Source organism: Carassius carassius, chromosome 38 (assembly GCF_963082965.1).
Source record: "Carassius carassius chromosome 38, fCarCar2.1, whole genome shotgun sequence".
NCBI lineage: Eukaryota > Metazoa > Chordata > Actinopteri > Cypriniformes > Cyprinidae > Carassius > Carassius carassius.
This window is the reverse complement of record NC_081792.1, coordinates 6,197,677-6,258,624: the sequence shown is the minus strand read 5'-3', so window position 1 is coordinate 6,258,624 and position 60,948 is coordinate 6,197,677. Positions and strand designations below refer to the sequence as shown.

Below are 60,948 nucleotides of genomic sequence, written 5' to 3'. Positions count from 1 at the left end.
TTAACTTGCTTAACCAACTACTATTACAAAAATTTAATACTGAAAGTTTAGTCTGAACAGCAGAATTCAGGAGGAAACGTAAAAGAAAAAACGGCTAAAGAAACAAATATTTATTTAACTGGACTTTTGACTCAAAACCTTTAGGTAGTTATCATAACACTGATATTGCATTTGTCATGTCATGTCATTTATTTATTTATTTTAACTTTTTAGAATTGTATATTTTAAAAACAGGATTATTGGGGTAATTCACTGAAAGTATACCCACTTTACATTTAATAGATGTACCTGAGACAGTTTGGATATCTAGATACTCCACTGAACCCAGAAGCTCAAAGAGATTCCAGTGAGCGGGCAATGAAAGTGGCTCTCAGGTAAAACAGTCACAGTAAATGTAGCTAGTTTATGTATAGACATTTCTGTTTATTTCCTTTAATAACACATTGGCTTCTGCACATACTAAACATGTATCTTAATATGTTAAAATTTTATATTTGTAATAATTTTAAATAAATGTATAATTTCCCCCCATATTAATACATGATAATGCTACAGTTTCTTAAATTAATTTATTCGGAACTTTCTTTAATCATAATTCTTGAGGAAGATACATTGTAATCTCTGTTGTATCTACTATTGTGAGCTTCTGAACTGTCATATTTGTAAAAGTCTCTTTCAGGGGGTGTCAGGGCTGCCAGTCACTGGAAATCTTGACCGAGCTACTCTTCTTAAAATGAGGCAGCCGCGATGTGGTGTTGAGGACCCCTTCAACCAAAAGTCTTTAAAATACAGGCGATTTGGTGGTGAGCATATACTTCCTGATTGTTTAATAATACAGTCAACCTTCTCAACCAAGTTTGGTAACATTTTCTCTGAAGTCTATTATAATGAAGATTGTTCTTAATGTATTGCAATTCATGTGCAATTACTTATAAAAAAGAAAAAAAAAAAGAATAATATGTAGTATTGTCATGGCAAGCCAAGGAAAGAGTTGAGGATCTATTTGCAACAACAACAACATTTTTTTGAATCGTTGCCAAAAATACACTGAACGACAAACACAAACTGACACAGCTATAATCCACAATGTATAGACAAGGTCCAACACAACTGAACTGAAAACACAGGTTTAAATACACAGGGAAGGTGAAGAAATAAACAAGGGACAGGTGAGTGGAAACAGTGAGTAACTATGGAAGAAACAGAGGAAACTGTAATTGAACACAGGAACGAAAACCAAAACAGAATAAGTGATGCTTTATAATCAAGTTTTGGTAGGAGCACGCGCAGATAATTAACACACAGCCAATTCATCATCAGTTATCACATCCATCTAGAGAGAACCCCTAAAAATAATCAAAGCAGTCCTACCTTCGTGATTCTAGTCTTTCAGCATACCCCCACTCCTCACTTTCAGCTGGTTCCTAACCCAGCACAGGGAAGAACACTTGGGGGGATCGCTTGGGTCCAGGCTAAACGCAGAGGTCGCACCCCTCTCCCCGGTCAGGGGGAGTACCCTGGGCTCAGGAGTAAGTACAGAGCTCGGAGCCCTCTCCCCGGACAGCACGCCAAATATGCATAATCCTTTACTCAGTTTATTATATGTAAGTGTGAACTCGTGAAAGTAACATAAATGAAGTCTACTTTTAAACAACACTGTGGTATCATGAATGGGCTATGTGACACATTTACTGTATTGGAATATCAACAAAACTGCCATTGATAGTTTAACACAACAGTATTTTGAAAATGATATTGGATTTTCTCCTCACTGTGAGAAATACTGCCTGTCTGGAAGCAGAGTAATACAAACTGTGAATAGTCCAACTACTGATAATAAAAAAAATATCAGCACTCCTGGAAGGCCTCTCAGCTAGTCAGATTTGAAGACCTGAACTAACTTTTGTATATAATATATTTTATACTGTAGGGCAGTCATGGGTTGAATTTGTAACCCAAAGGTTGCGGATTCAATTCTCAATACCGGCAGGGATTGTAGGTGTGTAATGCATTCTCTTCCACCCTCAATACCACAACTAAGGGAAGGCACTGAACCCCCAACTGCTCCCGGGGTGCTGCAGCAAATATGGATGCCCACTGTGTGTTCACGGTGTGTGTGTGTGTGTGTGTGTGTGTGTGTTCACTACTCACTGCTGAGTGTGTGCAATTGGATGGGTTAAATGTAGAGCACAAATTCCGAGTATGGGACACCACACTTGGCTACAATTCACACCACTTTTACATAAAAACAACAGTTAGTTCATTAATACATTATAAAATGTAGCTGTTATTACAATTATTTGATGAAAGGAATTATGTGTGCATTATAGTGCCTTAAGAATGCCCTTATGATTTATTATAAATACAAGTTTCATAGAAAGTCTCACTAAAATGTATTTAAAATACTGTGAAAAGCAGTTTAATTCAAATGCATTTAAAAAAAAATGTTATGGGCTATGACCTTCTCTGTATTATCTCACAAAATATTTACAAGCACTTGACTGTACATCCAGAATAATTATTTTCATTTTCTTTCAATTAGCTATGAAAAACTGGTGAGATAATAACCTTAATTGTCAGTATGTGTGAGGTACACACATTGGACATAAACAATAACTAAGTAAACCAAGTAAATACATTTGCTCTTTATTTAGAGAAAACATCTGTTTGGATTTTTAATTTGTCTTTCTTATTTCATAGGATTTTGGCGAAAGAAAAACTTAACATATCGCATTTACAACTACACACCAGACATGGGGAAAACTGCAACACAGACAGCCATACGTTCAGCATTTAAATACTGGAGTGATGTCACCCCACTCATCTTTAAAGAGATTAACTATGGACCTGCTGATATTCAAATCTCATTTCACAAGAGAGTTGGGTGTCCTTCACCTTTTGATGGTCCTGGTAAGTACATCTCACCAAATTAATTATATTATTTATTATAATATTAAAAGTTATACTATAAAAATTACATTTATTATATGCACTCATTTTACTCCTGTCATTAATAAGATCTAATGTTATATGTTATGTTATCATTCTCGTAAACACAGTCCTGGCAAACTGTAAACTCAGGGACACACCAGCTTTATGTACTGTTGCTTTTCAATGCAGAACAATAATCTTTTCATAGGCCATGTTCTTGCACACGCTGAAGCCCCTCCATCAGGAATAGTTCACTTTGATGAAGATGAATTTTGGACTGAAGGGAAGTATTATGGTTCCAATCTGCGTATTGTTGCGGCTCATGAGATTGGGCATGCTCTAGGCTTGGGGCATTCTCAGTACAGCAGTGCTCTTATGGCAGCACACTACACTGGTTACCAAACCGAGTTTAGTCTGCACATTGATGATATCAGAGGAATCCAAGCCATATATGGTAAAATACTCCAAACAAATAATTGAACATTTGCCATATATATTTGAATATTTGCAAATAACTGCCTATGTTAATTACTCTTATGAATTCAGGTAAAAGGATCTTTACTACAACCACTGCTGATGATATCTATGCCGTGACGTATCCCACTGCCATAGCCCCATTCCCCAGGGGTGATATGCTAGATCCATGCACTGCTAAACTTGATGCTATAATGCTTGGTGAGAAAACCATGTAATATAACAGTGCACATGACATCAGTTCATTCAAATTAAACAAATACAGTAGATTTGCTTGTTCAGTGACTAATAATATTATATAACGTGTTCTAGAAAATATTATAAAATGTTTTTTTTTTTTTTTTTTTTTAGGTCCCTCACGTAAGACGTATGCTTTTAGTGGGGATTATGTGTGGACAATTACAGATATGGGCCATAACTCTCCAGTAAAAATAAGTTTGCTATGGAAGGGGCTACCAGGAAATCTGAATGCAGCTGTATATTCCCCAAGAACCAACAAGACATACTTCTTTAAAGGTAGATTATTATTCTCTGCACATGTTTTTTATGCTTTTTAAAATGTTTTATTGAAAACTGATGTAACTGCATTATAGCCTATAATGAATGTAATACAAGATAAGCTGTTTACTCATAAATGTTTACAACTTGAGAGAGAGCGTCGACTGGGGATGTCGACTAGGATGTAGCAGGGGGTGTGTCAAAATACTGATAGTTGATTCCAAGCTACTATGCAATCAGTACATTGATCCTGAGGTGAATCAAATGGCAGGCCATATTAATCTGGTCCACTGCCACCAGAATGCAGATGTTGTGGTTTAGATGGAGGAGAGTGGAATCATGAGGCCAATATCCCATTGGATGGGACTGTTGAAAATGGAGGATGGGAGAATGAATATGAGGTAAACATTGGGAAGATTGGCAGCATGCAGTTGGAAGAGGGCATCAGTTTGCTGTTTTTGGAACTATGTCTACATGTCACAGTGTAGTGAAATCAAGTGAAGAAGAATGCCCTCCATTCCTGGTGGGAATGTAGGCACTTGGTAGAGTGGAGTTACTCCAGATTGCATTGGTCATGATGACTTGGAAGTGTAGCTGGGATCCCTCTAGTCAAGTCAGCTTTATTTGTATAGTGCTTATTTCAATACAGATTGTGCCAAAGCAGCTTCACAGTGATAAACAGGAAAAATAGCAGAATCATTTATGGAAACTCATGTATTGAGACAACAGTGTCATTGTTCAGATTAAGTTTGTTTAGTGTATGTTCAGTTAAAATCAATAACAGTGTTAATTTCATCACAATCATAGCTCAGTTTGGTTCTACAAAAGGCAGCAATGTCATTATTCAGCTGTAGTTACAGTAGCTTAGTGTTGATTCAGTGTTGCAAGATGTGATTCAGCTGCATAGCAGTTCCACAGACTACAATAGTTAAGTTTGATTCTATTTGAGTTATTGTTCCTATCCAGTGGTGTCAATGTGGTCACATTGATAGATATCCTAAAAGTTATGTGACTTTCAGACCCCAGCTAAGGAAACCAGAAGGCAACAGTGGCAAGGAACCCAAACTCCATTGTATAACAGAATGGAGAAAGAAACCTTGGGAGAAGCCAGGCTTCAGTTGGGGGATTAGTTCTCCTCTGGCATAGGCAAACAAACATGATAATATGAGTTGTAGTATGTTAAGCACATTAAAATATGTAGGTAGAGCTGTCACTTTAGCCAGTAGTCAATGACTGGCTTATGTGAGCGTGATTTCACCAAGTACAACATGTTCCTGGATCAACATCCTTGTTAATCCTGGAACAACATTCCAATCTACCAGTCAGAATAGAGATATAACTTTTCAAGAAATATCTGTTTTAGGCTTAAAATCAGGGTTAGGTCCTTCTACTCTCTTGTTAATCAGCTATCTTTTCCCACTGATTTTTAGGAATAAATTATTGGTAGGCTTAGGTTTATCAGTGGCCTTAAGCAAAATTAACATCCTTCTGGATAAAACAGTCCCAGCTGGACTTGGCATGGTTGGCCATATGGAGTTTGGCTTGGGTTGACCAAGGGCTTGTTTTTGAGGTCTTCACTGAACGTGAAGGGCTGTGTTAAGGTTGTTTCTGGGTGCAGGTCCACCATATGGTCTGGATACTGATATGAACCCGATCTAAAGTGAAAAAAGTGAAAGTGACATACAGCCAAGTATGGTGACCCATACTCAGAATTCGTGCTCTGCATTTAACCCATCCAAAGTGCACACACACACACACACACACACTGTGAACACACACCCGGAGCAGTGGGCATCCCTTTATGCTGCGGCACACCTCAGTTAAGGGATTTGCCGGCCCAAGACTCGAACCCACAACCTTAGGGTTAGGTGTCAAACTCTCTAACCATTAGGACATGACTTCCCCAGTATCTGGCTGTCTATGGTATCCTCGGTATAAGGATGAAGCAGAGAGTAATATAAGTGAAGGTGCCATTCTTCTTACAATGTAACAAGTACATCGGATGTTATGGGAAGTTAGGTTTTATGCATTGGATATTGAGCATATGTCGTAATTTAGAGATACTTTTAAGAAGGAAAACGCAGATGTACAAATTTACTTACCTGCTCCTTTTTCTTAGGTGAAAAAGTCTGGAGGTTCACAAATTATCGCCTTGACTATAGATACCCCAAACCACTAAAAAGAATCCCTGCCAACATTGACGCTGCATTGTATTATGAGAAGAACAAGAACATTTTCTTCTTTAAGGTATAGTGAGATTTTAACGTTATTGTACACAACCTATGCTTAAGAGAAATAAAATAAAGAAAATAAATCATGATAAATTCATAAGCCCTCATGTCTGTACAAAGTTCTCTCTATATAAACAAAAATTCCTGTTGATACATATTTATCATTTTCTAGTTAAGTAAGTGGTTCTTAGCTCCAGTTGTGGGGACCCACAGCACCACACAACTTTTGCCTCTCTTATTTACTCATCTGATTAAAATAATCAGATTCTTACCAAAGAGCTGCATGAATCAAACGTATACTGTGTCACATTACTGTGTACATTAAATAAAGTTAATTAAGTGAGCAAATGTGTTAAAGAGCTGGAGCTGTATTTGCATTCAGATGTATATGCATTCAGATATAAAAATGTGCCCACAGCATCCCCTTAGATGACGGTTAATAGAATGACTAAATTACCTACAGATGATTGGTAAATATTTTTAAATCATATACCAAATTAAAACTTGTTCTGGCATACAAGTCTTGCGAAATTTTGACTAACAGTGAATTTTGACTGATTTAATGCCTAAAAAGAAACTTCCTAATAGATTTTCATCTATTTTGTAAAATTTTTTAGGATGCTTTTAATCAAGTAATGATTTGTAAAAAAAAAAAAAAAAAAAAAAAAAACCTAAACAATGCACCTCTCATTCGAACTCACTCCATCTCACAATCTCTCTTTCTAGCTCATAAATCTGATCCACATTACAGGTGCATCTCAAAAGTCCTACCACTTTACCCTACCACTTTGCACATTTTGAATGTCTCTTATCTGACACAATAAACCCCATTCACACTGCAACAAAGCAACATGATCCCATTCATTTTCACTAGAGAGCTGTTGACTTCCAGTGACACAAGCAACAGTGACTGTTGGCAACAGAATGTAGTCATGTGATTAGTAATATCCTATACGTTCTGTCAGATTGATGATTTATGAACTGATTTATGAACTGATTTATGTACTGATTTATGACCCCTGTCATCGTTGATTGACAGGTTGTCATATGTCAAATGTGTACCAGGTCAGATTTATGAGCTGATTTATGGCTATCTGACTCTGACTGACATGATGGTGGTGTGTGTAAATCAAAAGATCAAACAGATGTTAGATTTGACTTTTGATGTATTTATGGCTGGATTTATGATGGTTTTATCTCTAACCTGTTCCTTGGGGGGTTTTAATGGCATTGTTCCTTCCTGACCAGTTGCTCACTTCCAGTCTGGAGGGGTTTGAGTTCTTCCTGATTGTGAAAAAAATGGCTGAGCAAAGGGTGTGTATTTTCACCTTTACAGGATCAATGTTTGTTTGATCTATATGGTATATGTTAATACCTAGACACCAACAGTGTGGCTACTGGCCTGTCTACATCCACCTTCCAGCTACTTCCAGCTTCCATGTTTGTGTTTTAGGTCGACACCTTTGGTGAATTGGTGTCTAGACACCAGAGCCAAAAGCTTCTCCCCTATCTGTTCCCTACAGTGATGTAGTCGGTGTCCAATATAAAGTTTTAATATGTTTGTTAATGGGAATGTGGTTTGTCTGGCATTGGAATATATCCAAACACGTGTCCATCTCAAACACTAAATGATTGATTGATTGATTGATAGACTTTATTAATCCCACATTGGGGAAATTTCTGTGTTACAGCAGCTCAAAAATAAAAAATATAATATAATAAAATAGAATAAGAGTGGTTACAATAACAGTAATAATGATAATTAGAGAACAACTGTATTCACACAATAACCAACCTTATGTAAACAGACAGTATATAAATACAAATATACAATTATACAAATAAGTATAATGTAAATAAACGAAGGTTACATATTGCACAATTGTAGGTGACACACGTAATAAAAAGATAAAGAAATACACATAATGCAGAATAATTGTCCGGTGCTACTTAAAGTTCAGAAGCAGCTTGCAGTGCTGCATTATGATGTTGCATTAAAAAGTCTGACTGCTGCTGGAATGAAGGACCTGCGGAAGCGCTCCTTCTTACACTGAGGGTGCAGCAGTCTGCTACTGAAGGAGCTGCTCAAGGAGCTCACAGTCTCATGCAGGGGGTGAGAAGTAAATGGTTAAATTCTGCTTGATCTATATAGGCTAAATGTTGATAGCTAAGCAATCACTGTTTTGATTGTTTGCAACAATACTGGAATGCTCTGGCAATACAAATGTACAAAATATTTTCCATGCCAATAAAGCAACTGAAAACTGAAACATAGAATTAAAGAATTCACCAAGACTATTACCCATCACACTTTCTAAATGCTTCTAAAAAAGGTGTATTGATTGGGCATGTTCGTTCTACCTCATCTGTATGTGTGTATGCTTACACCTCTGTAGGATCAGTTCAACCACCAACTATCCACCAAGTCCACCTCACCTATCCATTTACTTCTGACAGTCAAGGTGGTTGTGGGGTCTAACTGACAGTGGATAAGAGTATCTTCTATGTGCTTGTGTTAATGGCTTTACAACATTCATCATAGATGTGCACAGTATCATTCTTTAGACAATTAATCAACACGGTGGCTGATTCTTTTGGATCACACACAAAAATGGATATGCTACATTTTAAGTATAGGCAGAATCATATATGTTGTGTTTACTTTTTGTTGTTATTTAAGAAATATTTTCATTTTAATCCAAGCCATAAATAGTATGTGGAGGATGTTTCTATTATCATAATTTCCTTTAGACCCTGATAAACTGGTAATTCATTTTCTAAGCAATTGACTCAATATACTGTACAGTTCTCATACTATGTGTATAAATAGCTGTGCTAAAACATTTATGAGTATTTTTGCATGACAACAGATTTTCGCCAGGGATATGGCACGTCTAAGAATCACAATGTTTTGTTCATTGCTCAATTTTTTTTTCTCTTACACCACTAGATTTAGTCATATGATCAAGATTTCAGATAGCTGTTTACAATTTGTGTGTTGGACTTGTATGTTTTTAAGTGAAGACATCTCTTTGTGAGCTGTCATCATAATAGGAATAAATAAAAAATTAAGAAATGAAGTTACAGTTTTTCTCTTTGATATATTTCTTTTAGTCTGTTCACAAAGTGCGAACACTGGTATTATCAAATTGCCTGAGTTATGAGAATGCAGTGGACATGGAGGACTGTAATGTAATAAGAGCTCAACATTGAGAGCATAGACCGTAGTTTAGATATATTTTTGAGGTTTGAAAAATGCAGTTTTACAAATGCTAGAAATTTGGCTTTTTTTAAGGAAAGATTGCTCTCAAATAGCACGCACAGATTTTAGGTCCTATAATTAACATCTCTGTTTTTTTTAAATTTAGCAGTAAGAAATAACTCGTCATCCAGGTTTTTATATCGACTATGCATTCCGTTAGTTTTACAAATTGGAATGTTTTGCCGGGCCGCAAAGAAATATAGAGCTGAGTATCATCAGCATAACAGTGAAAGCTAACACCGTGTTTCCTGATGATATCTCCCAATGGTAACATGTAAAGCGTGAAGATTAATGGCCCTAGTACTGAGCCTTGAGGTACTCCATACTGTACTTGTGATCAATTTGATACCTCTTCATTCACAGCTACGAATTGATGGCGGTCATATAAGTATGATTTAAACCATGCTAATGCACTTCCATTAATGCCAACAAAGTTTTCTAGTCTATGCAAAAGAATGTTGAGATCAATAGTGTTGAATGCAGACAACTATTATATATAGAGACATACAACCTCGATCAGATAATAAGAGCAGGTCATTTGTAACTCTAAGGAGAGCAGTCTCAGTACTAGGATAGATACTATGATAGTGTCACGATCATTAGCTGGAGTGCCCATGAGCTTCAGTAGACGGCACTCCACTCAGGACTCAGGACTCATTCTGAACTCCATTTCCCATCCTGCCTCATTCCTGGTACTGACTGCACAGACACACCTGAATCTGATTTCACACCTGAATCTGATTACACATCTGCAGCTAATACACATACACCCATATAAGCAGCACATGCACTCCACCACTTGGCGAAGTCTTGTTTAGCCTGTCTGACATTTCCCAAGCGTTTTCTCCTAGTGTTTGTTCTTCCCGTGTATGATCTTGGATTGTTTAAACCGACTCTGATTCTCTGCTGCCTGCCCTGATCTCTTCTATTTACCCTTAATGATTCTGGATATCCCTAACATACCTGACGCCATTCCTGATTTCTGCCTGTATCACCATTCTCTTAATAAAAATTCTGCACATGGATCCGAACGCCTCCGACTCCTCGTTACAGATAGCATGTTAAAGTTTCTACGCTACACAGATTATAGATACATTTCACCCATAACCTTTCGTGAATTCAAGAGACCAAATCACTAAGAAAGAGATGCAAGCAGGAAAATAAATGTTTATAATGCATATAGAATTCAGAAAATCTGTTTCATTAACAGTTTTGTAAAATATATTTTTATCACTCCACTAGATTTAGTCATTTTGTTCAGATCAAGTTCATGCTAATCCTCGCATGGGTTAGAGAGCATGACGAGAACATACCTATTAATTCAAGAAAAAGTATTAAACATTTGACTGAACTTTTTATTATTTTGACAAACCTCCATTTCAAATAATTTTCCCTGAGCTTTTTATCCACCAAATCTTTTTCAACACAACATCATTAAACATTAAAGAATGTTATCAGTTACTATCGCCAGCTAGACTTAATTTTTGTGTTGATGCTTCATGTGATCGCACTTTGTGGACAGACACAAAGTTGCACTAAAATAAAAATCTCAAAGAGAAAAACTGTAACTTAATTTCCTTATTTCATATATTCCTATTATGATGACAGCTCACAAATAGATGTCTTCACTGAAAAACATACACAGTCCAACACACATATTGCAAACGGCTATCTGAAATCTTGATAATATGACTAAATGAAGAGAAGAAGAAACAAAATAGAATAATGAACAAAACATTTTGATTCTTAGATGTGCCATATCCCTGGCGAAAATCTGTTGGCATGCAAAAATACTCCCAAATGTTTTAGCACTGCTATTTATACACATACAGTAGTATGAGAACTGTATATTGTGTCACTTTCATAGAAAATTAATTACCAGTTTATCAGGGTCAAAAGGATATTATGATAATAGAAACATCCTTAGCTTTTACTTTAGTGTGTTTAATCTTTTAGCAAGTCATTAAAAATGACATAATATCTACAAAATAGTCAACAATTAAAGTGCACAAGTTTTGTGTTCTAGGTAAGAAATTTTACACCAAGTCTTAAAGGCCAGGTAAATAATTAAAAAAATAGGTCTGTCAAATGAGAAAGGTTCAGTCATATATATATATATATATATATATATATATATATATATATATATATATATATATATATATAGATTAAAATATTTATGAAGTAAAAAACAAATAAATATGTGTTTGTCACAAACCCATCCAAAGAGTTTTCTGCTCATGTGAGAAAAGCACTTGGTTGCATTGATTTTCTAAAGAAAAAATACTGGTCATCAGACTATTTAAAGAAAATTAAAGACAACAGACAGCATGCCTTGCTTTAGTAACACAATGTGTTTAACCTTTTTAAACATGTTTTAAAATTGTGGTTTTAATTATTTTACTGAGAGGTTTTTAGTAAAAATGTATATTTGTTATTTTACAGTACACATAGGCTACTATCTATGGTTTGTGTAATAATAAAAACTCCATAATCATCGGGAAGAAGGAGGCGGGAACCGGCGGACAATCAAATGAAACTTTAATAATCAAAAATAAACACAAAACAGCGCATCAGCCCCTCACGGACGACTGATGCACACAAATAAAAAGCAAACATAAACTAAAGCCCAGGCCTGGTTCTCTCTCGTCCTTCACTGTCGTCGCTCCAGTTTTATATCCTTCCATCTCTTCCGTGGGACTCGAGACCGGTGGTTCGAACAGGTGTAGTTCATCTCCAATCACTCCACCGGCCTCGCTCCTCGTTCCCACGTCCCTCGGCCCCGCCCCACTTGTCACAGTTTGAATTAAAATGAAAACATTTCTTAAATAACAACAAAAAGTAAACAACATATATGATTATACTTAAAATTTAGTATACTAATTTATGTGTGTGATCCAAAAGAATCAGTATTGTATTGATTGTCTAAAGCACGATACTTTGCACATCTATATGAGATTAATGTTGTAAAGCCATTAACACAAGCACATAGAGGATAATCTTATCCACTGTCAGTTAGACCCCACAACCACATTCACTGTCAGAAGTAAATGGATAGGTGAAGTGGACTTGCTTGATAGTTGGTGGTTTGAATAATTTTTCACCTTAAGACTCCTTCTCATAAGATTACCTAATCAAGCCGAATTGAATCATTTAATGTTGAGATAGACACGTGTTTGGATGTCTTCCAAACCCAAACAAACCACATTCCCATTAACAAACATATAAAACATTATATTGGACACCAACTACATCACTTTAGGGAACAGATAGCGGAGAAGCTTTGGGCTTTGGTGTTACAACCCATTGTTGTTGCATTTTGTAGTTTGTCACCTTTTTGTATTTTAAAGTGTTTGTGTCCAGGTAGGATGCTGATTGGCTCCTACAGGCTAATGATTGGCCCATCTGGATTGGTGCATTCAAATTTAGGCACACCTTAAAAGCCCTGATGTCACTTCCTTTCTCCAGTGCAGTGCAGTGCAGTGCAGTGCAGAGAGAGAGAGAGAGAGAGAGAGAGAGAGAGAGAGAGAGAGAGAGAGAGAGAGAGCGCGAGAGCGAGAGAGAGAGAGACTTTTGACTTTTAACCCCCCTTTATTACAAAATATTCAAGGTTTAACTAAACCTTACATAGAATAAAAAGTAATTTAAAACACAAACATACAATAATAAATAGCACAGAAAATGAGGCAAGACAATAGCACAATTAAATATAAATTTGCAAAGCACCATCAAAATCAAGTTCACATATGCACTGGTTAACTCCCCAAATGTGATTGAAAGTCTCCAGGTCTTTAACCAAGTTATAGTATGCATGTTCCACCTTTAATCTAGTTTTAATTAACCCTTTTAAAATTAACATTACATCAGTTGACCCAACATTATTTATTTTGCTTTTACGTGAAATCCATATTCCCATTTTTGCTTGCCCAAACAAAAAATTAAGCAAAACATGGATCTGCTTTCTGTTTCTGCTATACTTTGGTCCATATATAAATAACATGGGTGAAAACACTTCTCCCAAAACTGTACACCATTCTTCTAATTGAGAAAATAAAGGCACAAGCCTCCCACACTGAAGAAATAAATGAAAAACAGTTTCAGTCATCCCACAAAAAGGACATCCCTCCTGAACCTGGGGATCGAGGTGTGCTCTGTATCTGTTTGTAGCTATTAACCCATGCACAACTCTCCACTGAAGGTCTCCGGACCTTTTTTCAATGGGAGGCTTGTACAAGGCCCTCCAGCAACCCTTCGGGGAAGAGCCTGATCCGAATAGCTCTTGCCATTTTGACTCTTTAACTCCTCCTAAAGAATGAGAGTGTGAAACTTTTACACATGTAACATACAATGCTTCCTTATCAGCTTTACTGAAACAGTCCAGTTTAGGTATCTTGAAGGTCAACATAGACCCCTCCTTTTCTTCAAATATACCCACATCCGGAATTATTCTTAGTTCAGGAAAGGTTAAATCCATATCTTCATTTGTTGTTTCCACACTTCGTTTAAAATCTGTTGATAGGCTCTCGAGAATTTCATTTATCAGTTTTTGTGTCCGACAAATTGATCTTATTCCAATCTTGGAAGCTAACATTTCAGGAGGCATCCATCCATCTGAAGTTATTAAATGTCCAATCTTTACAACTCCTGCAGCCTTTAGAAGATTCCTCATCGATGGTGATTTTAAGATCACTGAGTCCACCATAGAATTGTGCATTAGGGGTTCCTCCCTTGACCAGTGACCACCCTCATCCGTGATGTCTCTTGAGATATTAAAAGTCCTCCAGGCTTTGAACACTGAGTGATAAAAGGAAGTTAATCCAGTCAAATCAACACTTTGAATGTCCAGAAGAAACAAATGTTTATCCAGCCCCATCCCTCCTGTTCTTCTAAGGAGGGCACAAGCGACTCCAGACCAGCTTACATCCAATCCGGAGAGAAATATTTTTTACTGTCTGTAGTCTGAAAGTCTTAATTCTGCTTTTTATATCCACTAGTCCTTGTCCACCTTCTTGTCTGGGCAGAAACAAAGTTGATGCTTTTGTCCAGTGGTTACCGGATCACAAAAAGTCTGTTAAGCGTTTTTGGATTTTTGCAACCAAATCTTCAGGAGGTTCCAGAATGTTCATTTTGTGCCATAGCGTTGAGGCTACAAGGTTGTTACAGACCAGGGGTCTTCCCCTATAAGATAACTGGGGTAGCAGCCAATGCCAGCAAGACAACCGAGCACACACCTTCTCCACCAGGCCCTCCCTATTCTGTCTCTTATAATCCTCCCTTCCTAAAAACACCCCCAAATATTTTAACCCAGATTTTCCCCATTTTAAATTACCTGGGAGAGCTGGAGTGTTATGGTCTAAACCACACCACATTGCATCACTTTTTGCCCAGTTTACTTTTGCAGATGAGGCTTTACCATAACTTAATAAAATCTCTTTTAAAACCTGAACATCGTTAACATTCCTTAAAACAACAGTAATGTCATCAGCATAAGCTGAAACTTTTACAAAATCATTAAAAATATCACCTTCTACCTTCAAACCCATTAAACTCTCTCTTAGTTTACATAGAAAAGGTTCAATAGCTAAGCTGTAAAGCTGACCAGAAAGTGGGCATTCTTGTCTGATACCCCTCTGTACCTTAACAGGGACACTTAGGCCTCCTGCTATGTTTACCATACATGTAGCATTATTGTACAACAACTTTATCATTTTTCTAAAATTCTCACCAAACCCAAAAGCTTCTAATACTTTAAAAAGATATTGATGATCAACACGACCAAAAGCTTTCTCCTGATCGAGTGACAGTATTCCTACATCTATATTATTACACATTGCATAATCAATAACATCACGTACTAAATGCAAATTGTCAGCAATACATCTGTCTTTTGTACAGTAAGATTGATCTTTGTGTATAATTTTGAACAATATTTTGTTCAATCTGTTGGCAAGGCACTTTGATAAAAGTTTATATTCAGTGCAGAGAATTGCCAAAGGTCTCCAGTTCTTTAACAGGGTAAGATCACCTTTATTTGGAAGCAATGTTAATACAGCCCGTTGGCAGCTCTTTGGTAGAAAACCAGTACAATTACATTCCTTGAGCACCTCAAATAAATCAGATCCAAATGTTGTCCAGAAATGCTTGTAAAATTCACCAGGAAGTCCATCTATGCCTGGGGTACGACCCAACGAAAGACCCGTTACGGCATCACTTAATTCCGCAAAAGTTAATCCAGATTCCAATGCTTGCTTATCTTCTTCATTTAAACAAGGAAGATCTTGTAGGAATCCATTTTGTGTCGGAATGTCTATGTCCTCAGGTGAATATAAATGTGAATAAAAATTCACTGCTAGTCTACGCATTTCCACAGGTTCAGATGTACATTGTCCATTGTCATTCTTCAGGTTATACATTTGGTTAACTTGCACACTCTTGCGTTCTAGATTGAAAAAAAAGAGGTGGGACTGTCCATATCCTTTATTGATAAGAATCTGTTTCGCACAAGAGCTCCTTTAACCTTTTCATTTAATATAGAGCTCAATTTTAATTTCTTTTCAGATGTACATTGGAAGAAAGATCTCCTATCATATTTTTTCAATGGCAAGGATTTCTCTTTCAAGCCATTCCAGAGACCGTTTCAAACTAAAATTAGAATGAGATGTATACTGCTGACAAAATTCCCTTATGTGAGCTTTACCAACTTCCCACCAAATAATAACATTATCAAATCTTATTTTTTCTTTTTTCCAGGTCTCCCAAAAGAGTTTAAAAGATTCACAAAAACTCCTGTCTTGTAACAATTTGACATTAGAATGCCAGTAAACACTTCTGTTTTTCTTAGAATTCAAGTTACAGTCAATAGTGATTAATTTGTGATCAGTGAAGGATGTGGGGACAATAGCTGTATTAATAATTCTACTTTTCATCCTATCTGATAAGTACAGTCTATCCAGTCGTGCTGCTGAAATCCTCCCATCACTAACCTTTACCCATGTATATTGTTTAACCGAGGGATTATTTTCTCTCCATATATCAGTAAGATTATAGGTTTTAATAACATTTTCAAGTACTGTTGGTGACTGAAAATGGGGTTCTTCTCCATTTCTATCAAGCAAGGCATTAAGTGTGCAGTTCCAGTCCCCAGCTAAGATAATAAAACCATTACCTTGCTGTTGTCCTAAAAACACTTTCAATTTGTTAAAAAAAATAATTCTCTCAGCTCCTATATTAGGTGCATATACACTCACAAACGTAAAGACAATACCATTTAAATCAACCTTAACTGCTAAACATCTTCCTGGTTCAATTTCCTTTTTTTTCCAAAACTTTGGCTTTTATAGAGGGAGAAAAGAGAATAGCAGTTCCTGTGCTTAGGTTAGTACAATGTGTGAGCACACATTCATTCCTCCACCACAATCGCCAGTCAACCTCAATGTTTACATCACTATGAGTTTCTTGTAAGAAAATAACATCTAATTTCTTAACATGATGAATTCTATCACTATATCAGCTTTACTCTTATCCCTCATCCCATTAACATTTAGGGATCCCACGCGTAAGGTTTCCAAAAGAGGGAAATAGATTAGAAAAAGAACAATCAGAAAGAGATAGATGTGTATTAGCCATAGTAATTAGTTATATTTTCCTCTTTTTGGTTTCCCTTTCCCTGTCTTAGACTTTTTTAGAATATCAGTTATATGTTTTTTTTAACCTAAAACGTTTCTGTTGTGATAGCTCATCATTATTGCAACTTTTCCTTGCCCACATTACAGAAGAGATAAACTTATCCAGATCTGGGAAAAATTCACTCACTTCCGTGCTTCTACCTTTTGTGTCATCCAGGAGTGTATTAATTTGTGCCACAGTGTACAAACCTTCTTGTCCCTGTCTCTACTTTTGACATTTCTGACCCTTCAGACCAATGCCCATCATCTTTCATACTATCATCTGTGTACTGAGATAACCCATCGATATCATCCACCGAGCATTGCTCAGCAATTTGTATACCAGTCTGAGATACAAACTCATTTTCTTTTGCATCCTCACCATCATCATTTTCATTTATAACAAGCGCAGAACTGCATCCGGCCTGCTCACTACTCTCCACATCCACACCAGCATCGCTTTCACTCACCTCATTGTGCCCGTAGACCTCCCCTAACGGCCTTTTGTTTGGTTTCTTAGGTGATTGTTTATCCTGTGCTGCTGCCGTATTATCCTCGGTATCACTGGTATCATTGTGATGAGCTGATCCATTTTCAGTAGCATTAACAGGCAGCTGCTGCTCAACATCCGCTTTTTTATTAGGACAGGAGAAACGTTTGTGGCCTATATTTCCATAATCAGAGCACTTTAGATTGTCAGTACTTGCATACAGCATATATGATCCATCTCCATGACTTACAAGGAATGAGATCTCTAATGTGCGCTCGGATGAAGTCAGAAACATTAACACTTGTCTCCTAAACGACAAAACATGTTTGAGATCAGAGTTTTTACATCCCAATGGTATGTTTCTGACAGGACTTGCAATTTTACCGTATCGGGTTAATTCTTTAACAATCGCCTCATTCGAGACAAAAGGCGGTACATTGGAAATAGTGACTTTAGTTGCCGGAGCCGTTAAAGGAGTAACGGGCACAAACATTTCCTTAATCCATAATCCATTCTCAGTTTCCTGGTTAACTAACTGCTCTGTTTTTAAAAACATGATGACTGCTCTGTTCATTCGCGATGCTGAGAGAATATTGTCGAAGCCTATAATTTCTCCCACCACCACGAGAACATCCTCCACGCTGACGCCAAGTGAAGGTACACACCTGCAAACATTACGCAACGACAAGTGTGAGACTCCCTGTCTAACTTCAGAGGCCATACCGACACGCGACAAAAGCCGCGAGCGGCTTTAAATACTCAATAATCTTAAAACAATTATTATTAAGACCAAAGAGCAGGAAAAAATAAGAAAACACTTTCAAAATGCTCAATTTACACGCTCGCTCTAACCAGCACACTCAGACGCCCCACTACACTCATACATACGCACAGAGAGAGAGAGAGAGAGATTTGGTCTCTGTTGGACTTAGATACTATTTTTGTAAGTAGGAACTGTTTGGTATTTTGACTCTATTGCTGGTTATGACGTGGATTTGGATTCTCCTTGTAACTCTGTTTGCCTGATCTTGTAAATAGTTGTATATTATTGTAAATATAGAGGGTTGGGAGGAAGTAAGGAGTTTGACGCCATTTTGTTTATTGTAACCTTTTGATCTCTGTTTTTTGGTGAGGGAGTTAGTTGTCTAGACACCAATTCACCAAAGGTGTCGACCTAAAACACATACATGGAAGCTAGTCACCCAGACAACCTCGTTATTTAGAGGTGGATGTATACAGGCCAGTAGCCACACTGTTAATGTCTAGGTATTAACATATACCATATTACATTTACATTTACATTTAAAAATTTAGTAGACGCTTTTATCCAAAGCGACTTACAAATGAGAACAATAGAAGCAATCAGATCAACAAGAGAACAACAACAGTATGCAAGTGCCATGACAAGTCTCAGTTAGTCTAGTATAGAACGCATAGCCAGTGTTTTTTTTTTATTTTTATTTTTTTTATATAAGAATATGAAAGACAAGAATAGTGCTAGTATTAGTTGGTTAAGTCCATATAGAAAAAAAAAAAAACACTGATCCTGTCAAGGTGACAATACACAACCTTTGTTCAGCCACTTTTTTCCACAATAAGGAAGAGCCCAAAACCTCCAGACTGGAAGTGAGCAACTGGTCAGGAAGGAACAATGCCATTAAAAACCCCCATGGAACAGGTTCGAGATAAAACCATCATAAATCCCGCCATAAATACATCAAAAGTCAAATCTAATCTGTTTCACGAATTCATGCTTACATATAATTAGCTGAGGTATGGTATGCGTATTTGGCGTGCTGTCCAGGGAAGGGCTCCGAGCTCGGGAATGGCCCGAACCTAGAGTACCCCCCTTCCCCATCTATTTCTAAAGTGAACTCGAAGTGAGGAGATGGGGTGGAGGAGGGATGCTGATAAACTGTCAATGGATTGAGGTAAGTCAGCGATATTAATGCTATGATATTGATTACTTGATTGTGGTCCACCTGTGTTGATTAGGCTAAGTATCTGACACGCTCCTCACGAATCTTGTTACTAGAACATAATTTGATCTTTTGATTTACACACCTACCGTCATGTCAGTCAGGGTGACAAAAAGGTCATATACCCATAAATCAGCTACTGCAGTTCATATTACAGTTTCACATTCATAGTTTTGATTATTAAGAACAAGAAAATTTATTATTTGTCAAATTTAAATGATATTTAGTAGTTTTTGGCAGCAAAAGTGAGTTTAATTTGTTGATTGATTTGATTATCTGGTTAATGCTTTAATGCACTGAGCACTGCTTCAGTTTATATAACAAAACTATTCAACAGTAGAATGTTACCTTTAATTTTATGTCAGATTAAAGGGATCATAAAAGAACACAGCTGTGGGTGGTCTACTGTTGCAAACTATCTGGGTATTCGAATCCAACAAGGGAAGTCGAAGTTTGACGGTAACCAGATGCATGCTTGCACTGCGACAGGCAGTTCACATAAGGGAGAATGATAGCCAAATTATCACCACATTGCTACTGTCCCCATCTCTGCATCAGGACAGAAGGAGGAAGGTTAGTAGTCTTCCCATCAGAATCTGCACCAGCAGCAAGTCAGCCCACTGCAAGAGCATCCCAACAAAACATTAAGTAGGGAACCTTTAAGATAACCACTAGCCAAGCACACACACAAGCCTGTGGAACCAGATAATCACACATCTCAAAAACCTGAGACAAGCAGAAAGAATCATACAGCAGAGGAAGAATGCAAGTGCTAGCCTCATCCAGTATCCCTTTAAGTGTGCTCTGGGATTGCTGGAGGAAAAATATCAGGGACACTGCAGGCAACTGAGCTGGAGTTGGAGAATTACTGCAAAGAACTATATAGCTGCATCAGTACCTGGGCAAAATGGCATACCCTACAGGGTTTTCAAGAACTTCCCAGGCTCCTGAAGCTGTTATGGAAGCTAATGCACATTTCCTGGAAAACCCAATCCATCCCACCTACATGAAACATTGCTTCATTGCCAAAGGAAAAAGACTCCTGCAGCATCGGCCAATTCAGATGCATCATAAATGTTGATCTTCTTCTCTGTGGTGGCAAAACGCATCACCGCCTATGTCTTCGTTAACAACTACACTGATAGCAGTTGTCAAAAGGCAGGCAAGCCTGGGTTTTCTTGCTGTGTGGAACTCTCTGCCATCTGGAAACAAATACAAACAGTCAAACACAACAAATCAGACCTCTACATAATTTGCTTGATATTGCGAATGCTTACAATTTTGTTCCCCACCGTCTAATTAACTTCTTCCACATACCATCAAGTATCCAGAACTCAGTAGCAAACTACTTCAACAACTTCTATGTTTGCTACACAAGGGATACCTTGTTGGCATCAGCTACAAAAAGGCATAGCGATGAATTTTATCAGCCTGGGCTAAAAGCAGGAGTGGGTAAGGTACTTGTATAAGCTAAGAGACTCACCTGACCCCACTGTTCAAAACTCCAAGGTTCAAGTCTGCTATGGACAATAGTGGAATAGGTAGTAGATCAGGCCATCAACCAGCGAAAACCTCAGGAGGACGTTGGTTAGCTGCAGACAGGCAGGGCCGGCCTTGGATGGGGATCGGCTCGCAACCTGTGCTCCAAAGCCACAAACAAGGTGAAACTTGTTGATTTCAAAATTCTTTAAGATGAAGGAGGAGACCTAGAAGATCAAAGCAGCAAGTCAGGAGTTCCAGGGCAGTCGGACAACCTGGGCGGCAGTCGTAGACAGGACCATCACATGGGCAAACATGTGGAGAATTCCTTAAGCAAGTTTGAGCTTCACTATCCGGGCCCTGTACAACACCCTTCCCAGTCCTCGGAACCGACATTTGTGGTATGTTTTGGACGAGTACTGCCAAATTTGTAACTCCAATAACCCAAGCTTGCAGCACATATGGTAAATATAAATCTAGTGGTTCTTTTAAAAGTGAACTGTACCAAGCAGTGGAAAAGTGCCAATATTATCTGCCTGCAAAGCAGCATTGTCTGAAGGCCGCTGCAGATTGCACTAAGACCAGTTCCTGTGCAAGCTGGCCAAAATCTTGGAGGTACGCAGGCTGGAGGAAAAAAAGGGCTAGCCTGGCAACACAACAACAGCTAATCCCGTTTGCTAGGCAAGGAGGTATGGTCCATAGTAGCAAAACAAGATCATGGTTACTCCTCTCACGCAGAGTTAAGTGGAACATGAGCATTGACCTTGAATTACCATCAGGAAATCACCATAACCTCACTTCGGCCAGACATTTGTGCTCTGGTCCATTTCTACTATGTTCGTCATCTTGGCAGAACTGACCAACTGCTTGGGAATAAGGAATGGAGGCTGCCTTTGAAAGGCATATGAAAGGTATACAGACCTATCACCTGCATGCTCACAAGCTGGGTAGATTGTATTAACATTTCCGGTAGACGTTGGGTGCAGGGGCTTAACTGGAGCATCCATCCTGCTTCATGAAATCCCTTGTCCAAATGGAAGAAGACCCTCAAACATCTGACAGAGGAGGCAAAATGGAAGCTTTTGGCTCTAGCTCCTGATGAAAGACAAGATGTGGGCAAAAATTTATCTTATGGCCTTTCTGCAGGGGACAGTAGAGAGACATCCCTGCCACTGCTCCACCACCTCAAGACGTTTAAGTATTAAGAGTAAATAAAGACTACACACCTGCGCATTTATGGCTATAGACTGATGCATATTATGTATGAGCATGACATAACCGTTTTCACAAATTAGCATTTCTGTAGATTACATTGAAATGATAATGGTAAGGTTTTCAAAATCTTGAACTTTGAAACCAGTTTTCGAATGTTTTAAGGCCCCCAAAACACCATTGTCGTGTAAATGAACAGCCAAAATTCATAACATCTTTTTCATGGTGTGTAGTTGAAAATTATGTTGTTAACCTCTGCTAGTTCATAGAATTCTATCATAATGAACTGATGATCTGAATCAGGTGTGCTAGGTAATAGAGACATACAAAATATGCAGAGCAGTGGGATACCAGAACCAGAATTGAGAACCACTGGATTATTGTAAATAGTTCTTTGGCGAGTGTACATAAGATGTTCGCTCTAAATCCTTAATCAGATTTTGATCACCTACAAAATGTATAACATTTGATGCACAGTAATGTAAAAACTTTGTGGTGTGTGGTTTGTGAAGCGTTAGATTATAGGTAGGTTATATATATATAGCATTAGATTTAGAACTACTCCCATTGCTCAAAGGGTTGCAGCACTGCACTGTAGCCGAATGTACTCATGTCTACACATGATGCAATAATTTCCTTATTGCAATGTGATTTTTGCAGTCTCACAAAAACTTTCATCGTAACTAACACCGTGAAAACACAATGTAAATGAGAGACTCTTTGTCAGTTTTATAGTTTTATTATATATAATAGATTTAATGAAAATGCAGAAATCAAATCACTGATAGTCTCACTGATCTTGAATTGACTTGTATGATTATAAAGAGAACACTCTTAATGTATGAGCTTGGTTTCTTTATGTAAAATCATCACAATATAGATAACAGATGCTACTAACAGCGTGAAGTTGATGGTTCAATCACTGGTTTGATTCACTAATGCATAAATAGCAAACCAAATTTGCGACAAACATCTGTACAATCCCTTACATATTACACAGATCATAGGTCATGATGATCAGTTTCTTATATTATGATCACATTCTCAAGGTTAGTTTATAAAGTATAGCACCAAAAAGGTTTTTATTTGCCTAACAGCAGTTTTGTGATTGATGGAAAGACATGAGTTGTTGAGAACATATCTCCTTAATTGCATGACAGATTAAGGGCATGTCTATGAGAATTGTGATGTCAATATTTTTTTTTTCCTTTTTTTCTATTTTTAAAACTTGCTGTATGTTTTTATTTTAGAGAAACCTCTTATATGCATAGATATAAAGAACAATTTGAGTCTCCATTTCATGACCCCTTTAAACTGAAGTGAATTTATTGACCGATACAGTCATTATATAATTTAAATTTAATAAAAAATACATTGTTTTTCTTGCTGCTACTAAACAGAAAAATTACACAAAACAGAGTCCTTTTATTATTAATTTATCACAGATCAGGCTTTAGAATGAACATTAACAAGTTGGTCAAGCACATATTTCAGTAAAAGTGTGTCCATTTGGAGCTAGCATCCATTTGTGACTAGTTTACATAAGAACCCACAATGAAATGTTCTGAACAAAAATAATAATAATAACTATTATTAATAATAATAACTTGATCAGGCACTTAACACTTTTCACTCTCCATGAATCCTTCATAATAATAAGAACTGTATAACATACTTAGCAGGTATCTAAATTCATTTTTTCCCCAAGCGATCCTGTCTTAGTATTATTTCTTTTCTTGTCTTTTCTTCTTATCTCCTCACTAACATGTGCTAGTGGGCGGGCCAAAGGGATGAAGAAGTGGGTTTTGTGCTGGAAGTCTTGTTCTCATCATAAAGACAAGAAAGTCCAAAATGAGTCTCGATGGTTTCATTAAAAGCTGTTTTGGATTAACAAGGAAGTGTTGATTTCTCAAACCTACAGTGTATTTTTATAGTGCAATAACCCAGATATGTCAAAAGATCAAGGAAAGTTACATTTTCTATTTCATGACAACTTTGAATAACTCTTTCTTTTTTCAGGGCTCAGGCTATTGGCAGTGGGATGAAATGGTTTATAATGACCTCAGCATTTATCCCAAACCCATTTCCCGTCTGTTTATTGGCATCCCATCATATCCTGATGCAGCTTTGACATGGACCAATGGGAAGATGTATTTCTTCAAAGGTGACAAGTACTGGCGCTTAAATGAGCAATTAATTGTTGATTCTGGATACCCACTCAGCAAACGTGTCCGTTGGATGAGGTGCAACTAATTTGCAACAATGTTTCCCTTTAAACTCAGTGAACATTTTACGCTATATTATGTAATCTCAGTAACACGCCAGGGTAAATGACATGTGTAGGCCTATACAATTTACAGTAAATTCAATCCCGGTACTTCTAAAATACAAATCATTGTTTTAGGTATATATATATATATATATATATATATATATATACACACACACAGTGCCCTCCATAAGTATTTGAACAGTAAAGACAAAATTGCTGTGGAGTCAAGACATTTGCATATATGATTAAAAGATGAATATGTGACAAAACTGCAGAATGTCACGTTTTATTATTAGGTCTTTCGACACATTTATGATTTAGTTGCAGATTCCTTGCATGCAATTAGAGCAGTGAGTTTGCAACCCATAGATATTACCAGACTCTTGGTCTTATGCTTTGAAATGCTTTTCCCCAGCCTTTAATGCAGCCAATTCCAACTGTTGTTTGTTTTGGGGAGTTTCTGTCTTTAGTCTCATCTTCAGCTGGTGAAATTAATGTTCAATCAGATTTAAATCTGGAAATTGATTTGGGCAATCCAAGACTTTTTCCTTGCCCTGATAAAGTCCTTGACTGAACTGGCAGGGTGTTTTTTGATCATTGTCCTGATCCAATATGAAGTGCTTTTCTAATGAATTTGGTGGCATTTTCTTGAATATTGTTAGCAGAAAATTATTTTGTACCCTTCCAAATTCATTAAAATGAAGAGGTCCTGTTCTAGAGACAGCCATGCATGCCCATGCCATGACACCACCTCCACCAAGCTTAACAGATGAGGTTGTATGCTTAGGATCATTTGCGGTTCCCTTTTTTTCTCCATACTTTTGCTTTTCCGATGATGTTATTTGTTATTCGGAGCACCATTACTTCAAAAGAATTATACCTGAAGACCGCCCTCTGAGAAATACTGAAAATATCGAAAGTTGTCAGAACACTTAGTGGATTGCAGTTTGTTTATGCAGGTGTGTAGCCGCAGATTGCAGTTGCAGTGATACATCACTTCCTTGAGTCCTATGATATCCCTGTGTTTGTGAAATTTTTATAATAAAATGCTGATTGACTCTGGTTTATTTGTGTTTTATGAAAATTCCATTAAAAAAGTATGATTTATTATCTGACATACACATGAAACATTCCTTTCTCTAATTACTTTACATGAATATTTGATGCACACACAGCTGTGTCGGCTGTTTCTTCACACCCAGTTGTCAACGTCTAAAGCAGACGAAAAAAAAAGCCATGGATACTTCAAGAGCCTAGACGTTCTGTCTGAACTGTTCACACATCAGCTACTAGACCCCCAATTTACTTTGGTACTACTTTCACAAAACAGGTTCCAATTTTTAAATATATGAACACACTTGTAACATTATTACACTTGTCACAGTAATTTTATCAAAATCTCATTCTTTCTGATCTCATGTTTTCATTTCAGTTGAACATATTTTGTTTCCACATAATCATTGTTTTCTGGTGGGCCGGTCTGTTTTTGGGCCACGAGGGCTGGTGTTGTCATGCCACTGGGTTGAACTATATTGTCCCTAGACTGCCTGCACTCACAGAAGCACCACTCTTTTTATTATTTTCTTGCAGCCAATATTATTTTCACTAGACCATAATCAGTAACAAATTATCTATAACTAATCATTCTTTTTGCACAAATCATTGTTTTATATGTGAATGTAGACATTGGAGGAAGGCTTTAAAACCAAGCGGAATTCTCTGCCGGCTGCTCCCGCTTCACAGCGAGCGGGACTCGTGCTAACTGCACCCTTCACCATCCATTTTTTTTAGTTACAAAATCAGTTTGGGCGACTGCAAACGCCTTGATTGATCATGAGCCCAACATTCAGCATGGCAGGAAAGAATTTTATCTACTTGAGAGAAGATGTATTTTATTGTAAGTTTATGCTGTTAAAGAGAGGGGGGAAATGCATTACAAAATAAAATAAATAAATAGATTAAAAAAACTTGTAGCGTTGGCTATTCTTCAGCTTGGACCTCATTACTCAAGTAAAAATCAAAGCATCAGAACCGGCCCACACTCTCTAAGCTTTCTTTGATTGAAAAATATGAATTTTCATTAATTCAGAGGCTGTAGTTCAAAATTTTAAGTGCCATTGGTTAAAAAAATTCAGTTTTTATGCTTTCAAATTTCATGCCAGTTGTAATTTCACAGTATTTTTTTTACCTCCTACCACTACACGTGTGAAGTCACAGTTTGTATGATGGTACAATTTACTTAGGCCGATGAAATTTTTAGTATGACATTAAAAGTCTTTAAAGAATAACTGTATATAATGGGGGGGGGGACTATATAATAGTCACAGAACTATGACCCCAACCCCCCCAGATCCCACATCTCCAGGTCCTTCCACATACAACTAATATACGTTGGAATACACCAGTCAATTTGTGCAGCATTGGTCTGCTCACTACCTCATTCAGCATGGAACTGATGTCATTCTACCATCTCATCAGTCAGTTTAAATAAAATAACTGCTCTTGAGCCCTTTGTCACTTTAATCAGTCTGAATAAGCTTTTTTTGCACTGAAATATTTTTATCTGCACTGTTTGTTCACTTCACTGGTTTGCACTCTATCTGCCATGTGCCTTGCACTGCTTTAATTAACTTTACTTTTATTTTCATTATACGTCTTTTTTACATGCCCTTATTGTATAGTTGTATCTTATATTTTATATTTGATCTAGATTTTTTGGCTCTACTGTTAGTGTTATTTGTATGAACCGAGGGTCTGAGAGTAACGCAATTTCGATTCTCTGTATGTATGTACTGTACATGTGGAAGAATTGACAATAAAGCAGACTTGACATGAGGAGACTTGATGAATAGGTTAAACAAAACAATTGTTTTTAATTCTGGGAACTTTTTAACTGCAGGCAGACTTACTGTTACAGTACAAATATTTGGTATTCTTTATTCTTTCCCTTATTTTCTTAAAGAATAAACACTTAATTTCTACAGTACAACAATAAACACTATTTTCATAAAGAATAAGATAATCAAAGTTGTTGACGTAATTATCTTTTGACTCCCTTAACTCCCATGCTCAAAACCCTGAAAAAAAAAAAAACTTGTAAAAGTTCACTTGTTGGCAAACAATGCAAAATTCATGTTTTAAATACACTTGCATTACACAACAGACATAAAATCCATAATGTTTGAAATCATGTCTCGCTGGAGCATTTTCAAAAGGTGTGCTGAAAATATGACACAGCCGTGAGGTTTTGTGCTGGAGCCTAAAACAGAGTTTGCTGCCAATGCAGTGAATGTTCTCACTGTACCATATGAATGTACTGTTGGACCTTTTCATTTGAAAGGTGAATTACAGTAACGTGGCAATCTCTACCATGGTAAGGACTCTGATTACAGTATAACATGGCATAGGTGATGTAAAATATCTGTATTTGATAACATTGTTACTTGGTATCTGTCATCCTACTTTGGATGTGTTTCTGATCAACTTGATGAACACAGTCATTGACTGATTCTCCTCCCTTGTACTCTTTATGTTCAGAAATTGCAAATGTTCTCTTTTTAAGACACACACACACACACACACACACAACATTAAACTGCAGTTATGTGAGATTACCTGCTTATATTAGAACAATAATTAATATTTAGCTATTCCTTTTAGAAAGTATATACAGCTGTACAAAATTACTTGATCAAGATCAGTTATACCAAATGACATACAAACTTATTAAATTGAACGAGAAAAAAAAAAGGTGGACATCTTAAAATGCATAAAACAACATGACAAAAGCCACAAAATTGGCCTAAAAACAAGCAAAACCATTAGAACCAATAAAAGACCTAAAAAGACCTAAAGAAAAAAAAATTGGAGGATTGTCACTTGTGAATGAAATGCACTGTACCAATGCTGGATCGCTCACACATCTGCCAGTAACATACTTGAGAAAAAAAGTCAAGTGAGTTAGCTTTAATATCTAGCCTCCATTACTGCCTCTACTTCAGTTACTGTCAATGACTTATGTAAGTTTATTTTGTATGAGATAAGGGTATAATGTGTCAAATGTAGTGTAGTCTGCATTACTGTAATATTTTTAATTCAGCATCATGGCTTTGACATATATCTTGCTTATTATCTTGAACAAACTGTTAAAATTACTTGTGTAAAGAAGATCATATTGTTGTGCTTTGTTTCAAAAACAGAAGATCATTATGACATGCAATGAAAACATTTAGTGTAATTAACAATGATTTGGCTAAAGGAAAATATGTACAACCCAAATAAAAGCATGAGACCACGATCTGACAAGTGGTGTGATAACTTTGTGCTAAGAGTTTTGAAAATGTAAACCTTTCTTGAATATTACCAATTGTGGAAAGTTTTTGTGTGCAATATCTTATTGATAATGTAGAATTGTGACCGGGACAAATGAGTTTCAATGACTTCAACTGACTAGACAAGCATCATTCAAATGTGAAGATTCATGAGAAGGTTCATTTTTAGACAGCATTTTTCAATATTCTGTGTCAAATCTTTGGTGTGCATGTAAAACCGGTCTTGTTTAACCAGTGCTAAAAATGCAACATTACTGACAACAGCTTACATTAAACAAGAGTTTGTTTGATTTCGTTCAACCATAGTTTCAAGATGCAGTCACAAAATTGTAAATAACCAAATATATTTAGCCAAGTACCATATATGACCATATCTAAAAAAAAAATAATAATATATTAATAACAGTGTCTTTATTATCATAATCATTATATTTGATCATAATCATTATCATGTCTCTAAATCAGTGGTTCACAATCAACTTAAAATAATAATAATAAAATAAAAATAAATTCTTTCATTTTCAGTGTTATCACTCCAGTTGTAGTTTTGCTATTTTAGATTGTTCTTTGTTAGTTTTAGCATTGTTTTTTAGATATATTGTTAGTTTTAGTATTGTTTGTTAGTGGTTAGTTGCAAGCTTTAGTTTATTTATTTTTTCCTGTACATTATGGTTTTTATTACAGTTTTTATATTAAACAAAAAGGAGCATGGGGAAAACAGGCATATGTGCAATGTGGCTCATAATATCTCATTATGAATATCATTCTTCTTTTAAATAACATAATTTTTCCTCACTGTCACAAAAGTAAAGATTGCTTTTTTATTGAAATAAATAAAATTCCCTCTGGTATGCAAAGAAGTAGAAAAGAAGATAAAGATAAATAATGAGAAGACTACACTAGCTAGACAACTTGATTGTTCATGCTGGTAGACTAGAATAGATTTCTCAGACAGACCTGGCCTAGACTATAGGGTTGATCGGACTGTCTGAATGAATTCTGACTAGAGAAGCTTTATAATTAGTCAATTAAGGCATTGTCTTTAATTTGGGCTGTAACTATGCTCTCTTCTCCACATTAACCAACCAACAACTGAGGAAACTGAGGCGTGAACTGAGGTACAGTAAATATTGTTAATCATATTCTAGAAAGGTCACATGTGAAGTTCTGGGAAATTATTATATGGAAACTGAAAAAACAAAAAACCGTGTAAGACGTTGATGCAAGAGAAATGGGCAGGAATAAAGATCAGAGTGACTTTGATGGGGGCCAAGCTGTTGTGGCCAGATTAAACTATGTTACCCTTGGGAGATATCATCAGGAAACATGGTGTTAGCTTTCACCGTTATGCTGATGATACTCAGCTCTATATTTCTTCGCAGCCCGGTGAAACACACCAATTTGAAAAACTAATGGATTGCATAGTCGATATAAAAAACTGGATGACGAGTAATTTCTTACTGCTAAATTCTGAAAAAATCAGAGGTGTTAATTATAGGACCTAAAAACTCTGCTTGTAATAACCTAGAACACTGTCTAAGACTTGATGGTTGCTCTGTCAATTCTTCGTCATCAGTTAGGAAGGTGTGCTATTTGATCGCAATCTTTCCTTAGAAAGCCACGTTTCTAGCATTTGTAAAACTGCATTTTTACATCTCAAAAATATATCTAAATTATGCCCTATGCTCACAATGTCAAATGCAGAAATGTTAATCCATGCATTTATGACCTCAAGGTTAGATTATTGTAATGCTTTATTGGGTGGTTGTTCTGCACGCTTAGTAAAAAAACTACAGCTAGTCCAAAATATAGCAGCAAGAGTTCTTACTAGAACCAGGAAGTATGACCATATTAGCCCGGTCCTGTCAACACTGCACTGGCTCCCTATCAAACATCGTATAGATTTTAAAATATTGTTTATTACTTATAAAGCCCTGAATGGTTTAGCACCTCAGTATTTGAATGAGCTCCTTTTACATTATAATCCTCTACGTCCGCTACGTTCTCAAAACTCAGGCAATTTGATAATACCTAGAATATCAAAATCAACTGCGGGCAACAGATCCTTTTCCTATTTGGCGCCTAAACTCTGGAATAACCTACCTAACATTGTTCGGGAGGCACACACACTCTTGCAGTTTAAATCTAGATTAAAGACCCATCTCTTTAACCTGGCTTACACATAACATACTAATATGCTTTTATTATCCAAATCGGTTAAAGGATTTTTAGGCTGCATTAATAAGGTAAACCGGAACCGGGAACACTTCCCATAACACCCTATGTACTTGCTACATCATTAGAAGAATGGCATCTACGCTAATATTTGTCTGTTTCTCTCTTATTCCGAGGTCACCGTGGCCACCAGAACCAGTCTGTGTCCAGGTTTAGAGGGTCACTGCAGTCACCCGGATCCAGTACGTATCCAGACCAGATGGTGGATCAGCACCTAGAAAGGACCTCTACATCTCTGAAAGACAGCGGAGACCAGGACAACTAGAGCCCCAGATTCAGATCCCCTGTAAAGACCTTGTCTCAAAGGAGCACCAGGACAAGACCACAGGAAACAGATGATTCTTCTGCACAATCTGACTTTGCTGCAGCCTGGAATTGAACTACTGGTTTCGTCTGGTCAGAGGAGAACTGGCCCCCCAACTGAGCCTGGTTTCTCCCAAGGTTTTTTTCTCCATTCTGTCACCGATGGAGTTTCGATTCCTTGCCGCTGTCGCCTCTGGCTTGCTTAGTTGGGGACACTTCATCTACAGCGATATCGTTGACTTGATTGCAAATAAATGCACATACACTATTTAACTGAACAGAGATGACATCACTGAATTCAATGATGAACTGCCTTTAACTATCATTTTTGCATTATTGACACTGTTTTCCTAATGAATGTTGTTCAGTTGCTTTGACGCAATGTATTTTGTTTAAAACACTATATAAATAAAGGTGACTTGACTTGACTAAACAGCGAGGCTTGTGGAGTGCTCCAGTTTAGTATTTGTGGGAACCGTGTGTAGGGCGTCCAAGGCTCATCGATGGTAGAGTATTGCCGCGTTTCCACCGAAATTACCCGGAACAATTGTACCAGGAACTTTTTCCCCCCAGACCTGTTGCTTTCTGCGTTTCCACCGCGGTGTAAAGTACCGGTAAGATTAGGCAAATAGACTGGTGACGTAGCTCTGCGCGCGTTTCTCACTACAAAGTACGCTGATTTTGGATGTGCATCCTCCTCGGTAGTTCAGACTTTGTGCATTCGTCTCGGGAGTGTGATGTCCGCGACGAGCAAGTCCGGTAATTCTGTAAACAGCAGTGTACTTGATAACTTCAGTCAGCTGACCATGGCTACTGCAATTTTCCTCTCTGTATATTTACAATAAAAAGAAATAGGATATCAAATACCACTGCCTCCTTTCGTTTTCATTTTAACATAAGAACAGCTGCAGAAATGTACTTAGTTCAGGGATATATATATATATATATATATATACAGCCATTACAATGAAACGAAATATTATATAAATTTGCCTTTTTTATTTTCATTTTAACAAATAGATCAATTGAATACAGACCAAAGAAAACCTGTTAGATTTACCCCACAGCTGAATTATATTTTATGTTTAACCACTAAAGAGAAATCAGAGCCAGTGGCACACATCAGAAGGTCTAGTCGAGGTGAGGCTGCTTCTCGGCGGATAGATGATCACTGAGCTCTCGCTGATTGCGTGGAGCTCACCGTCTCTGAGATCGGCGAAAATAGGCGCTGTCTTTATAAATAAACCACAGATTTGAGTTTTAAACAACTGCATTCTCGCCTGAAATACTTTTAAAATTACATTTCTTGACACAATAACACTAATATTTTGAAAATGATCCGAATAAATGTTGCTTGAACCACTAAAGAGACATCAGAGCCAGCGGCACATATCAGAAGGTCTGGCCGAGGTGAGGCTGCTTCTCGGCGAATACATGATCACCGTCTCTGAGATCGGCGGAACACATTTTTAAATAGGCGCTGTCTTTATAAATAAACCACAGATTTGAGTTTTAAACAACTACATTCTCGCCTGAAATACTTTTAAAATTACATTTCATGACACAATAACAGTAATATTTTGAAAATGTTGATCCGAATAAATGGTGGTTGAACTCAACCAATGCTGCGTGAACTCAACCAATCAGGATGTTTAGCGCCCAAGTCCCGCCCCCGAAAGTTCCGGAACTTTGAAAAAGTACCACCTCGCCAGCAGGGACTTTCTGAGGGGCATTTTTTTTACCCGGAACTTTATTTAGTTCCTGGTTCCTGCGGTGGAAACACCCCGAGTACCAGGCCAAAGTTCCTAGTTCCTGGGTAAAGTTCCTGCGGTGGAAACGGGGCATATGTGGTGACAATGTTGCACAAGAGTTATGGAACGACCTTGGAGCAGTGCAAGAAGGTTGTCTGGACTGAAGAGTCCTGTTTTCTTTTATTTTACATTTACTTGGGGATTTAATGGCACCAGGACACAGATGACAGGCTTTTCAAAGGACGGTGATGCTCTGAGGAGAAAAGTTTCAAAATTCTCATCCAATTTCTCAATTTGACTCATGCCACCTACCTAAACCTCATTGCAGACCAGCTACACTCTTCGTGTCACCAATATTCAACAAATGTTATTCTTTAGGATAGGCCCCTTGAGATGCACACCCCACTAACCCCACACTAATACCCCCAATCCTGTTATTCAATCCACATTAATGGTCTGTGTGGAGGACATTTGCGAAGTCTTCAAAAAAGAAAAAAAAAAGAAAAAAAGAAACAAGACTAGAAAAACCTAGATGGCATTTCACCTGCCTGTTTAAAAGGCAGTGCTGGCCACACTAGCCCATATCTGCATGCAGATTTTCAATCGATCTGGTGCAGTGTGACGTTCCTGGTACATTCTGATCCACAAAAAACTTTCTTCTATATTTTTATTGCTGTTTTGTATTATATTTTTTAAAAATTACCTGTTTTCTTTATTATTGTGTTATATTGTATGTCTGCACTATATACTGTATTACCAAAAATTAATACCACAGAATTTTTCAAAATTATACCGGTTTCACGGTATATGACGGTATTTATTAAAAAAATTCCATGCATGACCGGATGTAAACCACATTTTCTATGGCTATGCAGTGGTTTTGGCTATAGACCAATACAAAGAAAGGATTTTTAGAAATCTTGGCCAACTGAAAAGTATGAACATGAAAAGTATGAGCATGTACAGCACTCAATACTTAGTTGGGGCTCCTTTTGCCTGAATTACTGCAGCAATGTGGCGTGGCATGGAGTCGATCAGTCTGTGGCACTGCTCAGGTGTTATGAGAGCCTACAGCTCTTCTGCATTGTTGGGTCTGGCATAACGCATCTTCCTCTTCACAATACCCCATAGATTTTCTATGGGGTTAAGGTCAGGCGAGTTTGCTGGCTAATTAAGAACAGGGATATGGTCCTTAAACCAGTTTCTGTTAGCTTTGGCACTGTGTGCAGGTGCCAAGTCCTGTCGGAAAATTAAATCTGCATCTCCATAAAGTTTTTCCTTTTGGCTTATTAAAGATGAATCTCGCAGTGCCATTTTTGATTCATTGTAGAGGTTTGATAGAAGTGGCTGGAAGACCTGCCAAGAGAACATTGCAATAGTCCAGCCTGGATAGAACAAGCGCTTGAACAAGAAGTTGTGTTGCATGTTCTGAAAGAAAGGGCCTGATCTTCCTAATGTTGTATAAACCAAATCTGGAAGACCGGCATTTTTAGCAGTGGGGTCTGAACACCGGCAGCGCCAGGGGGGGTCTTGGGGGGTCTCAAGATTCGATTCGAGAACCGAGGAGCTGATGATACTGCGCATGCGTGATTCAGCGTGAAGCTGAGCATCTGAACCGAACTGATTCTTTTGATGATTGATTCTGAACTGATTCTGTGCTAATGTTATAAGCGCAGGTAAATCGAAGGCTTGAATGAAGGACAGTCATCGCCAATAACATTACATCGAGCGCAAAAGAACCGGTGAACCGTTTTTTTTTTTTTTTACTGGTTTATTTGATCGAATTGTCCGAAACAACCGGTTCACTTGAGCACCTGCTCCTTTGCCCCTTAAGTGCTCTTTTGTCAAAGCAAAATTACCTCTAATTTTTTTTGTAACCACGCCCAATCATAATATTTGTACAATTTATTAATAATAATTTAGCCGTAAATAAAATGACCAACATGATGACCTTTCACCTGACGCCGATGACCTCATCCGACCGGGACGATTCCTCACGCCGCACGCACATTTTTTAATTGTTCGAGGATATTTTCAACACCGTGGCAGCTGGTAAGTGGTGTCTCATTCTCAGCTAAGTGATTTTTATGTTTATTTACTTATTATTATTTTACAAGAACGATGTGATGTGAGAACATGCAGATATGTTGTTTATATTGCTGTGTGTAGCCGGTAGTGTAGAAGTAACGCTAGTGTGCTGTTTGAGGGAGATAAGTTTCACAGGCATCGAGGGGTCTGGTCTTTTTTATGTTATTTGACTAAACTTTTATTATATTACAGTACTTTTTTTTTTTTTACACGTTGAGTGCCTTAAAAAATATTATTACAACACTGGTAAGGCTTATTCAGATTTTCTCATTCTCTGAATTATCATTATAAAAATAAAAACAATTCAGAAATGAATTAAAATATTATTATATTTTAAATGTGACGCCAATATTTTTTTTTCTACAATAGCAACAGTGTTTACAACAGCAAGACCACTTTAGCCTGTAAACTCAATAATATCTCTCTGGAAATAAATGTAAAAATATCAATGTCAATAAAAAATGCATAATATACCTGACATCAAAGTGCAGTGTGAAGGAGATGAATAACACTTGTAGCCTGTCATTTGTTTACATCGCAAAGGTGTTCAATTTTAGACAACTACAACAGTAATAATAATATTAATCACTATATTCCAGTGTATCAGTTTTTGAATGTTTTGTATCAATATTTAAGGTGGACTTATTGATTAGGTGCAAGAGTAGTAGTGATGGTTAAAATAATAGATTAATTCTAAAATTAATAGTAAATTGAGCCTTGTTCCTAGATGGACAGATAGTGGAAAGTAATAGATCAAATGAGGAGATGGAGATAGAGGAAGAAAAAGAAGGAAATGTAGAGGCACAATGACAGAAAGAGAGCAGGTAACAGCAAGCCAGGAGACAGAGGCTGGTGAGAAAGAGGAAAATGTAGAGGCACAAGCTTTTTCTGTAGTTTTTACTATAACCGCTGTTCTTAATTATTCTGTAGAACAGAGAAGAAAAAGCCATCAGGTTGGGACAATTTAAGACATTTCAGTTTCTAATCCCAGAACTATTATTATTTTAAACTTAAAATTGTCTTCTCTATTGCTTCTTTTTCAAAACTGCATCAAAGCATTTGCTGCTGTATCAATACATAATCATCCATATCGATACGTGAATAAGCAAGGAATGCATCACAATATATTGCTGTATTGATACACTACATTGTTTTTAAATATCACACAACAGACACCGAAGAGAAGACAATGCTGAATAAAGTCATAGTTTTTGCTATTTTTGGACCAAAATGTATTTTCGATGCAGTAATATGCAGTTATTAGCAGTGTCCACTGTATTTTTTGTTGGTTTTCATGAGACCCCCCTTGAAATGACCAGGACCCCCCATTGCCCCCCCAATCAAAATTGTCTGGAGCCGCCACTGGGTCTGAATAATTTAGCTTAGCATCAATGACAACTCCAAGGTTTCTAGCTATTTTTGAAGGAGTTATTGTTGATGAGCCTAACTGGATGGTGACATTTTGATAAAGTGATGGGTTTGTTGAAACCAAAAGTAGGTCTGTTTTACCCAGGTTATGTTAAAGATGATAGTATGTCATCCAACAAGAAATGTCTGTTAGACATGCTGAGTTTTGTGAGCAGCTATCATTGGATCATTAGGATGGAATGAGACGTAGAGTTGAGTGTCATCAGCATAGCAGTGATATGAAAAGCCATGTTTCTAAACGAAGAACCTAGTGATGCCATGTAGATAGAGAAGAGAATTGTTCCAAGAACTGAGCCCTGAGGCACCCCAGTAGCTAGACGTCGTGACTTGGACAACTCACCTCTCCAAGATACCTTGAAGGACCTATCTGAGAGGTAAGACTCAAACCACTGGTATGTAGTTCCTGAGATGCCATTTTCCAATAGGGTTGACAGGATAATCTGGTGGTCACCGTATCAAAAGCAGTGGACAGATCCAGCAAGATAAGTATAGAAGATTTGGAAGCTGCTCTTGCCAGTCTTAGGGCTTCAGCAACTGAAAGTAAGGCAGTATCGGTCGAATATCCACTTCTGAAGCCAGATTGGTTGCTGTCCAGGAGGTTGTTCTGTGTGAGAAAGACAGAACCTTAGTTGAACATAACTCATTCAAGTGTTTTTGCAATGGAAGATAGAAGGGAAACTGGACTGTAGTTCTCTAAAAGAGTTGGGATAAGAGTAAGTTTCTTAAGAAGTGGGGTTATACAAGCATGTTTAAATGTTGAGGGAAAAACACCAGTGTGAAGGGATGTGTTAACGATGTGAGTGCAGGTACAATGGCAGGAGAAATGGCTTGAATGAGATGAGATGGAGTAGGATCAAGTGGACAAGTAGTAGGATGATTGGAAAATATGAGTTTAGAGACTTCTGCCTCAGAGTGGAGAGAAAGATGAAAACTAGTGTATGTTTGGTAGTAAGATGTGTTTGACAGTTGACTGTTGTGTGGCAAATTGTGCACTGAAGTTTGTAATTTTACTATTAAAGAATGTGGCAAAGTCATAAGCAGTTAGAGAGGATGAAGGAGGGGGAGGAGGAGAACAAAGGAGGGAGGGAAATGTCTCACCTGAGCTGGTTATTCAAGGCTTATATATAGACTTCAAACAAAGTGCGTTTTCGTTCTTCGCCTGGGAGCAAAAATAAGTTTGAAAAGGCTGAGTGATGGTATACTGTTTTTGAACATTCAAAAACCTATTGCATACTGAAGTGTAGGCAATAGGTGTGAAATGGGCACCAACGATCAGAATATTATAGACAAAAGAATAATCATTAGCAGCAGTTCAGAGTGAAGTATCATGTTTGCAATGCAAAATAACCATTTCCATAATCAGTCCTTTATGGGAAGTGTGACTGTCTCATAGTCTGAAAACTTTAGCATGATGTGGATACAAATATTTTTTATTAGTGTTCATTAATTTTATTAAACTGGATAAATTGTTACACCTTTTGATATTTATGTGGTCTCATGATTTACTTTTGATAAAAATAAAGGTTTAATATTGAATGTTCGTTTGGTATTTCATTTATTGTATACCATTTAAATAGAACAACAACAGCAGTAGAAGCAGCAGTATGGTGTAACATTTATTTGAAACACATGTAGGCTGTGGCAGGAGAAATATAAGAAAAGAATAATAAGGAAACACAGGGAAATAAAAATGTCCAAAGGGGAAGAGTGTCCAAAATATACAGGGAATCTGGTGTCCTCATCGGGCTGCGGGGTTTGTGTAGGTAGGACAGTGTTCAGGAAGGAAGGGTCCAGGTAAGAGCGCTTGAAGGGAGTAGACAGCCTGGCAACCTGGCCCGAAGGCTGTGTAACTGATGCAGTTCTCATCCTGACCGCGGGTCCAGCAATTCACGTCTCTAGCGGCGCGGCAGTTCCTCTATGCATGCACCCTTCCTGGACCCACGAGGACACCAGCGTGCATGCACGGGGAAGAAACTGGTCCCCCCAGTAGTGGCGCGCTCAGCATTTAAACAGCGGCAGTGATGAGGCTCGAATTACAACAGGTGTGCCCCATCACATGCCGCCAACCTTGGCTCTTCCAGCGCCCCTGCTCTCTCATGCACCCACTCCTGTCGGGAGCCTGGTGAAGGGCGGTGATTAAGGGATGGGTTGACGATGATAATTAGGGGGGAGGCAGCCGACTTGTCTCAAGGCCTATTTGGTACTTGCTACCGCATACCGAAAACTTGTCTCGAATTTTTCTCTGCGTCGCTTTTTGCATAACTCTGAGTCGTCGACGACAAGCTTCATTGCAATTTCTTTATAGGAATGAAATTCGTTCTTTGAATCTTTAAGGTATGTCCATGAGCGATCGTACAGGTGTTGATACATTATATTTGTGCCAGCTCAACTATTCAACATTCTATTTTTATTCATGTTGCTAGTGGCTATAGGAGATGTTGTTCTCTGGCCTGACCTCCGTTGAATGAGATACGAACTGGGGGAGGGGGGGGGGGATTGCACGTCAAAGAAGGTGGAGACTCAGAACACCCATCGAATGCATATCCACCACAGACCAATGGAAGCTCAAAGGTGTTTAGGAGCCAAAACAAACTCCCCCAGAAAGTTCGCTTTGGTCAGCTGTTTTGAACCGCCAAAACGAACTCTGTTTCGTCCAACTCTCTATCCATTAGGCCTGACTGCCCCCTCGGCAGTCTAATAGGCCCATTGTTGGTTGCCAGATTTGTGAGTAGCCATAGTTTATACTCACTTGAGATCAAAAGAGGCAAGCAGAGTGTGGAAGTCTACAGCCTAAGGTTTATCTAGGTGGATGTTGAAGTCTCCAAGCATAACTAAGGGAAGGACCATCTTCAGGAAAGGTTGAGAGCAGCATTGTCCTCCGGTTTGATCCAAGTGTCTGACCGGACCATGAGGTTTAGTCTTGAATGACTAGTTTGCAGGTTGTTAGGATTGCCTAAAGTGTGTGATGAGTGTGTGGCGTGGTTAGCGAGAAAAGACCGCAAGGGACTAACTATACTAAAAATTAAGAGCTCAACTGTACTGAAACCAGACTACACCACTGATATTTTATACAGGGAATACTCTGTCAAGGCACACGTTTCTTATTCAAACAACGCTTCACCGGAAACACGGCATGTCGCCATCTAATGCTGCATTCCATGCAGGTTTTTGAGCCCGTAAGTCACGACTTCAAACCACGACTCATGACTTTGTCACGCCAATCTGCCTGAGGGCAAGGAATTGTGGTAGCTGGATTATAAATTTGATTGCAACGTTATATTGTCCTGAAGTCTATTACTCACCGTGTACCACTTGCATAAACACTGCATCCGTAGTGGCTGCCATTGTTGTTTCACAGGCTATGTGATGTCAGACCGCAGAACTGGGAGTACATCAATCTAGTACGAGTTCATGGTTTGGGAAGTCAGTGGTCTGACTGACGCTCCAGTGCACTTTCACGTGTAGAAATTCGGAAAAACATGGGTTACGGGTTGCCTGGAACGTGGTATATGACAAAACCAGCAAGAGGCAATAAGTTGATATTGCTGCCGTAAAACTTTTTGTAAAATTTCTTAAAAAGTTAGTTCAATCAAAAATGAAAATTAAGCCATAATGCATGTTGCACTGCATCAGTCAAAGAGAATTTGAATAAAAAGCTAATCCATTAAAGCAGAACAAAGGCCTTCCTTAGTGAACTGATGTGTTTTGTAAGAAAAATATCTATATTCAAAACATAATAATCAGTTTAATCTAGCTTGCACTCACAGTTGTAAGCAAAGCAGTTCATGGGAGTTGACGTATGAGGTCTTTCAAGGGGCTTTAAAGAGCCTTTGTTCACACCCTGGAGTCGCGTGTGACCCTTTTTTTATTGATGTGCATTTTATTAAACTTCACAAGGACTGATGCAATGCAACACCTGCTGAGTGGTATCAAAATGCTTGAAATATCAAAGAAAATGTGTATTATAACTCCAACTGGATTTGTCTGAAAGAAGAAAGTCATATACACCTCGGATGACTTCAGGGTGAGTAATTTATGGCTTAATTTAAATTTTCGGGTGAACCCTTTAACAGCATTTTTTTTTTATTGTTACTTTAGCTACAGAGGAAGGAGATACATATAAGTGATGAATGGTTTGATTTTGGATCTGTTCCTCACACAAAGCATCACATGGATACAGAGGATTCAAATAAAAATAAAATACTTTCATGATAATTTTATTTAATGCTTGTTTATGACAGCATACTAATAAAATTATGTGCCCCATGGTAAATCAAATAAATATTACATGATAATGGTTAAATGATCTCTCTCTCTCTCTCTCTCTCTCTCTCTCTCTCTCTCTCTCTCTCTTCATAAGGATTCTAAGATTATTTGTACCAAGAATAATAATATAAAGTTTAATAAAATTATAAGTAAGTGCAGTTTAATCCAGTTGACTGATTTACTGATTTGCAAAATTTTGAAATGGTGTTTCATACTGTTTTGATTTGCCATTTCAAAGATTATATTTAAACGATTATACACTTAATTAAAATAAATGTGATCATTTAACAATTATCATGCAATATTGTATTTATATTTTATTATGGGTCACATAATATGCTGCCAGATCATAGCCTGATTTGGGCCAAATGATCACTGGACTGATCGAGACTGGGACTGATCTGGGCCAAACTCCTCCCACTAACAATCAGCCCGTGATCCACTCTGTGCCATCATTACGCTTATGTCCATTTTGATAAATTACAAGTTTTGTGTTAAAACGACCGTACATCAAATTTTCTGTTGTATGTTCTTTTCATAAATGAGGCTCATTTAGTTTAAAAACAGGTTCAATGTTGCAAAGTTAATTGGTTATGAAATTCTGTGAAATCAACTTAAATAAACAAATATTTTTAGCCCAACCCAAACAATCATTTTAAGTGAATTCAGGGATTTTGTGGAGGCAGCTTTATTATTGTGATAATTAAAAAGCCACCGAGTTGTACTGATTGTACCGCTGCCACTGGTTGTGATTTAATGTAGGAATTCATTTAGGATCAGTCTAAATGTGTTAAATCTATTTTTACATTTTAGCGAAATGCATATCTTCTTCTTCTTACTTTTTACGGCGGATCGCAGACAGATGTGTGCATTACCGCCACCTATCTTGGAAATGGACCATTAACACTTCCTATACTATAACCTCTCACCAACATAACACCCTTTATTTACCCGCACAGAGGCTTCATAGAGTTTCATCCGGCGCTGCGTGTTCAGCTCCTCCGTCCACTCTCAGCCCCCATGACAGAAAAAAATAAATAAAATACACACCCTATTTTAAATGCGCTTATTTAACCCAGTATTTCCCAAATATTCTACCATTAGATTTATTATACTCCTATCTGACTTTAATACATTTTGAATTGTAAACTTAACTCCTATATTATTTAATTCCTCCTTCAACTCTTTCCTTTCAACATTATATCTCCTACAGTGAATTACTACATGCTCAACTGTTTCACTAACTTCACATGCCTCACATAAATCTGTTGGACTCTTACCTATTAAATGCAATGTAGCTACTATTCAATCTTGTATGCCCCAATCTTAATCTTGTAATCATATTCTCCTCATACCTACGCCTACCTGATACTCTTCCTTTACCCACTATTGGCTCTATTTGATGCATATGTCTACCTTTTATTTCATTATCCCAATATTGCTGCCATATTTTCAGAATATTCTTTTTAATAATTGACTTAATTTCTGACCTACTAAATAAAATCGGTATATCTACTATATCTCTTTCTATTGCCTTTTTTGCTAATGCATCAGCCTCCTCATTACCTCTCAACCCAATATGTGCTGGAACCCACAAAAACTGTACTTCTAAACTAGCTTGTTTGATTGAATATAATTCTTGAATTATCTCTATTACCATATCCTGTCTGGTTTCTGACTTCATCTCCTTCAAACTTATTAGAACTGAACTACAATCTGAACATATTACTGCCTTGGATATTTTAACTTCCCTAATCCACCTTATTGCCATAATTATTGCAAACATCTCTCCAGTATACACCGATAAACAATCTGATATCCTTTTATTCTTATACACTTTAACCTTTGGAATAATGAATGCTGAACCCACATGATCAGTTTTTGGATCCTTTGAAGCATCTGTAAAAATGTGCATATATTCCCCATATCTTGACCCAATATACTCCCTTACATTATATACTTCTATTTCATATGAACCTTCCTTTTGTCTTTTTTCTAATAAACTTAAATCTACTTCTGGTTGGGGCATAACCCATAATGGTACTGGAGATAAAGGAATTATTGGAGCATATCCAACCTCCTCCAATCTCATATCTCGAACTAATTTCCCCACACTCCATCCAAAACTATTACACTCTCTCTTCTCATGTTCCCAACTAGGACTCATTACTTTCCTTGTTGGATGATCTTCTCTCTGTCCTCTCAAATTTGCCCAATAAGATGCCATTAATTGCTGTCTTCCTATCTGCAAAGGCATTTCACCCATCTCTACCTGAAGATTTTTTTGTCTTTTCCACTGAAAACTTAAAACCATTTTCCCCTGACCACTTTTCTACTCCATTTAGCGCACATTGCATTTTCTTTATGTTATACTCTATATTCTTTCCTCTAAACCAGATAGCCCCATCATCAGTAAACAATGATTTCCCCATACTTCTATCAATCCTTGAAAAAACATCATTTATCATAATAATAAATAAAAGTGGACTTATAACACTGCCCTGAGGTGTACCATTATCAATTATTCCACTTGAAGATATAGCTCCACCCACCTTTACTCTAATACTTCTTCCAATTAAAAACTCTTTAATCCAATTATACATTCTTCATTTTATACTCATCTTCTGTAACTTTATTAGTAACCCCTCTTTCCACAACATATCATAGGCCTTTTCTATATCAAAGAAAACTGCAATTACACTTTCCTTATTTATAAATGCCTTTCTTATTTCATCTTCTAATAATACTATTGGATCCATAGTCCCTCTACCACACCTAAACCCACTTTGATAAGAAGAAAACCAGTTCATTTTTTCCAAATGATAAGTCAATCTATCTGTTACCATTCTCTCCATTACCTTACATAAATGAGAAGTTAAAGCTATTGGACGAGAAATGCATATCTACAAAGAACCATCTCACATTAGGTTGTCCCAGTCTCCTGACCGACCGGTGGCGCTGCAGCGCAAAATCATCGGTAAAGACTTCAAAACCGGAATTAATCAGATTTCAAAATACAATCCTCTTCAAGAAAATGGCGGAAGTCGTGGAACTGCATAAACTCAAGGTAAAGAAACTAAGTGCAAAGAACGTTTCTATGAATGTTTGTTAGTATTTTTGCATTTAGTTTTTTTGGATCTGGTTGTAACAGCGAGCTATTCTTAGCTGTGCTAAATTTGCTTATGATGATTAAACCGTAATATATTTAAGTTAACGTTTCAAGGTTCATTCAGCATTTGTTTCTCAAAGATCTACTCCGCTTCTTATAGACAGACAGCGTTTTGACTCTAGTGATCTGTGTACCTTTCGTTACTCGCTGAAAAACATCTAAGATACCTGCTTAATTAAAAACCATTTTAGTTCAGTCTTTCAGATACTTCTAAAATGCGACTTTTACTTTGTTCCTTCACCACGCAGGCACTATTCTACTCTTCCAGTTTATCAACTAACGTTACATCAGTAAACTCTAAAAATAAAACTCAAGCACGTGTTCTTCTCCTACAAGTGCCTAAAAAGTGGGTTGTAACAACAGACATCTATCTAAAGCAATATAACTACTTACTTTTTTGACCATCGTAGTTCTTACGTAACACGTAACGTTAGTTAGCTGCCTTCATAAATTGCATTTTTGGGTGTAAAGGTATGAAATTCTAGAGTGGCTTTAGTAAACAACGCTTTACACCACACAAAGACCTAGATGAAGATGCAAGGATTTTCATGGTACATTTAACACAATTATTTAGAAGAAGCCATATTTGTTCCAATGCCAACTTTGTGGACTGACAAAACATAGGTTTTCACACAGCAGGTATGTGATTTCGTGTTGTGATTAAACTTAGCCCCTGTCATTAAAACTAATATAATCCCCACAGTTGGCTGAGCTGAAGCAGGAATGTACTGCTCGTGGGCTGGATGCCAAAGGAAATAAAGCCGATCTTATTGCCCGGCTGCAAGCCTATCTGGAAGAGCATGGTATGCATTTGCTAATACAATATTTCAGCTTTTTTATGTATTTTTCTTTAAGTTAACTTTTTTTTCCACCTTTAATCAGTTCTCATTACAATTGTGTTCTTTAGATATCTCAAAGATAGATGTAATACTGCACTACTCCCTTTTTCTCTTAAAGAGGAGGCGTCATTTACTTGCCCACATGTTGATTCAAACCTATATTAATTTCTTTCTTCTGCACCACACAAAAGACAATATTTTGAAGAAAGATGGTTAGGTTGAAAGCTTTCTTGGTCCCCAATGACTTCCATAGAATGAAAAAAAAAATGCCATTGAAGTCATTGGGGACCAAGATGGAAAAGTACCAGCAACTGTTCGATTACTCTCATTCTTCTTTTGTATTCAACAGAAGATACTCATACAGAGTAAATGATGACAGAATTCTTATTTTTGGCTGATAAAATTCCTTTAATGTGAATAAAAATCATTTTGAGCATCGTAGCAGAATAAATAATTCTGAAACCATTATAACGTCTGTTTAACATTTAAAATGTGTTTTTAGAAGAAGTGAATGAAGAGGAAGTTCTGGGAGAATATGGTGAGGTAAGTTTTCCCAGATGTAATGTTTCCATGGGAATTTTCATGGAAAAAGTTCAAATAGATGCACGTTGAATGTAGTAGCTAGAGTGTTATTTTATACATTTAGTCATTTAGCAGACCCTTTTATCCAAAGTGACTTACAAATGAGGACAATAGAAGCAATCAAAATCAAGGAGAGCAATGATATGCAAGTGCTATAAGTCTCAGATAGCTTAATGCAGTACATGTAGCAAGGTTGTTGTTGTTTTTAAAATATAGAAATGAAATGCATTGTGTCTGTAGTCCATAGTGTTTGACCAGTTTAAGCCTGGTATTAAGATATGTCCTGGCTGATCTGATCACAAGTGGCCGTGAACCAATTTTGATGTGAAGGGTTTTGTTCATACATGAATTTTTTTGCTATGTCAATGTATAATGCATGTTAATAATAACCTCAATCTGTTTTGAATGGATCCGATTTCAGATTGTGAAAGTTCTGTTTATATTAACCCTAAACATTGATATCCAGTTCATATGCATGTATTGCATGTATGAACAAAACTACAGTGCTTGCTTATTGCCCAATGATTGTTCAGAACATAAATTAATCTGAATATGGTTAAGAAAAGTCAGATTCAAGGTTTTTGAGTCCCCCATTGAGTTCTTTTTCACCATTTATAAAAAATTTGCATCGAGCATGTCCTGTATGTGTTTTTTTTTTTTTTTTTTTTTTTTATGTAAAAAGTCTCTATCAATACACACTTTATCACTGTCAAGATGTATATAGTCATATCATACAACCCTAGTTTATCTTTGACAAACTTCACCTATCTAGCTTTATTTTAAAGCATAACAAAAGTGCAGTGGATGATTGACGGGTGTATATATGGTCCTTTACTGTCCAGGATACAGCAAAACAAATGCAAGTTTACCTTTCAAAGCAATGTGGTCACATGCATCTCTGACTGTCTCTATTTGTGGTTTAAATAATCCTATTACAAAACGTCTTGAACTGATCAGATCACCTGAGATGTATTTTAGTACTGTAAAAGGATGGATTTTGAACGGGTTTTAATGGGTGTAAACAGACAAATGTGTTCCATGTGTCAGGTTCCAGATGGGACAACAGTCATATTGTTTGATTTGCTCAAAATAACATACTTTGCATGTGATTTAGGAGGCCTTTGCCAAAGAAGAGACTGATTCCCAGAAGCAAGAGTTTACTCCTCCTGAAGAGTATGTCATTCCCCCTTCACTTATACATCAGCATACTTTGCACATGGCATATATATATAAAAAATAATAATGCCACACTAGAGTACTAGCCTTGTTTTAGGATTAGTGATTGGAAATGGGTTTGTTTGTTCACTGTGCTCTTGATTTTCAGGGAGACTGAGAAAAAAGTGGTCAAGGTAAACCCTCCTGCTACAGTTGGTGAGGTAATGATCTTTACTGAAACCACATACAGTAGTAGTCAAATCACATTTGGCACACACAGGACAATTCTTTAGATTCTACAGCCCTTGTTCCTACTCTGCTACTATTACACTTCTGTGAAACTTGTTTGTGAAATCATGGCCAGGAGACACAAAGGAGCATTTTGCACCAGTAGGGCTGAAATTGAGACATTATCATTTGAAAACAGATATGATAATAAAAAGAGAGAAACAATAAAACAAGTTATTGATATTATGATGTCATTATCATATATCGCTGTGACTAATTATTTCTCATAGAATATGTAATTTGACTATTGTTACAGTGAAATTACTGTGACAGCAGTGCTTTGTACAATATACTGCTGGCCTATATTTTACACTACACATTTAACAGATGTGTATTATTTATAGAATTAAATCCTATGGTATATTCTTCTTGCTATAAAAGTAAAAGCGTACTATTATTTTCATTGCAGAGGCTTCAGAAAAGAGCAGAACGCTTCAATATTCCACCAACTGCGGACAGCAAAAAGGCAGCACGAGCAACAAGGTTTGCTTGTTTGAGAGAGAGATTTTTTTTTTCTTCTTTAATGTCATTAAAAGTCTATCAAAGTCTTGAGAATTTATTTTGGTTGAAATGCAGTGTTTGGACTGGTCTATTTGAATGGCAAAAGACAAATCTACATACCTTTGTCAAAACTGTTTCAAAACACTTTAAAATATAAATAAAATTTGACAACAATAGTAAATATGGCATGCATGCATTCTAGAGAAAAAAAACTGACTGGAAACTGTAAAATGGGAAAATATACCTCAGTATCATCTGTTAGCTATAATGCTTATATAATGCAGTAGATTATTGCATGTGTTTTTTGAGACCTTCATTGTCTCTTTTATTAGGTTTGGTCTGCAAGAACCTGAATCTGTATCATCCAAAGGTGAGTTGACAATCTAATACAGTGCATCTCAAAACTATTTTCAAAGTTTCTTTTGTTTTCAGTTCTGAAACATACACGGTATTATTTTACTACAGTGACTTCTTATATATCAAAAGCTCAAGTAAAAGTTGATCTCTCAATTCATGACACCTTTAATAAAGCTGTGCAGTCTCATTAATGTTTATCAAACAACAAAATACAAAAAATAGGTCAATCACTGCTCTTGGCTGAACATTTGTGACTTTTAATGATTAATCTTATTTTTATTTAGTTTGTTTCTGTATATTTCTCTACCTGAATACTACCGTTAAAGCTAAATGGTTTCCTTAATGAAATTCAGGTCCTGAGTTTAGTTGATATTGGTTAAATTATAATATTCAGTGATTTGATGTTCACTGTGTGGAGTAGCCTCTGGCACAGTTGAAGCTTGTACATGGAAAGCAAATAAAAAGCATTAATAGTCGTACATTCTAGCTAACACGTGCTCTGATAAATTTGAACAGATTTGTTTTCATTTTACTTGTGTGCTTGTAAAATAATGGAACATTAGGTCATGAATATTGCCTCAAAAGTCATGGACATTAATTGGTAAAAATGTGTACAAACCCTGTACAGTGCTTAGTGAAAATATCCATCTATTGATTTTTTTTATTATTATATTTTTTTTAGGAACTTCAGCCAAAGTTAATGTGAGTAATTTGGTTGCACATTTTGGTGGGGACTTAGAAATTGATATATTAAATAATTGAATCTCTGTAAAACCACTGTCAAACGGGCCTCTCTCTTTCAGGTTGATGTTGAGGTATTAAAAAAGAGAGCAGAACGTTTTGGCTTGAATGTCTCTTCAGTTTCTAAAAAGGTACCTTTTTTTGATATTTCAAAACATTAGGAACTGACAATTCCTAACATTAGGAAATGAGCTATTTTAATGTTTTGATGCCTATTTTGTGTGTTCACAGATTGAGGATGATGAAAAGCTTAAGAAGAGGAAGGAGAGATTTGGCATTGTTACTAGTGCAGCCAATGATACAGAGGTATGAGTTGTGCTGATAAAGTGGTTCAAAAGGTTTATTAAATGTATGTGTAATCAACAATGTTTATACATGAATAAATGCCTGCCATCATAAAATGATTGTCTCTTCAGGAGACTTAGATTTAACTGCCATCCATAACTATCACTCTTACTGTTTTTTTTTTTAGCTTAAACGTTTATTACGTAGATTTTCAGTAGATGGATATTACAAAGTATATTTTCTGAAGATTACCAAGTTTTGAGTTTTCATTTCTGAATACAGAAGCAAATTCACCACACTCATTTCAACTTCATTTATATTTTTGTGCATTGCATTTAGCCATCTATATACACTCATTTATTCTTGAAAATACAGTTACCGTAGTTATTAGTAAAGTCCTATTGAACATATGTAGAGCACATCAAATATGTGACCCTGGACCTCAAAAGCAGTCTTAAGTCGCTAGGGTATATTTGTAGCAATAGCCAAAAATACATTGTATGGGTCAAAATTGTAGATTTTTCTTTTATGCCAAAAATCATTAGGATATTAAATAAAGATCATGTTCCATGATTATATTTTGTCAATTTCTTACCCTAAATATCAAAACGTTATTAGCAATATACATTGCTAGGAACTTAATTTGGACAAATTACTTGACAAATATTGTCGTATCCTAGCAAACCATACATCAATAGAAAGCTTATTTATTATTTAAATTACTTATATTTCAGATTATGTATAAATCTCAATTTTGAAACATTTACACTTAAGAATGGTTTTGTGGTACAGGGTTATATATGATAAACAGAAGCTCAAACATGCTTGCTTGACATATGAGAACCAAAGAGTTTGTTCTCTCGTCACGCAAGCTGTATGAAATAGCTTATTTAGGGCAGTGCTAAATTTCTCTGGCTGAACAGTAATAATGTCATCAAAACATTAAGTGTCTTTTGAGGGTTGTTTTTGATTAACTGATTAAGTAGACTTCGATTTGGTTAGTCTTTGCAAAGTTAAATATGGAAAACAGGAGGGTGCACAGACAATAGCTGATTTGTAATTTCATAATATATTTAATAACTAATGCAAAATAATGAAGTTATTAAGGTGCTACCAATATAAGTGTTTGTTTGTGTGTATGTATGTATGTATATGTATGTATGTCCAGTTAATAATGTTACTGGAAAAGTAAATTGCACAAGATACACACACGGACAAAATTGTTGGTTACCTTTGCATTAAAGAAGGAAAAACCCACAGTGGTCACTAAAATAACTTGAAACTGTCAAAAGTAATAATAAAACTTATGAAAGTTAACTAATGAAAATCATTACTTTTGAATTGTGGTTCAAGAGAAGCATAAAAAACTAATAAAACTAGACTGGACAAAATGATGGTACTCCTTAACTTTTTTTGTTTTGTTGCACAACCTTTTGAGGTAATCACCAAGTGATTTCTGTAACCCAATGAGACCTCTGCACCTGTCAACAGGTATTTTGGCCCACTTCTCATGAGCACACTGCTCCAGTTGTCTCCGGTTTGAAGGGTGCCCTCTCCAGACTGCATTTTTCAGCTTTTTCCACATATGTTCAATAGGGTTTAGATCAGGGCTCCTAGAAGGCCACTTCAGAGTAGTCCAATATTTAGTTTTTAGACATTCTTGGTTATTTTTAGCTGTGTGTTTTGGGTCATTAGCCTGTTGGTGGACCCATGACCTGGGACTGAGACCAAGCTTTCTGACTCTGGGCAGCACCTTTTGCTCCAGAGAATGCCTTGATAGTCTTGAGATTTCATTGTACCCTGCACAGATTCAAGACACCCTGTGCCAGAGGCAGCAAAGCAGCCCCTGAACATAATCAAGCTGCCTCAATGATTCACAGTAGGTACAGTGTTCATTTCTTTGTATGCTTCATTTTTGCGTCTGTGATCATAGAGCTGATGTGACCTGCCAAAAAGCTCCAGTTTTGTCTCATCTGTCCAAAGGACATTCTCTCAGAAGCTTTGTAGCTTGTCCATATGCATTTTGGCAAATTCCAGTCTCGCTTTTTTGACTTGCTTTCAACAGTGGAGTCCTCTCTGTTATCTTCCATTAAGTCCACTTTGGCTCCAACGGCAGCTGATGGTGCGATCTGATACTGATGTCCCTTGACCTTGAAGTTCACCTCTAATCTCTGGAAGTTGTTCTGGGCTCCTTGCTTACATCCATATTATCAATCTCTTCAATTTGTCATCAATCGTCCACATCCAGGGAGGGTGGCTATAGTCCCATGGACCTTAAACTTCTGAATAATATGTGCAACTAGTCACAGGAGCATCAAACTGCTTGGAAATGGTCTTATAGCCTTTACCTTTAACATGCTTGTCTATAATTTTTCTTTTATAATCTCCTGAGACAACTCTATCCTTGGCTTTCTGTGGTCCATGTTCTGTGTGGTACACACCATGCCACCAAACAGCACAGTGACTATTTTTCACCTTTTAAATAGGCAGACTACAAGTTTGACGACACCAGTGATGCTAATTACAAGACAGACTTTAGTTCAATATGTCCCTATGGTCAAATTATTTATTTCAGAACCACAATCCAAAAGCAATGCCATTTAGGTGTTTAAATCAGACACTAGAGCATCCCTCTATTCAGACACAGTGTTAGCTCTGATCAGAATCAGTGCAGAGGAGCCAAGTCTGGAAGATGTTGCTGCTGCAGAGAGTGTGGCCAGCCAAACTACAGGAGTTGGCCATCCGAAGAGCAATGAAGGATAGTCCATAAGACATTGAGCCATGAGATGGTCAGTTTGATTTATCTTGAGATGTTAAGTTTAATTTTCAGCTCAGTGAAGCACTTTAAGCACCAACACCTTTTCAGTTAGTTACCTTTCTTGTAGAATTGTGCTTCAAATAAAGCAATGTAAAACAAAAATTGTGACGTTGTAAAAATGTGGGTTAAATGTGATGTGGTCGAAAATTTGGGTGCACCTAACTTTTGTGCTGGTGCACCTAAGAAAAAAAAGTTAGGCGCACCAGTTCAGAAAGTAAGTCTAGAGTCCTGCAACAATTTTGCTCATGTGTATGGGCTTTTTAAGCTTTTTTTTTTAATTATTCATAAGGGAATTTTTCTCTCTGTCTGTCTGTCTGTCTCTGTCTCTCTGTATCTTTCTCTATCTCTGTCCAGCATCTCATTAATTTATGCATTAGTTTGTTTTATTTCATATTTTGAGAATTTATTAATCTTTCTTTAGACCGAAAGGTGCTACACTATCTAAATTGTTGGAAAACAACGCATTCATAATTTGCTACAAACTATAATTCTAAGATTTCTGCTAGTTCTCAAATCATTCATATCTTTGTTGGAAGAAATTATGATTCTACCAATCTGTCACAATCACTTCAGAGGAATAAAACTGAACCTAATCCACTGTAAATCGTTGGAACACCTCAAGCAAAGTTCCTGTTTATATCAGTACTGGCCATATAACAATCTTGTTTCTCACTATGCAAGCGTTCTCCTCACCCCACCCTCTCTTTCTCTTTCAGGCAAAGAAGAGAAAACGTGCTGAGCGCTTTGGAAATGTATAAAAATAGATACCCTTACTTACTTAATACTTAATACCCTTTTAGTATTTTTATGATTTTTTTTAAAAGTGTTCTTTGCTATTCATTTTGTGATTAAGCTTGTAATCCCTGTAGTGCCATGGTTGTTTGTCTGCCATTTATATTAAAAGTACCCCAATTCCTTACTAGTTTTGATTTTGTCTTTCATTCTTGATATGCTTGATGGATGAATAGCATTTGGTTTAGGTGTGTGTGGGTCCTTAAGGTATTAATATGAATCCTTCAAAACACCTGCAAAGGATTCCAGAGCCTTCAAAATGCTCTCTCAGTTTAGTCCACTATGCAACACAATCACAAGACTGTACGAAGAACGAGACTCAGGGCTTCCATATCACCTCCATGCCACGCCGAATATGAGGCAGTAATTAAAGCAAAAGGAGCCCCTACCAAGTATTGAGAACATGTACAGTAAATTAACATACTTTCCAGAAGGCCAACAATTCACACTTTTATTTTTTATTTTATTGGTATTACGAAGTGTTCTAATTTGTTGAGATAGTGAATTGGTTGGTTTTTGTTTAATGTGAGCCAAAATCATCACAATTAAAAGAACCAAAGACTTAAACTACTTCAGTCTGTGTGCATTGAATTTATTTAATACACCAGTTTCACAATTTGAGTTGAATTACTGAAATAAACTTTTCCACGACATTTTTATTTGAGATGCACCTGTATATTCATATTATTTCTTTATACTTAAAAGGTTAGTTCACCCTAAAATTAAGATTACTTAATTTAATTACTCTGTCATGTCATTCCAAACCAGTAAGACCTTCGTTCATCTTTGGATAAAGATATTTTTGCTGAAATTGGAGCGCTATGATCCTCTATAGACAGCTATGCAACTGAAATGTTCCCAGGTCCAGAAATGTTGAAGATAAATTGGTAAAACTAAATTAAAGTGCTACCCAGTTTGCTAACACTCAAATGAGAGTTACTTAACGTAGTTGCTAATTAATGCGAGTTAGTTTCCATGTAGTTGCTAATTTACTTAGCAAGTCTAAAGGGAAAATAAGTATAGCGCTCTGCGCTTTGACTCTCTGACTGCGGGTGTCACTGTTGGACAGTGTTTTCTCTGCTTCCTTTTGGCCTGTTGGCCTTGCTGCAGCTGATCATAGCTCCGTGTAGCTGTTTTTTTCTTTATCTTACTATCACTCTCTTTTGTTAAAAGCGATAAAATATAACTTAATTCACACCATACTTCCGATCTTATCGATCAATCTTATCAGATTAATTTTGAACGTTCACTTTTAATATCCGTGAGTGCAGTGCACCTTTCATTAGTATTTTCATTCGAACCTATCGCTGTTTTCTTTTCTCCTCTCCTATGGGATTAGAATCCCGCCAAATGTCTTGCAGTCACAGATCGAAAAATAATAAGCAAAGATCAAATATTTAAAAACACGTGTAAAATAATAATGCACAAAATAACAGTCATGGATCGAAAAATAAGCGTAAATCAAAAACGTAAACGCATTTAAAATTATATTGCACAAAACTGAAACGTGAATTCAACATTTTCCAAATATCAAACAAAATCAGGTTTCCTGCTCATATGTTATTTTTTTTGTGTATTTGTGTTTTTTTCCCATTTTTGCTCTTGTTTCCACCTTCTGCGCTTGCGTTTCTAAAAGTTGCACTTTGAGTTTCATGTAAATCAGGGCAGGCTTCAGCGTCACCATTGGCCCGCAAGTAGATTGACAGCTGCTCCTCTAGCCAATCAGTCCAAGGGGGAGTTGACGTCACTCCAATGTGACTCGTGGCTACTCTGGCAGGTGTGTGAAGTGGCAGGTGAGAGAACTAGAGGGTGACGGTGACACGGGAGTGGATTTTCAAATCTCTCCCATCCCCCTTCCGCAAAAAAAGATCCCGTCCCGTCCCAATCCCTCGAAAAAAACGGGGGGAAAATCCCGTCCCATTTCCTGGAAAGACTCAAGTTCTCTCCCACTCCCATTTTGTATGTATTTATTTTTTCAGCCGGAATCTGTCAGTTACAATGAAAAAATACAGCACATATCACAGCATGCCCACTTTCGTTAAATAAAAAAAATATATTTAAATGTAGTTTTTTTTTTGTTATTTTAATGAACTGAAAGCCATCTTAAACAATGCACATTGTGCATTTCACACACGTAATGTAAATCATCCATGCTAACACACGTTTTCTATTTTATTTTATTTTTTCATTTCAGCGTAGACATTGCACTTTGAGAGTGGCACTCGCTCAAGTTCACATGACCAAGACGACAGAAGCATAACGTTTCGTTATCATTCTGAGTGCACACAAATAAACGTATGCCGATTAGAAAGATTTTTTACTTTTATCTGTATGACCAAAAATGACGGAGTATTTAAAGAGCAAGTGAGAGCACCGTGTCTCCATCTGTCCTGCTGTGAGCGCTGCTGTTCAGTTTCCACACACACTTCAATAGCGCACATTTCTGTAGGTTAACATTAGATTGAGCTGCCATGTAAAGCTATTACTACATACATCTTTTAGATGAAAAGCTATATTTGAGGTCTATGAATGATAGGTGGGCTTTTGGATGTACTGCCCGATGTACATTTACATTTATTCATTTAGCAGATGCTTTTATCCAAAGCGACTTACAGATGAGGACAGTGGAAGCAATCGAAAACAACAAAAAGAGCAATGATATATAAGTGCTATAACAAGTCTCAGTTAGGTTAACACAGTACACGTAGCATGGGATTTTAAATAATATAATAAATAAAAAGAAAACAGAATAATAAAAAAAAGAATAGAGCAAGCTAGTGTTATATGGTGTAAGATCACTTTCAAAAAGATTTATGCACAACTTTAAACATTTATAATCGTATTTTTAAACATTTGTGCGTAAATTAACTTAGGCACGCAAAATTAAGTTTTCATACACGTGAGTCAATACAATTAGATTTGTGTTTTTATGTAAGTGTGATTCTAGAATCTATGACTGTAAACATTCACGAGTACAACTCTGATTTCTACGACTACGAATTCTTCATTATAGACACAAATTCAAGTTTGTGGGGACGAGTAAATAACATTTGAAAAGACGTCACTGCCGTCACAGGGCAGGTAATCGAACCTTGATTCCATCTAAAGCGCATGCGTCAAAGGTGAAAGATGGCTAACAACAGACCTGAGGCTGCTAGCCCAGGCAAAGCATCACAGGTGAAGTAGATAACGTGTTTATTCAACATTTTATACGATTTTACTATTTTTATAGCACTTTATAATTATATAAATTTCTGCAACTCAGACGTTATTGCTTTTGCTTGCAACCTAACGGTATTTACTCGCTGTTAACTAGTGCTAGGCGATGTTAGCGTTGATGAAGTGCTATGTGTAAAAAGTAACGTTATAGTTAGTAATGTTAGAACTAAACTGCACTGTTATGATATGTTTAACCATGTCGACCAAATCAGTAATGTTAACAACTGAGCCAGATATGATGAGTTAACGTCAACCAGCAAGTCATTGTAATGTTAATAAGCATAATGGGCTAATTCAAACTTTTGACTCAGTGGTTCAGTATCTGCTTTTTATTCACGACCAGAGAACCTGAACGATTGAGGGTAATAAATTAACTTATTAATAAGCAATGCAACATTTGTTCAAAACCAGTCATTCAAGGTCATCAGTACATTCATGTATTCCTTTTAGCAAGGCAGAGTCAGTTGCTGGAGACCAGCCGCAGGTTCGGACGAGCTTGCTTTCTAGTCTGAATGTGGACCAAGACCCGGGCGTTGACAATCCCTACTATGATTAATGTGTTTTGCATGTGTTCTGTGTAATACTAAAAATACCTAGGGCTATAACATTTGGCATTTAGTTATTGTCTTTCTTATTACTCAGGGCCAATTAACAGACATCTTAAGTGCAGCCCAAAACCTGGTGTTGCTATTGAGAAACAGTGCACCGGCAAATGTCATGCCAGTCAGTCAAGGCAGTACAGGAGAAGCTGCTGTTGGACAGGAAGCGCAGTCAGTGAGGCCTCAGCGCAATGACTCTGGACAGTCTGTCAAACAAGAAATGGCTCGGTAGGATACATGGGTCATTTGTCTGCATTCATTTTGTTATTGTACACCCAGTGTAGGTACTTTTAGACAAACTAGGCCCCGATTCTAATGTAAGCAAAACATAACATAATTAGTCATTGAGAATGTAGATATATTTTAAGTTAGGTTGTTTTGTGTTGATGGATGACAACATAAGAGAATAATAGTTTGCCATCTTATATGTTTAGGTCTTTTCCTGGATTTTTCCGAAAGGAGGCAAGAGGCAAGAAGCGTTTTGCACCATATACACCAACACAACCTGGGAAGAGCTTTTTGGTGAACTTTTTTCTTCTTGAAAAACAACGTGAAAAAACACCAAATGGAGAAGAGGAACTGCAGCTTATACTGGCTGGCCTTGGAAAACGTTCATTAACCCTTAATGAAAACATCACACATTCAGAGGTATGTAGTCATTAATTAACTGCCTTGCCTAAAGTAATATCTAAATATTAAAAACACCCATCTTACAATTCATAGTAATGCTTGATGTAATAAATATTAGTATGACAAAATAAAAATCATTTTACATTTTACAGTTATAATCCTGCTTCTGTCATTTTAGTTTTCAGATTTGCTTTTGAGCACATATCCAAGACTGGCAAATATCTGTGGGAGGCTGGTTGCTGCACAAGTCCACAGGTATGTAGGCATATACAGTGTATTAATGTCAATGGTTTCAAATTGTGTTTCAATGTACTCCCTAGATGAGTAATTGCTGTATATCCAGATTGGCAATATTTAGTATCTACAACTGTTCAATTTTAGGTGGGGGTGGGCAGCGGAGATTGGCTGTTATCCCTCCAGATTTAAATGGATACACTGGCCAGCAGCTAAAAGCAGTGAGCGGGAATGGAAAATATACAATGTACATTGCTCCTTTACAAGAAGAACTGGGTACAATTCCTTTACCACCAGAAGCAAAAGAAATTTGAGAAGATGCCCAAAGCTCAGTGTACAACCTGCAAGAAAATGATTCCGCTTCAGATTCTTTCAGGACACATAAAGGAATGCAAGAAACAACTTGTAGATTTTTGTGATTCTGCTGAAGAAGTATGTTAAAGCTTGGTCTTTTAGGCATTATTTCAGAATTTATTGGATTGAAAAATTACATGTTTTTATTGTGTACAGCGCTGAAAAGTGTTGTTATTGTGTTTCATCCCCAGGAAAGCTGCAAGGAAGAACATGAAGATGAATGCTCAGCTGCACTTTGCTACGAGAAAAGCAAGGTAAGATAATTTTTGCTGTTATTTTTAAGTTTATTTTACAAATGCCATATATAAGCACTCACAAATATATGTAAAAACAGCATTGTAACTTGTAATTGGTCATTTCCAAGGTATATATTCTTTGCACCAATTGAAGGTCATGATGTTATACATGTCACTTTGCTGGTGCTATAATTTGGGCTCTACAAGTGTTGTTTAAGTTTCTTTAGCTTAGATATGTTTTCTTATATTTCAGGAGTAGTGTGATGCTTTATTCACATGCATTGTAAATTAATTTGTTAGACCGCTGAGTGTCCTGTGTGCAGAAATGCATTTCATCCTGAAATCATTGAGTTCCATGCAGCCAGATGCGGATTACGGTAATGTTGGTTTCAGTGCTAGTTTTTTATGTTGAATGTTGATTTGACAATAAATTAGATGTAAGGAGATTTCCTGCCAAATTTTAAATGTAGTTGTTTATTGTTAATTCAGGACAATCTGTTTGTGTGCAGAACTTAAGATGATGATGGCCATGAGTCAAGTGATCCAATCAGTACCTTTCAAAGGTAAAATTGTATATTAGGGAATTATGGTGGTGAATGATGTTATCTGAACAATAAACCCTTAAAGAGATACAGCTTTTTCCTGTTGAAAGTGATGTTATGTGTGGTCATAGAGCAATCTAGTAGTCCAGAAACATGGTATGTTTGTGATATTTTGCCCGTTCTGGCTTGCATTGAGGCCTCACCTCACTCCTGAGAGCGTCACCAGTATAGGAGGATGTGCGAGTATTGTACCAGGCCTAACGACCACCCTGAGAAACAGTAGCAAACACCTATGAAATCATAAAAACCACATAGATTTAGTTGTGATTCAAATGTTAAATGTCTTTTTTTCAGTTCTGAGGACATCTTGAATTGGATTGGTAATCAGGTTGATGAGACAAACACATTTTCCATCTGTGTGTCACGAACTGATCTCTACAACAGAGGCATGCAACAGTGGCAACGGCAGAAGAAGACCTCGCCCAAATGTAGACTTAAGGTCACATTCTTTGCCGAGGCAGGCATTGATACTGGTGCCCTTTCCAAAGAATTCCTCACAGGTACAGGTGTATGTCCATATTTGTTAAATCAGACGCATATGTGTCAACAGGGGGCCTCTGGTGGTGCAATGGGCTCAAATGCTGATTGGATGAAAAAAAATGAACATTGAAGAGACCTTTTGAATTTCATGTATTTGTTGTTTTCCAGAAATGCTGGTAGAAATAGAAAAAAGACTCTTTGTTGAAGGTCCAGATAAGAAAGGGAAGAATCCCGTTTACTGCCTTAACAGTTTGGACTGTAACTACTTCAGGTGTGTAATTAAGTTCTTTTTGCATGTTGTCTTTAAGCATATTAATTGCAGTACTACATTAGTTTATATGCTGTTTCAATTGTTTAATTCTTCCATTTATTAGGACTGCAGGAGAAGTCATGGCAGCTAGTCTGGCACAAGGCGGACCTTGCCCTAACTTCCTGCGTGAATGGTGCTTCAGATATCTCTGCTCTGGTGACTCTGACAGCATTCAAGTGTCTGCCAGTGATGTCACAGATTTGGAACTGTCACAGCTAATTGTAAAGGTAAGTCCAATTTTATCACAGTCAATAATAGTATTAACTTCATTATGACATGGATTGCACAAATCTAATGAGTTGCTTGTTTGACCGTAGAGCACAATTATGCAATGAGAACAACTTTCACTTAACACCAATCGACTTTCAGATAAACAACGCCAGTGATCACAACATCAGTGACCTGATTGGTGACATTTTGACCTGCGGATACACTGGAATCATGTCTGTGGATAAAAGGGACAGCATAATAAGGTATATTAACATTTTTTGTTTTCATTATGGCAAGGGAGTACAAGGAATAGTACAACAATTTGTGACTTGATTTGGAATTTCTTCTTGCAAAGCTATGTTGTGAAGCCACTTTTAAATGTCACCAAATTATAATTTAACAATTATATAATTTTTCCTACTGTAAAGAGTTTTACCACAAATGTTGAATCTCCTGATGAAACACTTTTATATTGTCTGATAGAGCTGTTATACTTCACTCCACCATGAGACTCATCCCGATGCTTGACCAGCTCAGAAAAGGCCCGCAGCTCTATGAACTACCAACGATCATGAAGACCCATCAAGACCTTTGCCAACCACTGTTTGTTACAGGGGAAGATGATAAGGTACATTTTGTCTCAACCACTCTTAGGCCAGACCTGATTTTGTGGTCAACTTAGAGAAGTCCCTTTACATCTTAGGGCTTACGGTACCTTGGGAGGTTGCCTTTGGGGAATCATATGAATGGAAAAGCCAGTAGTACACCGAGCTAGCAGCCGAGGCAGTGCTTCCTGCTGAGGTTGGATGTGGAGAGTTTGTAGTCATTTTAACAACCAGGCTCCTCAAGGATGCGGGGATTCGTTCCAAAAAAGTGCAGATTCTTCATAGGGATTGTAACAACATGTCCTAGTAGCTCTACTTGGGTTTCTGGTTGCTTTTAATTAAGCATTTATTTTTTTCTGCAAGAATTACTTAATTATGTTAAATGCAGACTGAAATGTATTTTCTTCTTAAAGGTGGATGCAGTCTTCATTCTGGAAAACAGCCGCCCTGTCTTCAGTGAGATTGGTTCTGCCAAACACCGCATGGAAACAAACATCATGAATTTTTTCCAGGACTACCTTCAGGAAATTGAGGATTCTGGTGTGTTTTAGACAATATTGAATAATGTAGAAGTAGTAAGCTTTTCTTCTGCTGCCCTGCAGTAATTTATACAGCACAGTGGAAATGGCTAGCTATGAATTTACACACTCCAATAAATTCACAAGCCTTAACGTTTCTTTTGCAGAATCTTGATGTAAAATGTGATATTTAATATTATGACCTCTAGAATAACAGTGCTTCATGAAATTTTACACACAGACAGGGCTTTTAACACCCCCTGCTCCCAACCTAAAAAGGGGCTATGCTTAACATGTTAATCTGATTTAATTGAGGGATTTTATTAACTAATTGTATCAAGTTGAAAAACTATTAAAAAGATGCTGCCTTCCTTTATTTATCCAGACTTACATTTAATCTCTTTTTTTAAGAACAAGATGGCCCAAGCAACAACAACAACATTGCTCCAGAAAGTTTGACTGTTGGAAGAATCATGCAGTGGCTCACTGGACAGGGACACAAGCCCCTTCTGCCTAGTGAAAAGAAGGAC

At 37.0% G+C, this 60,948-nt stretch overlaps 3 protein-coding genes across 4 annotated transcripts in view; all 3 read left to right on the top strand.

The window, feature by feature from the left end:
* The first annotated feature begins 282 nt into the window (after nt 1–282).
* mmp19 (matrix metallopeptidase 19) lies at nt 283–24,546 on the top strand. The gene is made up of 8 exons (XM_059528705.1): nt 283–374; nt 670–800; nt 2,701–2,910; nt 3,140–3,385; nt 3,478–3,606; nt 3,757–3,921; nt 6,023–6,150; nt 24,240–24,546. Exons 1-8 carry the CDS (start codon nt 283–285, stop codon nt 24,471–24,473), a joined length of 1,335 nt encoding a protein of 444 aa, XP_059384688.1. The 3' UTR covers nt 24,474–24,546.
* A 19,261-nt stretch (nt 24,547–43,807) lies between these two features.
* Nucleotides 43,808–52,384, top strand: LOC132119228 (SAP domain-containing ribonucleoprotein-like). Of its 2 annotated transcripts, XM_059529027.1 has the most exons (11): nt 43,822–43,961; nt 44,767–44,866; nt 45,408–45,445; nt 46,599–46,657; nt 46,809–46,860; nt 47,337–47,410; nt 47,761–47,798; nt 48,468–48,487; nt 48,589–48,657; nt 48,758–48,838; nt 52,355–52,384. In XM_059529027.1, the coding sequence occupies exons 1-10, from the start codon at nt 43,929–43,931 to the stop codon at nt 48,836–48,838; spliced, it is 564 nt and encodes a 187-aa protein (XP_059385010.1). In that variant the 5' UTR covers nt 43,822–43,928; the 3' UTR covers nt 52,355–52,384. The 2 variants fall into 2 exon arrangements, with proteins under 2 accessions (XP_059385008.1, XP_059385010.1); XM_059529025.1 differs by lacking the exon at nt 52,355–52,384 and having other exon boundaries at nt 43,808–43,961; nt 45,405–45,445.
* A 4,014-nt stretch (nt 52,385–56,398) lies between these two features.
* Nucleotides 56,399–60,948, top strand: part of LOC132118951 (uncharacterized) — a 4,613-nt gene continuing 63 nt past the window's right edge. Inside the window, exons 1-14 of the mRNA XM_059528704.1 lie at nt 56,399–56,467; nt 56,674–56,887; nt 57,048–57,124; nt 57,251–57,535; nt 57,649–57,711; nt 57,994–58,070; nt 58,203–58,256; nt 58,590–58,795; nt 58,944–59,046; nt 59,150–59,312; nt 59,455–59,558; nt 59,779–59,923; nt 60,314–60,440; nt 60,830–60,948. The exon at nt 60,830–60,948 is cut by the window's right edge and continues 63 nt beyond it. Of these exons, the coding sequence (XP_059384687.1) occupies nt 58,684–58,795; nt 58,944–59,046; nt 59,150–59,312; nt 59,455–59,558; nt 59,779–59,923; nt 60,314–60,440; nt 60,830–60,948 (873 nt within the window). The 5' untranslated portion in view covers nt 56,399–56,467; nt 56,674–56,887; nt 57,048–57,124; ... (3 more) ...; nt 58,203–58,256; nt 58,590–58,683. The remainder of the gene's footprint in view (nt 56,468–56,673; nt 56,888–57,047; nt 57,125–57,250; nt 57,536–57,648; nt 57,712–57,993; nt 58,071–58,202; nt 58,257–58,589; nt 58,796–58,943; nt 59,047–59,149; nt 59,313–59,454; nt 59,559–59,778; nt 59,924–60,313; nt 60,441–60,829) is intronic.

What these genes read in the sequence shown, in the direction of transcription:
- mmp19 (XM_059528705.1), top strand. Translation starts at nt 283, where the DNA reads ATGTACCTGAGACAGTTTGGATATCTAGATACTCCACTGAACCCAGAA. An exon ending in GCAATGAAAGTGGCTCTCAG is followed by an intron (nt 375 to 669) that starts GTAAAACAGTCA and finishes TATTTGTAAAAG; the next exon opens with TCTCTTTCAGGGGGTGTCAG. An exon ending in ACTTGATGCTATAATGCTTG is followed by an intron (nt 3,607 to 3,756) that starts GTGAGAAAACCA and finishes TTTTTTTTTTAG; the next exon opens with GTCCCTCACGTAAGACGTAT.
- LOC132119228 (XM_059529025.1), top strand. Translation starts at nt 43,929, where the DNA reads ATGGCGGAAGTCGTGGAACTGCATAAACTCAAG. An exon ending in GAGTTTACTCCTCCTGAAGA is followed by an intron (nt 46,658 to 46,808) that starts GTATGTCATTCC and finishes CTTGATTTTCAG; the next exon opens with GGAGACTGAGAAAAAAGTGG. An exon ending in AAGGCAGCACGAGCAACAAG is followed by an intron (nt 47,411 to 47,760) that starts GTTTGCTTGTTT and finishes CTCTTTTATTAG; the next exon opens with GTTTGGTCTGCAAGAACCTG.